The sequence below is a fragment of the Dendrobates tinctorius genome, unplaced genomic scaffold, assembly GCF_039654945.1.
Source record: "Dendrobates tinctorius isolate UK_male_01 unplaced genomic scaffold, ASM3965494v1 ptg000027l, whole genome shotgun sequence".
In the NCBI taxonomy this organism is placed as follows: domain Eukaryota; kingdom Metazoa; phylum Chordata; class Amphibia; order Anura; family Dendrobatidae; genus Dendrobates; species Dendrobates tinctorius.
The window spans coordinates 16,573,569-16,645,657 of record NW_027361695.1 but is presented as its reverse complement, the minus strand read 5'-3'; positions in this window follow the sequence as shown (position 1 = coordinate 16,645,657).

Below are 72,089 nucleotides of genomic sequence, written 5' to 3'. Positions count from 1 at the left end.
ATGGCATTTCTTAGCAATATTAAGTATGATTTATAATTTGTTCCGGGCATGATGTTCGATGGTGAAACATAGTCATTCTTACAAGACCTGCTCCACAACTGCTGTGTCTTTCTAATTCCACACTGTGATGTTGAAGCTGACACTATGTGTTGTCGAGAACCCACCAGAGATCGTCCCTATCATGATTACTAATCGTAAGCAAACAATGAATTTCCCTCGTCAGCCGGTCCCACAGCAGAACCTCAGATATCAAGTTTAACATCATGGTTAAAATGAAGGCATGAATTAAAGCCTCATTGTATGACTCTGAAGATCAATTTATGGATTTTTATTCACAGTCTTCAGCGGGAAAAGTGTTGGATTCATTTACTGGTAAACATGTCTCATCTTGTAAATCATCAGATCGTTAACTTTAACAACGTCACCTGATTGTCTCAGATTCACATGGTTAAAATACAGGCAAGCATTTATCATATATGAGAAGTCACTAGAAAATTAGTAAAGCCTGTAGAAAGACTATGCGGAATCCCTAGAGATGAGAGGACCCGAAATTAAAAGTTCAGAATTCTAACCAGACAGTTAGTGTCTGCTGCTAAACTCCCAACACCGATTTCTCCCGGAAGTCCATTGTGATGTTCAGCATTCTGGGGAAGTCCAGGAGAGAGAAAGAGAGAGAAACAATTTTCCAGCTCAAAAGTTCTGGTCTCCATTGTTTTAAATGAGGTTTAAGTTCGGGTACAGTTCTGATAGCGAAAATGAACTTTGGAATAAAGTTCAGGTTAGGTACAAGAACTCGATCTTCTATGGGTCTGCTCATCCTTACTTACCCCTACCTGTACTGGGTCGCCCTCCCCCAGGGCCATGGGGTACTCGGTGCCGGGCCGGGGTCGGCGGGATGTGTCACAGCAGCGGTGACCCGGTCCGTGGCCCTGGGCACCCAATTAATAGGGGAAGTTTGAATGGTGGAATGTAATTAATGGAATAGTTTGTGACGCCACCTGTGGTGTTCGGCAAGTGAAATGTTGAGCTGACGCTGAGTGCAGATCCTCTGGGGCTGGTGGTGTGTTGCAGCCAAGATGGTGAAGCTCCCCACAGGTGGAGCTGTAGCCCCAGGGAAGTGTAGACGTAGGGGTAGAGGAGAGGCAAAAGCGGTGTAGAAGCTGGTACTCAGATGTAGCGGTGCTGGGTGTGTTGGCGCAAGAATCAATGGAGGACACCAGGCTTGTAGTTCCAAAGCTTTACTCACAGTCTGAAGTACACATACAGGTGCCTGCCTCCGTGCTGTGTCCTCCGGGTCAGGGACTCAATCAACCTCTAGGCCAGATGGAATGCTCCCTTCCAACGCTCCGCCAACATGTGCCTTTCTGAACGTCTCCTCTTGTAGCGCCTTTAAGTGTGAAGTACTCCCAGTACTGAGTTACACTGGAGTGCCTCCTGACAGATGTTCCCAAGAACTCTACTTGTACGGCAGACAGCTGTAGCCTGCTTCGGGGACTCCTTACTCCTGAGTCCCGGCTCACTATCAAGGTTGCTGTTGTGCCCCCAAGTCTTAGATGGGAGTAGTGCATTTACAGCCCACTACTCCACCGGTGTCTGCTGTAGGACCATTAGTATCCATACAACCTTGGGGACTGGGCCCTGGCCTTGCGCTTAGAACTTCTAGGCAGGATTCTTCCTCTAACCCACGTCCTCTGTTCCCTTTTTACTCCTACGTTCCGTACTAGTCTTTCCTTCTCATGGAAGATCAGGTTTCAGTTCAATGTCTTTCTCCTTCTTTCCTTTCCCGTGCCAGCAGACCCAGGTCACTCAGATCTGCTGCAGCACCTCCTTCCCCCATCCCTCTCTCTCAGGGATCTTCTTTCCTCACTCCTCACCGAGAGACTCCCTCTCACTGACTGACCAACTGACCTCAAATCCTAAACCTTCCCGCTCTTTTATGTATTCTAACTCCACCCGCCTCCCAGCACGTTTCGTGTTCCAAACAGGGAGCCACCAAAGGTGCTCTCTACACTCCAAGCAGGAAGCTGCAATGTGGCTTTGCTGAACTACCGTGTTGTGTGGGATGCAGGTGTTGGAGCGTGGTCAGGAGGCTCCAACTTACCTGGATGGTGGGGCACCACACCTCAGGAGGAGGTGCAGTACCTCTGTGGTGACTGAGCCTCAGAGGCGCCACATACCCCCCGTTAAACACAGCACGTCTGCGGGCTGCAAGGCAAACAAAGTTGATAATACAGGAACATACAATTTTTTTTGTAATGCTGAATAAACATTTCTTATACTAAACTTCCCAATGTGGGAAGCACGGTTTCTTGAGTGTTGCAAACAGTTTTAACTAGCTATCTAAATTCAAAATTATGCTACCTAATTTAAAGTGCTATGGAAGCAACTCAATATCAATTCACCTTTTTCTAGCAACACATCTCTGTTCTGTTACTCTACACATTCTCTTACTTTCTTATATGACAACTGCTGGTGTCTGGTTCATCACCTGTAACTTCAATTCTTTATTCACATTCAAGGCATTTGGACTTCAAAATTTTTTTAGTATACCGTTTACTAAATTCCGACATTTGTAAAACATTCACTATAAAATCTGTCATTAAGCATTATCACTTTCTAGCTTTCTGTTTCAAAAATATATTAACCATTATCAATAAGTGCAAACAATAGACACGGGTCCGGCCAACATGTCTGGAAATGTCCTTATGCTGAGGTAATTCTTCCTTCAAGAAGAGAGAGTTCTATGTAAAACTAAGAGAGAGCACCTAAAGAGGTGCAAACTATATACAATAACAGTTCTGGACCACTCAGCGTTCATGATCTCTGCAGTTCAAGTGGGGAAGCTGCCAACACAACTGGGCAACAACTGGAAAAAACAAAACTAAACCATGATGGTCAAAATACGAAACAAAAGGGACAATGGTGCAAATACCCTCCTGGGTAATGAGAGTTATTTTAAAGAATCATCTTGACTAATTGTTGTCCCCTCCTGGGTTTTCTGGACTGGAACTGCTTCTAGGGGAGAAAAATGCATTGGCAGTCCGCAGGTACTCCTTCTCCATCGGAGTCAAACTTGTGGTTTTCTGTACGCTTGGCTGCGGGACTGATGTTGATCCAGCTCGGCATGTGGGGGTAGGCACAAACACTGTTGGAGTGGTCACTGGGGATGAAGGGGCAGTAGGCGGCCTCTGCCCTCAGGACTTGATGAGATCCTCCGGGACCTTCTGATGTTCATTGCATACCAGCCTCTCAATCCTTCATGTCTGGTAAACGTTACATGATCTCCTGGATGCAAGTTTCTGTCAGGGTGCCCTTTTCTCAAGTGGGGTTCCACGTCCATTCGATTGAAGAACAGATCGGAGATTTGGCTGGGGTCATGGATGAAGCCGAATCCCCTCTCATGATTTACATTTAGGACGTGTCCCCAACCTGCTGCATCCCGGGGACCATAGCGACCGGCACAGACCTGCTCCTTCTGGTCCAAATCAGGGCCCAGTACAGCTAACCTTCGCTGCTCCCTCTCTTGGTGTTCAGCTGCCAGTTGTCGGATGGTCACTTGGCAGCCAGCCCAGTTCTCATCTTCTTCTCGTTCCTCCCGAGACCAATCCCGGCTCGTGGTGTACCTCTGCACCACCATCAGGGGTTCAGATGGTTCCCCCCAGGGACAGGTATCCTGGTCCTAGACCAGATCTAACACAACCTGGCTGGCCGCTGCGACCGCGGTACACCCCAGGGCCTTCCCAGGTGTAGGGGCTTCAGACATACCTGGGGCCTCCTGGTGGTGCGGTCTCTGCTCCGGTGCAGGCATAGTGGCGGTGGACGCCATTCGCCGGGATGTCGGGGACGGCGGTGGAGCTAATGGAGGCTCCGGGTCTGCAGGGGTCTCTGGAGGGACCTGCGCGGCCGCGTCAGGTCCGGACGGGGGCTTCTCTTCCTCCGCTTCGGCTCCCAGAGCCGTGTACAACTCCTCTGGTGGTAGCAGCAGAGAGGGAACACTATATGCTACCGGTGGTATGGCAGCGGTTGCAGGCTCCACAAGGTCTGCCTGGAAAGATTCCGGTGCAGCAGCGGCGGGTACCGGTGGTGCAGGTACCGCAGCTGTAGGCCCCTCCTGGGCATGCTGCAGCTTTAAGGTCCATAGCGCTTCCTGCCTCAGTTGCAGGCGGCGTGTCAGCTGGGCTATTTTGTCCTCCAGCTGCTGGTGGTTCATCTCGGACACTGGGTTGGAGCCCTCAGCTATGGCACCGGAGAGGTCAAGCAAAACCTCCTCGCGCTCCGCTGGCCTCTTCCCTTCTCCTTCCAAGATGGCGTTCTGGCGTTCTTCCTGTCTCAGCTCTTTTCCCGCCACTGGCTTCCACTCCTCCTTCTTGGGGCGGCGTCTTCTTCCAGCTCCTCCATACCTAGCCAGTATACAAACCCCTCGGGGGGGTGGGCCATGTTGCCGTTGCATAGTAATTCAGGCAGGGGAGGCCCAGGACAGCTCGCTGTCTTTTTTTAGGACCTCCCATGTTGTCACACCCTTATCCACCGCGCCAGCGGCCATTTTTAATGTTCATTTTACAGTCTATTAAATTGGGTGTTCGGCACATCTTCAAAAACTTTAAGTCTTAGGCTCACAGAACCCGATGGCATCGGGTCTCGTCATCCTGTTCGTGACGCCAAGTTGGGTCGCCCTCCCCCAGGGCCGTGGGGTACTCGGTACCGGGCCGGGGTCGGCGGGATGTGTCACAGCAGCGGTGACCCGGTCCGTGGCCCTGGGCGCCCAATTAATAGGGGAAGTTTGAATAGTGGAATGTAATTAATGGAATAGTTCGTGACGCCACCTGTGGTGTTCGGCAAGTGAGATATTGAGCCGACGCTGCGTGCAGATCCTCTGGGGCTGGTGGTGTGTTGCAGCCAAGATGGTGAAGCTCCCCACAGGTGGAGCTGTAGCCCCAGGGCAGTGTAGATGTAGGGGTAGAGGAGAGGCACAAGCAGTGTAGAAGCTGGTACCCAGATGTAGCGGTGCTGGGTGTGTTGGCGCAAGAATCAATGGAGGACACCAGGCTTGTAGTTCCAAAGCTTTGCTCAGTCTGTAGTACACATACAGGTGTTTGCCTCCGTGCTGTGTCCTCCGGGTCAGGGACTCAATCAGCCTCCAGGCCAGATGGAATGCTCCCTTCCAACGCTCCGCCAACATGTGCCTTTCTGAACGTCTCCTCTTGTAGCGCCTTTAAGTGTGAAGTACTCCCAGTACTGAGTTACACTGGAGTGCCTCCTGACAGATGTTCCCAAGAACTCTACTTGTATGGCAGACAGCTGTAGCCTGCTTCAGGGACTCCTTATTCCTGAGTCCCGACTCACTATCAAGGTTGCTGTTGTGCCCCCAAGTCTTAGATGGGAGTAGTGCATTTACAGCCCACTACTCCACCGGTATCTGCTGTAGGACATAAAATTAGTATCCACACAACCTCGGGGACCGGGCCCCGGCCTTGCGCTTAGAACTTCTAGGCAGGGTTCTTCCTCTAACCCACGTCCTCTGTTCCCTTTTTACTCCTACGTTCCGTACTAGTCTTTCCTTCTCATGGAAGATCAGGTTTCAGTTCAATGTCTTTCTCCTTCTTTCCTTTCCCGTGCCAGCAGACCCAGGTCACTCAGATCTGCTGCAGCACCTCCTTCCCCCATCCCTCTCTCTCAGGGATCTTCTTTCCTCACTCCTCACTGAGTGACTCCCTCTCACTGACTGACCGACTGACCTCAAATCCTAAACCTTCCCGCTCTTTTATGTATTCTAACTCCACCCGCCTCCCAGCACGTTTCGTGTTCCAAGCAGGCAGCCACCAAAGGTGCTCTGCTACACTCCAAGCAGGGAGCCACAATGTGGCTTTGCTGAACTACCGTGTTGTGTGGGATGCAGGTGTTGGAGCGTGGTCAGGAGGCTCCAACTTACCTGGATGGTGGGGCACCACACCTCAGGAGGAGGTGCAGTACCTGTGTGGCGACTGAGCCTCAGGGGCGCCACAGTACTATACATTGATACGTTGATATAAGGGACTTAGCCCTTATAAAAATCATAGTAAAAACTACCTGTTACTGGTACAGTGCCCAAAAAATTACTTTTAATTTATATGCAAATATGGGGGCTTCGGCGCTCCCTTGGCGTGGTCAAGAGTTTATTGCACCGTTATGCCTCCTTATTTGCATAATAAGGGCATTCCCCAGCTTCTATTTGGCAGTGCTCACTTCCCACAGCGAGCATTGTCTGTTGCATGTGCACTGACACTGTCTGTGCCTAACTGCGTGAACACAAACGCAAATGATGGATTTAGGCTTTTGTTCTGTATTTTTGGTCATTTTTGTTTTTTTTATTTTTGTTTCTTCACAACAAAACAGCAATTCTTATATTTCTCTTTTTCAAGAAGAAGTCATCCAATGGCATTAGAATAACAATTACTTTTTTGCTTTTCCATTTGGCATATCTGAGAACGTAGTCTTGGATGAAGCTTGTTGATGATATTGGACTATGCTTTGTTGTTATACTGGTCCATTACGACATGTGCCCTTTTTGATTCTTTGGCATCTCTTTGCATTATTACATTTTTTAACATTGATTGGACAACTTGCATATCACTGGCTGTTTTAACCTGAACCTTTATACATAAACTCATTTGAACTATAAAAACCTTTAATGTTTGATCAGGCAGTTTTTTTTTTACTGAGTTACAGAAAAGATTAAATCTCGTCCTGGAGAATGACACAGTAAGTAATTTGTGCAGGATACTAGAATGACAGTGTGTTTGCTTTTGTTGTTTCTTTGCTCATATAAAGTTAAAAAAGAAAAGGTGCGCTACAAAAATGCTATAGCTACAAGTATCAGGTTGGCGACTGGTAAATCTCTAACGGTGGCCTAAACGAGTCATCGTTCTTGTCCGTTCTTGTCCACCTTGAAGCTGAAGTCATCCTATAAATGGCAACCATGGCCGCACACCCTGGACTCATAAAATCCAGTAGATAATTTCCCAAATTGCCAGACCAATGTCCCAATGACAGGGACAATGTGACAGTGAAAGAAAAAAATGAAGCCAGCTCACCTGTTGTGGCGTGTTGTCAGCACGGACCGCAAAAGGACCACTTGGAGGCAATGGAAAAAATGAAGGAGAAGGTCCAGCTGATACAAAGGGTTATTTAGAGCTCTGACAAAGAACACATGCAGTGTTCGAAACGCGTAGCTGTGTTACCGCTCATTGCCTGCGGAATGCTGATTTTATTCTGAGTCTTCAATAAATAGCCCTTTGTATCAGCTGGACCTTCTCCTTCATTTTTTACAATGTCACAGTGCTAGAGACTATGTTTCGTTCCCTGTAAACAGTTTTGCTGGGACATTCCTGAAAAGTGTTGTCTGGTCAAGAAAACCCATTCTAAGAACCGCACCAGGCAATTTTTAGTTGAGTGAAAATTGTTAATATTTCAAGACTAGTAATTTTTCAGTTAGATCAAAGGACCGATACAAAGTGCATCTCTCACTGTACCTGGAACATTTATGCAGCACATGGACTGGACGTTGACTTCAACCTGGGTAAGCCTTAGTTTCTCCTGCAGTAGCATTGTAGAAAATTAGTTCTTCCACTGATTGCAACTGATCTATAGTAATTGTAACATCTGTGTCGCTCGGTTTTTGCTTCAGCCGCTAGTCGGTGCAGTGCCTTTGTTGCATGCGATGCTTGACAGCATCAATCCTATGTTATTCCAGGGACTTGTGGCTTTGGCCTGTCCAGAAGCTATGAGGTTAATCTTGTTAGTTTGGGGTTCTTCCTGCTGTCAGCACTGGATGAGGATGCTCACTATGTAAAACCCTGACAGCCAGTTCCCTCTGCCAGTCAATGTTTGTGCTACCTGGCTTTACCTATGTTCTGTGCATTTGATGTTTCATCCTGAATTATCTTGTACCCTGACCTTGACTAGTTTATTGATTTTTCTCCTGCCTGACAATTTTTGTGCCTTTCATACCTCTTGGATCTTATCTGGATTCCTGACTATTCTTCTTGCTGGCTTGTGTCACTGAACAGCAGCCTCAGATCAGGGACCTTGATTAAGTCCCTGTACAGGGGTTAAAGGTGCATGCCTAGGCATCCCCATGGTGAGGGAAAATGGAGTCGCTTGTGCCAATCCTGTTAGTTGTAGCCATTTTGGAGCTGCCAGTTGACCATGTACAATGCCCGTGTGAAGAAACATAATAAACAACATGTCCAGCAATAAAAGCACCCCTAAATAATACTTGGTTGCACACCCATTGGCATTGATGACAGCCTCCAAATGTTTCTTGTAGCCATCTATAAGCTTCTTGCACTTCTCAGCTGCTATTTTCTCCCACTTTTCCTTTGCAGTTTGTTCAAGCTCTTGAATGTTTCAGGATTCTTTTTTCCAATGGCAGATTTCAGCTCACCTCAAAGATTTTCATTGTGATTGAGGTCAGGACCCATTGCTGACCATTTTAAAACAGTCCATTTTTTCTTTTTCAACCATTCCTCTGTACTTTTGGATGTATGCTTTGGGTCATTGTCTTTATGTAGGACCCATGATCTTCGACTCAAACCAAGTTTTCTAACACTGGGTTGGACATTTCACTCTATAATCTCTTGATAATTCTCTGATTTCATGATTCCTGTGGTACAGTCAAAGCCTCCAGCTCCAGACACAGGAAAGCAACCACAGCATTATGGGTCATCCACCATGCTTAACTGTTGGTAGGGTGTTTTTTTCCTTTTAAGCTTTATTGTGCCATCTGTATTTGCCAATTACAAACTTGGGGTCATATAACCAAAGGCTCTTGGTGCTGACACCAGAGAATCGAGACAATGCAGATGCTGTGAGGATACACAAGTCTGCAGTAACATAGAGTGCAGTCTTCAGCCCCAAACCTTGGACAAACGCTTTAACACAATAAACAGAAATAAACAATAGGTCAGTTTCTGAACAATTCTGTTTAAAATTATTTCTTTTAGTATTTTCACATCGCGTATGTCAGAATCTTAAACAAAGGTTCGGAACAATGAAGCAGAGAGTTTCCGTAAAATTGGATGAAGCCTAAAGTTCCACAAACATATTAATTTGCAGAACTCAAGATAAAAAGTGGACGGCACCGCTGTTACCATGTGACTTCAAATGATGTGCGGCATACAGAAGCCCAGCAGCTGGGAATCTCGGGTGCCAGACCTGGAAACAGTCAATCCTGGGAATCCATGCAAAGAGAAAAGGTCGCACTCATCGAGATGGAAGTTTCACTGATTTATTGACATATCATAAACATGTCAAGTCGGGGGAGTGACATAAGGAGTGCAAGAAAGGCTGACAACGGCCGTTTCACGCTGCTCGAGCGCTTCAACGGACATCGCATATGTCAGAATCTTAAACAAAGGTTCGGAACAATGAAGCAGAGAGTTTCCGTAAAATTGGATGAAGCCTAAAGTTCCACAAACATATTAATTTGCAGTAAAGCAAATAAACATTGTTTTCTTTTCTCCAAGTCAGTATTTAGGCCTCCAGCCAGACAAAGTACTTGAAGAGCTTTAGTCCTAGATCAATCTGAGAGGAAAAAAAAACCTCTGTATAACCAACAAGTCTAAATTTGAAAGCAAAGCAAGTCTAGTGCAAAATTTCGTATGCCAGTCATCGTGCAGTCAGACCAGAGATAAATTTGTTTAATACCAATCTCGCAGGATCTGATCTTTATAGCACAGTTATTAAATGCATTGAAATGAAACAAACAGCTGACTTGAGGGTTTTTTTCTGTCCTCAGGCTCTTGTAGGAATGAAAAAAAAATTATGTATGCAGTGTTTACTTTTATAAAGCAAAAGCCTCAAAGAAAGCTTCAAACCCAGACGACATTTACACGTTAACAAGTCAATGGCCAATGTCTTGATTTACTGCCGGATTTCTGCAGTCTCTCGCAGTTAAGTTTAACTAATGGAGAAGCCAACCTAAGAAAAGGCCAGCACATGGGGTCAGAAATCAAATTTTTATATATTTTGTAATATTTTATTTTCTAAAAGGATAAAGAAGTTGCTATGGCCTCATACACAAGAAGGAGGTAGTATGGTGGCACACGGTCCGTATTGCACTCTACTATCAAGTCTTAAACAATCCATTTGTCGCCTTATATTTTCTGGGTGAAAATAGGTCAATTTTTGAGTAAGTTGCAATTTTTGTCATACAGAAACTCACAGAATTGAGCATTGTATGAAAGAAGACCCCCCCCCCTAAAATTAACCCTACGTCAGGTGCAATAGGCCTGACAGACACAGCTCACACATTTTGTTTCCCCCTCTTCTCCAAGGCGGAAGGCGATAGCTCCCCTCCCAGTACTTCCTATCTTTAGGTCCTGCTTGAAACCCCTCACTCAGTTTTACGAACATCTTTGCATAGAGCAGGTGTTGCCTATGTGGCTTCTCAGGCTCATAGCGCCTGAAGGTTCTCACGGTTGAAGGTTCGTACTTTCTTGGTTTTTTTTCATTACAATTTTTTATTTTGCTTGTTTTATGAATGAATAATGCAAAGTTTGTGGATATTTTGTAGAAATAGTGGTTTTTTTTCCAAATAAAGGGCTTTTCTTAGAAATGGCCTCTCAGGCACATTACGCCCAAACACGTAATAATAATCTCTGATATGAAATACAAGTAATATGATCAGCCAGCCTTGCCTTTATCTCTACCAATGTGTTATTTCTGCTGAACTTTTAACGTTTTAACATCTGACACGGAGTGAATATGACTCCAGTAGCATCTAAGTGCCTAAGGCTAGTTTCACATTTGCGTCTTTGTGCGCAGCGCATCGTATGGAAGCGCATACACATGCAAAAACGCATGCAAAAGCAGCTTTTTTTATACGCATCAGCGTATGCATGACAACAACAAAAACGCAGCATTTGCATGCATTTTTGCATGCGTTTGCGTTTTTTATGCACATGCGTTCTCTAGGTGTCAAAGAGGACTGCCAGTGCCAACCCCTTCTTTTTATATACACTACACCCCAAACAATGTTTCTTTGTGTAGGGGGTGGTTTAAACCAGTGTCTAGACTTGTTTACTCCAAAAGCGCATGCGTACGCAAACGTAGGCATATGCATATCCATGCGTACGCCTGCATTCCCGTAGACTGTAATGCGTTGTTTTGACACATCCCGTGCTCAAGCGTATGCATACGTTTGTTTGCCGACTTTGGATGGACCCAAGAATACAAAATATAGCGTTCGGCGTGTCTAGACGCACAACTGGAAAACCGCATGTGTACAAAAACGCAAACGAACGCATGCAAACGCAAGACCATGCGTACGCCATGTTAAAGATAGGTATGCATGACACATGTGGATGGATGCGCATGATGCGCTGTGCACGAAAACGTAAATGTGAAAGAGCCCTTACAATTAAGTTTTTTTTTCCTCATTTCAATGTTCAGTAATAGTTTTGCCCTGAAAACTGGAGGCTATTTGGCAGTAGTTGTGAAATTTGGGTACTTTTTGTTTCATTAAGTTTATGATTATTAAATGTTTTTTTTGTTTTTTGCATCCGATTTTGTGAACACTCTTTTAATACCTTCCGATGAAGGTCACTAATTACATTTTGAGCCCAGAAATTGATAAAATTATATATTACAGGTTTTCTAACCTGTGCCTGTCAGGCTGACTGCGCCTGAACTCGAGAGTGCCGGAGATGCGGCTGATCCAGGAATAAGTAAGTCGTCAAATATGGGTAGTGATAAAGCCATCTGCCTAAGACCTTAGTGGGTGCTTGACTTAGATAGACATGGGTGGAGATAGGGCTTATTATATCCCTATAATATATAGACAAAAGTATTGAAACACTTCAACACAGTGTCCTACTGGTTTGCAAAGGCTCAACAGTAACATTGATTCTTGGGGTCCACTGTTTAGCTACGCGCAAAAATAATTTGACCCTAGAACACAAATTTACTTGTAATATTAATTTGGCTAGCTTATTATTGAATGATTAGATTACACCTTTTTCTGCAAATTGTGAATCAAGTGTAATAGCAAAGCTCATCAGCATTCCATCACAGGGGCGGCCTACCGGAGCATTCTCCTGTTCCCCTGTGGGCCAGTCCAAGCCTGCCTTCACATTACACTTACAGAAACTTTTAAGCCATTGTGTTCTAAATCCATAAGTATTACTATATTGTAGAGTTTATACCTCTATAACAGCTCACCAGCTTCTGGAAAAGCGTTCTACGAGATTTTGGAGGTTTACAGTTGGCAAGTTCCTCCATTCATTCAGAAGAGTACGTGAAGAGCACGTGTGAGGTCAGCGACTGATGTTGGAGGAGAAGTCCGGCGCACAATCTCCGTTTGAGTTCATCCGAAAAGGTGTCGGATGGTGTCTATATGTGCTCTGTGCACTAGTCAAGTTCTTCCATGCCAAGCTCCCTCAACCATATCTTTATGGACCTTTATTTGTGCACCCGGAAAAATCAAGAGGAACGGAAAAATGACTTTCACAAACTATTCCCCCAAAGTTGGAAGTGACAATTGTCCAAATTGTCTTGACATGGTATATGACATTTCGTCCTTACACAGTTGGCATTGACTTATTAAAAAAGGTCTTCAAATGAATGCCACTCAACATGTTATATGGTCAGTAGCGGCTTATTCGGGAAGAACTGTATCTGAGTTGTAAGAACATGAAAAAATTGCTGTTTTACAATAGGTTTGCAAGAGGATAATTTTCTTACATGAATGAAAAAATTGAAAGTGATTCTGTGTTACTAATATGAAAAAATTAGTTCCCTGAATCCTGGTGTCTCTGCAGAAATAATAATAATAAAAAGTAATAGTAAGGCGCTGAATTCAAGCCGCCAGCCTCATTTGGATAATAAGGTATTAGCGTAAAAAAAATAACATTAATCTTGAAAATCAGCCAAACAGAAAACCAAAACCGAAGGGTAATTATTTATCTGAGTACATGAAGGGCTAAAAGTAAGACTTGCATTGAGATGTATAAAAGAGAAAATCTCGCAATCAATACGTAGACCATCTCCAACCTAATATACAAGCCACTAAATGATACATTGTAATCAATGCAATCACTTACTGTGGTGTAGTGTAAATTGTAGGATTTTCTTGTGCTGCTAACTACTCTTCTTGCACAGTTTATGGCTCTTTTCCATGTTCCTGTGTCATCAGCAGCTGCAAATTAAGAGTTTTGTCAACGGTAGGTCGATCCAAACTTAGTATTCTCATTTACGATCTGACTGATTTTTGCATAATCAATCATGAGCACTGGAAAAATACTGTGACAATCAAACTCATCAGATAGGGCGCAACGACTGTCAACAAAACTATAAATTCTGTAATTTAACAAAAAGGAAAATATCACAGCTTGTAAATCCATTTTGTAGCCATCCAAGAGTCTTTCAGTTCTTGTTGGAGGGATTTTCATCCATTTTTCCTTGGAAAATTCATCTAATTCTGTAAGATTCCTGGATCGTCTTGCTTCCTCTGCTATTTTGAGGTCTAGCCACAGATTTTCAATGATGTTCAGATCAGGGGACTGTGAGAGCCATTGTAAAACCTTCAACCTGCACCAGTATTCTATGGTGGATTTTGACTTTTGTTTAGGATCATTATACATTTGTAGATGCCATCCTCTTTTCAACTTCATCTTCTTAACAGATGGTTTTATGTTTGCATCAAGAATTTGTAGAAATTTGAGTGAATTCCCTTTTTCCTCTACCCATGAAATGTTCCCCATACCATTGGCAGCAACACAACCCCAAAACATGATTGATTCACCCCCATGCTTAATAGTTGGTGAGATGTCCTTTTCCTGAAATTCTGTGCCCTTTTTTCTCCACACATTCCTTTGATCATTAGGATCAAAGAGTTCTAGTTTATCCTCATTGGTCCATAGGACTTGTTTCCAAAATGTATCAGGCTTGTTTAGATGTTCTTTTGCATACTTCTGACACTGAATTTTATGGTGGGGACGCAGGAGAGGTTTTCTTCTGATAACTCTTCCATGAAGGCCATATTTACGCAGGTGTCTCTGAACAGTAAAACAATGTACCACAACTCCAGAGTCTGCTAAATCTTTCTGAATGTTTTTGCATACAAGCTGGGCTTCTCTCTAAATTTCTTTTGAGCAGCTCCCACTAAAATTTTGCTTGGTCTTCCAGACCTTATTTTGACCATAACAGTTCCTGGTAACTGCCATTTCTTAAATACATTTCGATCTGAGGAAAGGGCAACTTGAAAACACTTTGCTACCTTCTTATAGCCTTCTCTTGCTTTGTGGGCATCCATGGTTTTCATTTTTAGAGTGCTAGGCAGCTGCTTAGAAGAATCCATGGCTGCTGTTTTTTGGCACAAGGTTAGAGGAGGCTGAATTTTTAGAAAGCTGGAAAATTTGCATTACCTGGTCTTTCCTAATGATGATATTGAAAAAAACATGGTCCTAACAGGTTAATTAAGGTCTGAAAGCTTGGTCCAATTTATCTGAGCACACAAATTCCCAAGGGTGCCCAAACGTATGCATCAGCCCATTTTCCTTTCGGTAATTAAAAAAAGTCTATATTTATTTTTCACCTAAAATACAAATGGAATGTGTTATCTTTAACTTTAATCCTTTTAGAGTTCATTTCATTTTCAAGTTGTTTAACTGTTCAAAATAGCAGTAATTTTGACCAGTGTTGCCCAAACTTTAACATTCCACTGTACACGGATATGTGATGATGTAAGAACAAGAAATATTTTGAGCCTTTCCTTGTTTGATTTACACAACTTCTCTTCTTATGCCCAACTAGGGCATTATACACCATGTATGTAGACCATGAACCTGCAGTATGGGGTCATTTTTGAAGGTAAGGGTGGTCCTGGTTAGACCCATCTTCTTTGCAGATTTTTTCCAGTAAACCCTTCCATAGAAGAATGTGATTAATTGGTCAAATGGCCATAGGAGGAGCTTAGAGTTAGAGAAAGTGGCAATGTTAGCATTCATAACAGTAGGTCATTTTGATTTTTTTCTATGACCTTTTTTTTCCAGGCATGTAGATGTAAATAACAAATACCTGATGAAGAAGTTAGATGACTTTGAAACATGTTTATAACAAACCACACAGAAAAATCTTCGATGTCCTGGAGTTTTCGACAGGTATTATCAGCAGCATAGTTAAGCCATATTTTTCCATGAATTATTTCCACCGTTTTTCACCAGTAGGTCTGCAATAGATGACATCCTGAGCAGTTTAGTCATTATGTATCACACAACCTGATAAGGTGAGCATCTCCTCGCACCCTGATACCTTGCATCACCATGTAAGACCCGATTGTCCTTTATTGTTTTTCCAGCCTCCATCACTTAGTATTAGAACTAAGCTCCAATAAAATAAATGACACTGAGCTACAATAAAACAAAACCTGTGCTGAAACCATTTTTGGTGACATCACTGGGAGAAGACAAGTTTTTCAAATGCTTGGGTTTAGATGGAAGCTAAACACTTGGGCTTGATCTGCCTTACTCCAGACAAACTCCGTAATATTTCAAAAGGGGAAATGCACATTCAATGGTCATTTTTTTTTCTATATACGAGATTAAATCTACATGGAGTAACCCGTATTATAAAAACACAGTTTAGCTCAATGTAAAACATTGAAATATAATCTTGGCTATTGGGATGCAGGGATTCTGAAGCTTAGCTTTGTTTTAGATGTGTCTCGAAAACCATAAATACATACCCAGCTGTAGAGAAACTGAGTTTCTTCAACCTCAATCTTCTCTTGCCAGAAGGAGAGACAAAATTGAACATGGATATAGAAAAAAAGTGGCCTCAGTTGTATTTCCTTTCATGATAAACTTTCTTTAAAAAAAAAAGGTTTTCCATGGTGGTACATGATTCACTACTGCAAATTAACAATGGTGGACATTTTCAAAGTACAGACTTTGAGCTGAGACACTAGTGGTTCCTCAAGTATCTCAGTTGCACACTGGTGGTCTTTATTAACTCCACAGCTTACTTTTGTATCACGGGGCCCTAGAACAAGAAGATGGGCTCCATACCATGAATCTGATCACTTTTTTCAGTTGTGTCATGAGATACAGTAGTGTTTAATGTCTCTTCATTCACTTTTCCTCACTTTAAACCTTACAGATTGTGTAGGTAAAAATAAAATTATGACAGGTCCTCTTTATAAACAACACGGAAGTAGAGTGTATGACCAAGGCTAATGTCTCATCCCAGAAAATTGGGTCAATTACGCTTATCGTACACTCTGATCAGAGTGTGCTCAGAGTTTGATCAGAGTGTGATCCGATTGTCAAGGATGAGGAGAAGATGGAAAGAAGTCTCCATCTTCTCCATTCTGTTAGTTGGTAAAAAAACGGACTGCACTCAGATCAAATCCAAGTACAGTCCAATTTTTCCCATGGACTCATTGACTTACATAGCTGATTGTGATTCGATTTACAGATGCAAATTGAGCATGCTGCCAGTTGTTTCCTTGGACAGACTATGTCCAATGAAAAAATCGAACATGTGCAATGACATTGTTCCGAGAGCCATCCGATGTTTTGTCGGATTGCACTCGGATCGGAAATACGGTCATCTGTTCCAGCTCTAATAAAGAGATTCTACAAGTTGACACAGAGATACAGAGGTTTGCTCTTGTCTTGTATGGCATCGCTAAGTATTAGTCTGGCACAACGAGCTGGTGAGGGATCTATCTCCATAAATAAATAAGTTACACATGATCATTGCTTAAATGCATCCTGCCACATGCTCATTTGTGCATTGTCTCTGAGGAGCTATAATCCGGCAAGTGAAATGAATGTGGCTGACTTACAGATCACTGATGAGGTTCCGCCGAGACTCAAGACAGCCACAAAATGGAACATTTGTAAGATATGTTCGCTGCGAGAAAAATGCACTTTTTCTTTTCTTATTCCTAAATGAGATGGGAAGTAAAGCAATATTTCCAAACAATAATGATTTATTACTAATGTGCCTCAGTACAAATGATCTCCAAGTGCCTTTCAGTAAACACAATACCTGTTGTGAACTCATTTTCTGGTTTACCTCTTGCTTCTGGTGAGGGTGGTGATGCTGGCTGTGTTGACAGAGGAGTCGTGAGTTCTCCACCCGGGCTCCCTCTGGTGGTGACAGTAGGTAATGAAGCTGATCTAAATGGCAGAGACCTGCCACCTGAGGAGGAGGACTGTGACTGGATTTAAGACAGCCGACTCTCTAATTTTGTGCTGGTGATTTTTCCTGCCCTGAGGTTCTGGTTTCCAGCTCTGTTCCTGCCTTCTCAAGCTAAGTGTGCTCTGCTATTTTTTCACATGTGATTTGGTCTGGTTTACTCAGTTTTTGTGGTCAGCCAGCCCCTGCCGGGGCTGTGCTGAATTTCCATTCTTATGTCTCTGTTTATGCCAGTTTGCTTTTTGTCCCTGATCAGATTGGTCTCTTTTTGCTCTGTCTTCAGAATATACCAGAGTGCTGATATAGGGAATTGAAGTCTAGTGACTTCAGGGTTTTTGTTATCAGAAAATGTTGGACATTTTTTGCAGGGTTTTGTGCGTGATTGCAGACAGCATCTTTCCTTTCCTGTCCTTTCTAGTTAGTGTGGGCCCCATCGTTTGCTCAGCCTATTTTTCTATCTGTGTTTGTGTTTTCATCTTGTCTCACCGACAATACATGTTTGGGGGCTGTCTATTGCTTTGGGGTGTGCTCTGGGGCAGTTTAGATTTCCCCTTTTCTTGCTTTAGGCTTATTTAGTTCTCCGGCTGTGACGAGGCGTCTAGGATCATCGTAGGTACGCTCCACGGCTACTGCTAGTTGTGTGGATAGGGTAAGGGGTCTGCAATTCGCTTAGTTACCAACCACTCTGGTTTTCTGTGGCATAGCTTGTTTTTGTTTCTCCTCCTCGGTGACTCATTCATAACAATACCATTATCTTATTTTCTTCAGATTGTTCAGCACTTCCATGCGGAAGGTGAAATTGGCTACTATGGCTTTATCAACGAAGTTTGGCAAGATCCTAATAAGTGTTAAGAAAAAAAAAGAAAACTGAAAAAGGGCAGGAAGAATTGTATAACTTAGAATGTAGTAAATCAAGGCTGAGTTTGTTCTTTTTGTACAAAAGACTAGACAGTCTGAAAATTCGCCAACTTTATCACAGTTGCTAAGGCTGATTGATAGATTTGATGCTTTGTTAGAGACTGTTGTCTCATTTTAAAGAATTGCTTGGTTGGTTTAAATTGTGCTGCACTATATTTTTTATTTACATTAAAAAGGCATCAGTCCGGCACCGAAACGCGTTGGCATAATAAAAACTTACATTTTATGCTATTGAGGATTCTTTATTTCTGTAAGCACAGCCCAGGTACTGTGATCTTTTCATTAAAGTGTATTATTATCTAGAAGAATGTTTCCTCTGTCGAAGTTGACAGGTTATTTTAACCACGTAGAGCGTTGTAAAAATAAAACCCAAAAAACAATGGTGGCATTGCATTTTTTCACTCTTTCACTAGATTTTGAATTTTTTTTCAATGCATGATATGGTAAAATAAATGGTTTCATTCAAAACGACAACTTTGAAGTTGTGGATAAGATATTCAAGATGTTGACAATTCCGCACTTCTACAAAATCAGGCAAGGGAACCACAAAGTTCAGAAAAGTTGCATACTTTATTCAGGGCTATAAAACTAAGCATTTTGTGGATGTCCTGTCCACTTCCTCAGGTACACAGCCAATACTAACCACATGGCATTACTCACATACAGGGGTTGGACAAAATAATGTAAACACCTAACGTTTTGGCATCATAATCTTCGAACATGTTATAAACATGCAAACGGTGACATATGGTAATGTTTTGTAGTTGATTATTTGTGTTATGTGATATATGTATGTAAATTAACTGTTTGTTTTGCAGAATTGTAAGAACATTGATGAGAACCTGATATCAATGGCAGACCTCTCGAATTTTCAAAGAGGCCAAATTGTTGGTGCTCATATGGCAGGCGCTAGTGTAACAGAAAGTGCCCAAATGCTTGGCGTGTCAAGAGGTACTGTCTCCAAAGTAATGACTGCGTTTGAAAGAGAAGGAAAAACATCCGCAACAAAGCACAGGTCCGGCCAAAAGTCGAAGTTGATTGAGAGAGACCGTCGGACTCTAAAGCGAATTGTGAGAGAGGATCGCAAGACCACGGCTCTGGAAATCACTGCTGAGCTCAATGAACACCTACAGAACCCAGTTTCCATGAAAAATGTTCGTCGGGAGCTACACAAATCTGGATTCCACAGAAGAGCTGCAATTCGAAAACCGCTGGTCTCAATGACAAATGTTTCCAAGCATTTAGAGTGGTGTAGAAACCTCCAGAATAGGTCCCTCGAGCAGTGGAAACATGTGATATTCTCAGACGAATCATCGTTTACCCTATTTCCGACCTCAGGCTGAGTGTACGTTTGGAGACAGCCGAAAGAAGCATTCCATCCAGACTGCCTTCTCCCAACCGTAAAACATGGCGGAGGTTCTGTGATGATCTGGGGTGCTATTTCGTGGAGATCCGCCGGGCCAATGATAACCCTTCATGGAAGAATTAACAGCCGCGATTATTTAGGCATTTTGGGCGACCAAGTGCATCCTATGGTTCAAGCACTGTTCCCGGAGGGGAACGCCATCTTTCAGGATGATAATGCACCAATTCATACAGCTAGAATTGTTAAAGCATTGCACGAGGAACATTGTAATGAAGTTGAGCATCTCATCTGGCCCCCACAATCCCCAGACCTCAACATTACTGAGCATTTATGGCCGATTTTAGAGATTCAAGTTAGACGTCGATTTCCGCCCCCATCGTCGCTCAAAGAACTGGAGGGTGTTTTAACTGAAGAATGGGCTAAAATTCCTTTGGAAACAATTCACAGCTTGTATGAATCCATGCCTCGGATAATTGAGGCCATAATCGCCGCAAAAGGTGGACCTACACCATATTAAACTAACTTTTGTTGATGTTTCCAGTTGATTCCATTATTTTGTCCAACCCCTGTATATAGAGTGGGCAGGACATAGAAAAAATGGGCATCAAACAGAGTTGGTGCCCTGTCAGAAGTGTTTTTTTAGTGTTCTATAATGTTTTTATCTTTTCTGCACTCTGTGCTTGATTTTAGAGGAGCACGGAATTGTCGGCATCTTGAATATCCTATCCAGAATTTCTTGAAGATCCTTTGCGGGTCCAGTGCCATCTGCAGCCCTCCTATCATACTCATTATATGTGCTTTGCATACTAACAACCTGTAAAGGTAAAAATTATATCTTACAGCAAACTAATTGTTATTTTGGCAATTGCGTCCCTCTCTTTACCGTTTCTAGAACTTTGAAGTTGAACTCTTGTGTAGGGAAGGTGGACTGATGGACGAACCTGTCTGTAATAGGAAGGCAAAGGGTGTAAGGCAGTGTAGGAGTGAGAGATGGAAAACAGCTGTAGATACAGAGAACAAAGCGTAGTGTTGGAGTTTGACCATTAGAGGGAGTGAGAGTTGTAGGGTTGTAGGTTAGGACTGAACACCAGCCAATGGCTAAGAAAAACCATTGAGTCATGGGGGGTGGAGTTACCAGAGCAGAAGGTGATAAAAGGCAGATGGAAGGTTCTGGAAGGGTCAGTCAGCGAAGGGAGCACAGGAAACAAGAGGCACGGCTGAGGAGAAAGGAAGTTCCTGAGAGGACTGACAATTGTGCCAGTTACGGGGGGGTGGCCCTGACAGGATGAGCCGCAGACAGAGACAGCAGAGGTCACAGATGGAGAGCAAAGAGAGGCCGCAGACAGAGACAGCCTGGTGTACCACTAAACCGAACGGACTCGGACTGGTGAAACACTGTGGTGGTAGGCCTAGGGCAGCCACAGTGACAGAGCCGCAAGGGACGTCCATTTTTCAGCGAAAGAAAGTGAAGGTACCCGGGCCTGTGTACGAAGTCAAGCAGCTACTGTGTGTAGCTGAGGGAATCGTCGAGCGGCTGCTGTGTGCGGCTGTGGAGAGTGACGAGCAGCTGCTGTGTGCGGCTGTGGAGATTGTCAAGTAGCTACTGTGTGTGGCTGAGGGGATTGTCGAGCAGCTGCTGTGTGCCGCTGTGAAGAATGACAAGCAGCTGCTGTGTGCGGCTATAGGGATTGTTGAGTAGCTGCCGTGTAAGGCTGCGGAAATTAACGTGCCGTTGCTGTGAGGTGCTGTGGGTCGTGGAAGGACGATCAATAAAGAAGACCTGCTGAACACAATCCTGTCTCTGTCTCAAGTCTGTCTGCGGCAAGTAACGGACCACCCCCCGGTCGGTTGCCCTCACTCCTACCTTACCTACATTTGGCGTAGTCGGCAGGATCTTCACCGCAAATACAACACCTTCAGTGGTAAGCCTACCTTGAAGATTAAAAGGACCCAAGCTGAACAGGCTGAAGATCTTTTCCTGTGGATTACAAACTGGACTGTGAATTGCCGGATTTCTGCAGGTGGATCTGGAGCGAAAAAGGGCTTGTTAAAAATGGCTGTGGAGATTTGGCGCCAAAAAGAAGCACACGGGAGTTTGCAGCCACCTTGGACTACCAGGAACAGCTGCTAGAGGAGCTGTTGCCCACCGTCCGTGCGGAGTGATCGGGCCTGAAGGCTGGCCCTGCTGGATGGCGGGGTGAAGAATATCGGCTGCTGGAGGAGCTGCAAGATGGACTGTCGGGAGCTGCGGTGCCGGGGAAGGTGAGCGTTACTCCGGCTCAGCCGGCGGCACCGCAGGCAGACCCCGTCCCCATGTCCCGTGTACAAGACAGGCCCCAGGGCCCTGACACCAGCCCCTGGCCTACCCACCTGACCTCCCGTTCTTCAGCGACCCCAGCCCTGGATGACTTTGCGGCTCCTATCAGCGATCCAGAGCTGCCCCGCCCAGTGGCGCCTTGTTCTGTGTCGCCGGAACGGAACCGACCTGTGGCCGCCTCTGCCGCGCTCCATCTTCCGGCAGTGGCCTGTCCATCGGGGCCTGCCGCCATTTCGGCTCCTGCTGCGGCCTTCGTGCCGGAGCCCGCGGTAGCCGTGATCCCTGCTGCGGCCTGCTCTGCGGCCTAACCGCCGATGCCGGTGGCCGCCTCTGTCCCGTCCGTGACTTTGGTTGCGGCCTGCTCCTCAATGTCCGTGGCCGCCTCTGCCCCATTCTTGACCCTGACTGCGGCCCACCCACTGGACTCTGCGGCCTTCACCGGACCCTCCGCCTGGGATGCAGAGATTATTGAGCAGAAGGAGGCCAAAGAGCGGGAAGTGTGGGCACTGTTACACGAGAAGGAAGAGGCAGCCATGACTATCCCTCAATCATATGGGCGGCTTGTATATACTAACACCGCAAAAGGCTATGGATTTATCCAGGACCTCGCCACTGGCCACAAAGACTACCTCACTGTGACCCCCGTCAGACATGGACAGGCTCTGCGAGAGGGAGACCCAGTCTCCTATTACAACGAATACTGCCCCTGCGGCTGCTATGCGGTAGCAGTCATGACCTACCCTGAGGGGTATGAGCCTCCATAAAAAGAGACAAGAACTCCTGGGTCTCGGGCATCAGGGACACTCGAGGCCCAGAACATTTCAAGCATCCTGGGGACTTCACGGCTGTGGAGTTCCCTGCTAATTGGCGAAACATCGGCCGCCAGGAGGTGGCCCGGAGTATCTTTCTAAATGGACTGCCGGGACTGTTGTGCGTGATTGCATGACTTAGGGACAGTTTGAAGTCCTCAATTGGGTAATAAGTGCCCACTCTTGGTGTAGCGGGGATGCATACAGGGGAGTACTCTCTTCAAAGGAAGGGGGAGCACCAAAGTTCATAATATTTATGCTTTGGTGAAAAGGAAAAATGTTATGCCTTTAAAAAAAAACAAAACTGTGTTTAGTATATATAGCCAAGTTTGAAATGTTGAAGTGTTATCGAAAAAAAAAAAAAGTTCAACAGATCCCGGGTACTGCGAGTAAAGAGGTAAATGCCAACCATGACTGAAATTGACGGGATAGAAGAGACAGATGGAATCAGAGCAGACAACAGTCCCTAAGTCAGACCCCAAGTACCAGATGTACAGCCCAGAAGGTTAGGAGGACGTTGACGATGACCTGGTAGGTCATGACGTTAAGAGGGTGACAGAAGGGGAGAGCAGTGGGAGGTACACATCCGTAGAGTAGTCCGGATGGACCTAACCCAACCTGAAGGAATTGTCATGGTGGCGTACGCGCTGGCGAGTAAGCCGTGAGATACTCGGAGCATGATTGCTCCCGGTTTGGTTCAGCCCCCGTGTATCGCTGGCCTGGCTCAACAACCAGTCCGACAAAAGAAGGTGGGAAAGTTTCAGAACGGAAAAGAGGGAGACCAGATTGTCGAGGACAACAATGGATAAAGGAAGGGGGAGTGTAGGGAAGGTGGACTGACGGACAAACCTGTCTGTAATAGGAAGACAAAGGGTGTAAGGCAGTGTAGGAGTGAGAGATGGAAAACAGCTGTAGATACAGAGAACAAAGCGTAGTGTTGGGGTTTAACCATTAGAGGGCAGTGAGAGTTGTAGGGTTGTAGGTTAGGACTGAACACCAGCCATTGGCTAAGAAAAACCGTTGAGTCATGGTGGGCGGAGTTACCAGAGCAGAAGGTGATAAAAGGCAGATGGAAGGTTCTGGAAAGATCAGTCAGCGAAGGGAGCACAGGAAACAAGAAGCATGGCTGAGGAGAAAGGAAGTTCCTGAGAGGACTGACAGTTGTGCCAGTTACGGGAGGTGGACCTGACAGGATTAGCCGCAGACAGAGACAGCAGAGGCCACAGACAGACAGCCTGGGGTACCACTAAACCGAATGGACTCGGACTGGTGAAACGCTGTAGTGGTAGGCCTAGGGCAGCCACAGTGACAGAGCCACGAGGGACATCCATTTGTCAATGAAAGAAAGTGAAGGTACACGGGCCTGTGTACGAAGTCAAGCAGCTACTGTGTGTAGCTGAGGGAATGGTTGAGCGGCTGCTGTGTGCGGCTGTGGAGAGTGACGAGCAGCTGCTGTGTGCGGCTGTGGAGATTGTCAAGTAGCTACTGTGTGTGGCTGAGGGGATTGTCGAGCAGCTGCTGTGTGCGGCTGTGAAGATTGACAAGCAGCTACTGTGTGCGGCTATAGGGATTGTTGAGTAGCTGCCATGTAAGGCTGCAGAAATTAACGTGCCGTTGCTGTGAGGTGCTGTGGGTTGTGGAAGGACGATCAATAAAGAAGACCTGTTGAACACAATCCAGTCTCTGTCTCAAGTCTGTCTGCGGCAAGTAATGGACCACCCCCCAATCGGTTGCCCTCACTCCTACCTTACCTACATTTGGAAGAAGGGGGGGAAGAAATCGCAAAAGTGAAAAATGGCTATGTCATTAAGGGGATAAAGCGGAAATAGAAATTTTTTCTATACTGATGAAATGGACGATTGAAAATAGTGGGCCCAAGATAGCTCAATCCAGTGCTTGCTGTTGACTACAATGATATATGCGACAACATACACAATGAAGACTTTGTGTCTAGCCAGTGATTCATACATTCATAAATTAATCTTTGTTTTTCTCCATACTAAAGCAAATTGTATCATCTCTATAAGGTTATTTAGATACTAAGCAAGCTTTGTGTTGGCGTTCAAACATTTCCACAACTTTATAATTAACCTTTAGTATTTATCTAAGTTCTTCTAATTAACTAACCTATTATCTATGCAGTAAACAATAGGCCAGCGCCGGCTTTACCGCAAGGCTACGATGGCTATTGAATAAATATAGACTGTTCCTAGGCCACTGTAATAAGATAATTATTTCAACAATCATTCAGGCTGATTTTAGTGATTAATGGTTATGAGCCATGAAAGACCTTGTACCTTTCAGTCACTTACATTTCTTTCATGTTAAGGAATGGTTCTACCTTGACACATCAAACAACAGGAAATAAAAAGATCCATAGTGAAATACTGTAAATGGTATTTATTAGAAATACAACATTACGGGTATTGTTCTGTGAAAGCATTATAGTTTACCAACAGTGAACAAACGTATTATTGATGCAAATTATGGTTGAATACATGATGAGCGCAAGCATTGTAAAGGTATTGCTATTGAAAATTATCATTTTAAATGTTTTTCTTATTTAAGTTGTCATTTAGACCCTTTTAGACCATGTGTTCATTATTTAAGGGCTTTCAGCTCAATGTCAAGCCGTGGAGACTTAACGGATGAATGCTCAATAGGAAGCTAGATCTTGTGCAAGCCTAGATAGGTTCACCAGGGTCTTCTCTGCCATTATCTTGATGGTATCAAGCCATTGGGTTCCTAGTATTTCTTTTCGCCTTGTTCTTTCTATTCTTCCGACCATAATACATTTCTCCACTGATTGCTGTATTCATATGATGTGTTCAAAGTAGGCAAGTCGTAGCTTGATGATCCTTGCTTAGAGTGACATGTCTGGCTTGATTTGTTCCAAAATTGATATGATGGTTCTTTATGCCATCCATGGTATTGATAACATCCTTCTCCAGCACCACATTTTGAAGACGTCGATTCTTTTCTGGTTTGATCTTTTATTGTCCTGGTTTGGTAGCCGTATGTTACCACGAAAAAGACCAAACTATGTGTGAACTGTGTATTCGTAACCAGTGAACTGTTTCTTGATTTGAAGACCTTGTCCAGTGATTTCATTGTTGATTTGCCCACAGCTATCCTTCTATTAACTTCCAGTGTCGTCGTTCATCACTTATCAAAGTATTGCTGGAAAGTTACCCACTTCCTGCTCTCCAAAAATTGAAAATGGTCATTTTAAAAGGATCTAAAGGTGCCCATATACAGTGATGTGAAAAAGTGTTGGCCCTCTTCCTGATTTCCTATTTTTTTGCATGTTTGTCACACGTAAATGTTTCAGATCACCAAATGAATTTAAATATTGGACAAAAATAGCACAAGTAGTAACAAAATGCAGTTTTTAAATGAAGGTTTTTATTATTGAGGGAAAACAAAATCCAAACATATGTGGACCTGTGTGAAAATGTGATTGCCCTCTAAACCTAATAACTGGTTGGGCCACACTTAGCAGCAACAACTTCAATCAAGTGTTTGCGATAACTGGCAATGAGTCTTTACAACGCTCTGTAGGAATTTTGGCCCACTCATCTTTGAAGAATTGTTGTAATTCAGCCAAAATGGAGAGTTTCCAGCATGAACCACTTTTTCAAGGTCATGTCACAATATCTCAGTCGGATTAAGGTCAGTACTTTGACTAGGCCACTCCAAAGTCTTAATTTTGTTTTTCTTAAGCCATTCAGAGGTGGACTTGCTAGTGTGTTTTGGATCATTGTGCTGCTGCATAGCCTAAGTGCGCTTCAGTTTGAGGTCATGAACAGATGGTTGGCTGAACATTCTCCTTTAGGATTCTTTGGTAGACAGCAGAACTCACGGTTTGATTTACCACAGCAAGTCTTCCAATTCCCGAAACACAGAAAAACACAGTAAAGCAAACGTATAAAATACTCTGCTGTAAAAAAGTAACAGTAAACAGCAAGTGCTAGTAAAAAGATAACAAAACAAGGTATTTGGTTGATATGTTTTTTTGCAAAAAATGTATACTAAGCTGCTCTACCAAACATCAAGGTAACCCCATCAGAGCAGTCCCTAACTGATGTATTTAAAAACCTGATCATGTGTATAGTACCTATATGAGCAGGATTCAGACAGATAATGTCCAGTTTGTATTCAAGTCTTCTATTTCCTGCAGCAAAACAGCCCCAGATCATCACACTAACACCACCATATTTTACTGTTGGTATGATGTTCCATTTCTGAAATGCTTTGTTATTTCTACGCCAGAAGTAATGGGCCAAACATCTTCCAAAATGTTTGTCGTCATCAGTCAGTATTCTCCCAAAAGTGTTGGGGATCATCAAGATGTTTTCTGGCAAAACTGAGACAAGCCTTTATGTTCTTATTGCTCAGCAGTGGTTTTCATCTTGGAACTCTGCCATGCAGGCCATTCTTGGCCAGTCTCTTTCTTATGGTGAAGTCATGAACACTGATGTTAACTGAGGCAAGTGAGGCCTGCTGTTCTTTGGATCTTGTTGTGGGGTCTTTTATGACCTCTTGGATGAGACGCCGCTGTGCTCTTGGGGTAAATTTGGTTGGAAGCTGGAAAGGTTCACCACTAGTGTTGAGCATTCCGATACCACAAGTATCGGGTATCGGCCGATATTAGCTGTATCGGAATTCCGATACTTAGTTCCGATACTTTTTTCATATCGAATACCGGAATCGGAAGTTCCCATAATGCTAGGAGCCCGCTCGATTTGATTCAGCCAATGGGGATCCTCAGAAGTGTGGGCATATCCTGTTAGGCATGTAGGCATGTTAACTACTGGCATGGCTGTGATTGGCTGCTGAAATGATGTCATGATGCACTATAAAAAGCGCTGCAGCCGCCATTTCTGGTCACTCTGCTGTGAATTCAGTTAGGGACAGGCTGCTGTTGAAGACTGTGAGGGACAGTTAGAAATAGCGATCATCTAAAATATCTATTGCTCTACCCAGGCTACATAATCCACCACTGTAGCTTGCTTTTCCCTAGCAGCGCTGTTTTCACAGCTGTCTGCAAGGGCTGTGTGAGTGCAGACCCACGCTGTGTAGTGTGTCCTGCAGGCACGTCTGCTTGTAGGCTGGCCAGCGTGTGTCTCTGCCTCATACGCATTTTTCTTTTATTGCTGCTTTTTTTTTCTCCTGTATAGTGTGCTTCCATACGTATCCATATACGTTGGTTGCAAACACTAAAGGAGTGGACAGCGGAGCCTTTCAGCAGCCTTTCAGTGCTATAGCCCATTTCTCTGCACTGTTTTTGGCTGTCTGATAGGTCTCTCTGTGTGTGAGTGCAGCTCACGTTGCAGTGTGTTCTACAGCCACCGCTAGCTGTAGTCCGCTCAGCGTGCGTCACTGCTTCATACATAGTCCTTTTTTTGCAGCTAATTTAGCCAGATTTTTGCTCCTATATTAGTGTGCTTCCAACCGCATCCATTGTCATTGGTTGGTTGCAAACACTATATAGGATTAGATAGAGGAGCCTTTTTGCTGGCTTGTGCCCTTCAGGGCCAGCCAGGCTAGTATCACCCTATTTTTTGGAGCCTCATCAATTGCATTGTAGGTTAGCTTCCTGCATTGTAATCGCTCCAAAAAGTTTGTGATACTATAGCTTTCAAACTTTGGTCACATCCTTTCCTTTCCCCCCACCCAAAAAAAAGGAAATAAAGTTCACCAAACACTCCACTTTACAGTTGTCTAGGCCACATTAGATCATATTAAAGTGTAGTACACACACTCTTAGCCAAATTAGTGTTTCTTATACTGGTTAGCAGGTGTTCAGGAATAAGAACACTAAGCCACCCCTTTTTTACTTTTCTGCCTATCTTTATCAGTCTACCAAGATGAAGAAGGCAGGGAGTAAGGCACGTGGTCGTGGCCGTGGAATTTCAGCAGGGAGAGGACGGGGGGATTCAGCAGGGAGAAGACGTGGGGATTCGGTATCTGCTGCGGCCACCAGTGACCCGGCATCCCCCACTTTTACCAGGCAACAGTCCTTCATGCGCAGCTTTGTAGGACCTCGCCGTACCCCACTGCTGCGTGACGAACAAATTGAAGCCGTTGTCGGATGGATGGCAGCTAACGCATCCACTTCAATGACTTCCGCATCCTCCCAAGGCCAGAGCACTGAAGAGCAACCATCTGTCTCTTCACCACCTGCCAAATTGCCCAGGCAGTCTGAGAGCCCTGGACAGGAGCCATCTCAATCTTTACTTCTGTTCTCAGAATCTGTTGGCTTGGAAAGAGGTGGCCAGCCAAGCAGCATTCTAGAGCGTGAAGAAGAGGGAGTATGCAGTGATGCGCAACTGCTTTGTCCCTCTGAATCTGAAGAGGCGGGTGGGCCAGTGCCTATGGTCAGCACACCTCAGTATGCATCAGATGATGATGAGACTCAGTTGCCAATTTCTGGTGCGTACGGTGCTGGCGAGACAACCCAGGACCAGCCGGTGCTTGAAGAGGGGAGTGGAGATGATGAGGTCCTTGACCCCTCATGGTGTCAGCCACAGGAAGGTGGTGGGAGCAGCTCTGAGGAAGAGATTCCCCGAACGGCCAAAAGAGGAGGGAGAGGGCGGGGGCAGACTTGGTTGCCTGTAGCCTCCACTTTGGCACCCGTGAGGAGCAATCCTCTTCCAAAACACAAAACGGGCGCTCCCAGGACTTGCAGTGCATGGTCTTTTTTTGACACAGTTGCAGATGACATTTGCTTTGTCAAATGCAAGCTGTGTCATCAGAAAGTGAAACGAGGGAAAAATGTGACCAACCTCAATACCACAAATATGTGGAAACATGTGCGTACCAAGCACGAGGTGGAGTTACACAGACACACTGAAGATGTAGGCCAACCTTCAGCAGCACCTACCACCTCTTCAGCTCGTGTTGGGGCCTCTTCCTCCAGCTCACACACAGCTGGTTCGGCTTCCTCACTGGAACGCCATGGAAGAACCACTGCCACTGTTGTCCAGAGACCCAGTGAAACTCCACCCACTGAACCATGTTCGCAGTCATCAGCACACTCCCAGGCCACTCACCAGCAATCGGTAGCACAGGCATGGGAGAAAAAGCGGCCATACTCGGCAAACCATCCCCGAGCACTGGCTCTGAATGCCGGCATTGCCAAACTACTGGCCCTTGAGATGCTGTCATTCAGGCTGGTGGAGACTGACACCTTCCGGAACTTTATGTCATTGGCAGTTCCACAATACAATGTGCCCAGCCGCTTTTATTTCAGCAGGCAAGCTGTCCCTGCCCTGCAAAAGCATGTGGAGGGAAAAATTAAAAATGCGCTACTAAATGCCATCAGTAGCAAGGTCCACCTGACCACCGATGCGTAGACCAGTAGCCATGGACAGGGACGATACCTTTCCCTCACTGCCCATTGGGTCAATGTTGTGGAGCCGGGTACAGATCTGGAGAGTGGCTCTGTACGTATTCTGCCAACTCCAAGGATTGCAGGAATGCAGTCTGTACATTTTGAGTCCTCCTCCTACTCTAGTTCCTCGGAATCAGCACTGCGTGAGCCTGTTAGGCCAGATATGAGCACAGGTGTGGCCAAACGTCAACAGGCCGTCCTTAAATTAATTTCTTTGGGGAATCGGAGCCACACAGCACAGGAGCTCTGGAATGCCATCAAGCAGGAGAGCGATGTGTGGTTTGTGCCAGCGAATCTCCAGCCAGGTTTGGTAGTGAGTGACAATGGCCGAAATCTAGTGGCAGCTCTGGGCCTAGGCAACCTCACTCACATACCATGTCTGGCACACGTGCTCAATTTGGTCGTGCAGAGCTTTCTGAGGGACTATCCGGATCTTGATGCACTGCTGCACAAGGTTCGCCTAGAGTGTGCTCACTTGCGGCGTTCCAGCATGGCAAGATCGCGCATTGCATCTCTGCAACGCCGATTCCGCCTGCCAGAACATCGCATCATATGTGACCTCCCCACCAGGTGGAATTCAACGTTACATATGTTGGAGCGGTTGTGTGAGCAGCAGGCAGCAGTAATGGAGTACCAGCTGCATCAGGCGCAAACAAGTCGCACTGTGCGCCGGACACACTTCACCACCACTGAGTGGGCCACTATGAGGGACATCTGCCAAGTTTTGCGTGCCTTCGATGACTCCACGCGGATGGCCAGTGCAGATGATGCACTAATCAGCATGACTGTCCCCCTCATCTGTCTGCTTCAAAAAACCTTACAAGCACTAAGTGAGGAGGTTTTTGAAGAGGTCGAGGATGAGCAGTCAGAAATGCCATCTGCTTCTGGCAAGTCTGCGCAACGTGCTTCCACACAAAGGCCCAGGCAGGGGACACTTAGTGAGGAGGATGACGAGGAGTCAATGGAGGAGGAGGAACACATCTCTCCAGAGGAGGGAGGTACACAAGGCTCTAGTAGTCAGTGTGTACAGCGAGGGTGGGGTGATGCTGAGCAGGCAGAGATGCTGCCTCAAGCTGGGGACAGCGTTTCCGGTCCAGTTGGCAGTCTGCAGCACATGGTTGATTTCATGCTGCAGTGCTTGTTAAATGACCGCCGCATCGCCAACATTCTCCACACGGCTGATTATTGGGTGTACACCCTCCTAGATCCTCGCTACCGGGACAACTTACAAAGCCTCATACCACAGTTGAACCGGGAGCGAAAAATGCGGGAGTACCAAGAAACACTTGTGCAGGCCATCATGTTCTCCATTCCCCCCACAAGTGTTGCTGGTAGTGCTTTTCAAACCAGCCATGTGGGTAGAGGCTGTGGAGGAAGCTCTGCACAAAGAGGTAGCAGAGGCAGTGCCGCAGGACAAGGCAAGGCCAGTATGGCCCAAATGTGGAAAAGTTTTGTGGGACCGCCACAAACGGCTACACCATCACAGACGGCTCCAGTCAGCAGAAGGCAACGTTTCCGTCAGATGGTGACAGACTACTTGTCGTGCCCTGTTAGTGTTCTCCCAGACGGCTCTTCCCCGTTCAAGTATTGGGTCTCTAAGCTGGATACATGGCCAGAGCTTAGCCAGTATGCATTGGAGGTGCTGGCTTGCCCTGATGCCAGTGTATTATCGGAACTAGAGTTGAGCGATACCAGCCGATACTTGAAAATATCGGATCGGAATGGATCGACCGATATTAAAAAAAAGTATCGGTATCGCCGATTCCGATACCGGGAACCAATGCAAGTCAATGGGGCCAAAATATCGGAATTAAAAAAAACCCTTTCTTTCCTTGTAGGTTAATTCTACATGAAGAAAAACAACTAAGAATAATGTAGAATGTATTGTGGGAGGTGGAGGAGACATTAAAGCCATAGAGGTTTAGCCCAATCAAATGGAATAGCAGGAATTAAACTTTTTTTTTAAAGATGTTAGGAGTTACAAAGATATTGACTATGTTAGCCTCATTTATATTTTGCCAGACATGTATGTCTTCTTCTTCTTTCTTCTTTCTTCTTCTTCTTCTTCTACTTCCTTTTTTTACATTCTTCTTCTTCTTCTTCTACTTCCTTTTTTTACATTCTTCTTCTTCTTCTTCTACTTCCTTTTTTTACATTCTTCTTCTTCTTCTTCTACTTCCTTTTCTTACATTCTTCTTCTTCTTCTTCTACTTCCTTTTTTTACATTCTTCTTCTTATTCCTTTTTTTACATTCTTCTTCTTCTTCTTCTACTTCCTTTTTTTACATTCTTCTTCTTCTTCTTCTTCTTCTTCTTCTTCTTCCTTTTCTTACATTCTTCATATTCTTCTTATTCAACAATTATTATTCTACATATTCAGCTTCTTCATCTTCTTCCTATTCTTCTTCATCATATTCTTGTTTGTGTCAGGCATTCCTGTAGTTGTTATCTAGAAAAGTTAGAAGTTTACACCTTCCGTTCTGCCTGTCACAAAAGATTTACAACAGGATTTGTCCGCGTTCAGTTTGGCCTGCAGCAGCAGGCCTTTTCCAGGGGCACCACGAGGAGGAACGGACTCACCCCCATACACTGCTTAGTCTTCTTCTGCTTATAAATAAGATAATATCATTTGCTCAGAGTATTAGTCTTATGCTTAATGTTCTTCTGCTTTGTTTTTTTTATGCTTCTTTGTCTTCTCTCTCTTGTTGTTCTGCATCTTGGTGGTTGTCTTCCTGTTCTTTGTCCTCTTGAACCAGCTGACGGTACTGGCACCCGGAGGGGCAGCAGAAGGAACAAGAGCCAATGGCACTACCGAGGACCAGCTGACGGTGCTGGAACCCGGTTACTAAGCAGGAGGTACCTGTGCTACAAAGCACTACCAAGGACCAGCAGACGTTGCCGGAACTCGGATACCGAGATGGAGGCACCTAGGCCAAAGGCTCTGACGAGAACCAGCTGACGGTGCTGGAACCCGGAGGGGTAGCATAAGCTGCAAGAGCAAATGGAAATAGCGAGGACCAGCTGACAGTGCTGGCACCCGGAGGGGCAGCAGAAGGAATAAGAGCCAATGGCACAACCGAGGACCAGCTGACGGTGCTGGAACCCGGTTACTAAGCAGGAGGTACCTGTGCTACAAAGCACTACCAAGGACCAGCAGACGTTGCCGGAACTCGGATACCGAGATGGAGGCACCTAGGCCAAAGGCTCTGATGAGAACCAGCTGACGGTGCTGGAACCCGGAGGGGTATCAGAAGTTACCCCTGAAAAGCAAAGTTGGCATGCCGCAAGCTGGCCGCAGTTACCGAATCACACAGTCCTACAGGGGGTGCTTGTCCTACTGGCACTATGGAACAAACCTTTCTTACCAGAACCCGCAGTCCACATAGGAAGCACCTAAACTGCTGGCACCCTAGCCTCGGCTAACCCAACCGCAACACGACATGGCAACTTGGGGTGGCAAACTGACATTGACACTTCCCGGAAACAGCAGGCAGGGCTGGAACCAAGCTGGGCAGGAGGGAGTACCCGTGCCAAAGTCAGTTATGAGCAGCAACTGGCGATGTTGGAGCCCAGGACAAGCACTTAGCAGGCTGAGGCCTGATGTGCTGTCAATTGGGAGGCAGCAGGACAGATTGCCATCAAAACAGCAGGGGAACAGCTGACGTTACTGAACCCCACAAACACAGGAGCTAGTGTTTTACTCTGTGAAGACGGCACTTCCGAGCAACAACTGGCTGTGTTGAAGCCCAGGGACAAGCACGGAGCAGGCTGAGGCTGCATTGAAGAAATTTTAAGATCGGTTGTAGACTACTAATTTGAACCAAGCTCCACTTAGGCCTGTGGCTTCACTGATTTTCGTATTTCCCCTGTCCTCCAACCCCGCCAGTTACAGCTCCGAAGTGGCGTCTGCACAATCCACACTTGTTCCTGTGTTACAGGTGTTCAGTCCGGTCAGTTAATCCCCTGATGTGTGTCCGGCAATGTCGCCTGCTCTGTCCACATTCCCATAATGGGAATGTGGACAGAGCAGGCGACATTGCCGGACACACATCAGGGGATTAACTGACCGGACTGAACACCTGTAACACAGGAACAAGTGTGGATTGTGCAGACGCCACTTCGGAGCTGTAACTGGCAGGGTTGGAGGACAGGGGAAATACGAGAGACAGTGGAGCCACAGGCCTAATTGGAGCACGGTTAAAAATCAGTAGTGGTACGACTGTGTAGGCAGCAGGAGACTTTGCCATCCACACAGCAGGGGATCAGCTGACATTACTGAACCCCACTGAGACACGGGAGCAAGTATCTCTTTCCGTGTGGACGGCACTTCCGAACTACAACTGGCTGTGTTGAAGCCCAGGAAATAGGAGGGTGTAGGCAGAGGCCTACTGTATTTTGAATGAGGTGACAGCAGGAGAGACTGCCATCCACACAGCAGGGGATCAGCTGACATTACTGAACCCCACTGAGACACGGGAGCAAGTATCTCTTTCCGTGTGGACGGCACTTCCGAACTACAACTGGCTGTGTTGAAGCCCAGGAAATAGGAGGGTGTAGGCAGAGGCCTACTGTATTTTGAATGAGGTGACAGCAGGAGAGACTGCCATCCACACAGCAGGGGATCAGCTGACGTTACTGAACCCCACTGAGACACGGGAGCAAGTATCTCTTTCCGTGTGGACGGCACTTCCGAACTACAACTGGCTGTGTTGAAGCCCAGGAAATAGGAGGGTGTAGGCAGAGGCCTACTGTATTTTGAATGAGGTGACAGCAGGAGAGACTGCCATCCACACAGCAGGGGATCAGCTGACATTACTGAACCCCACTGAGACACGGGAGCAAGTATCTCTTTCCGTGTGTACGGCACTTCCGAACTACAACTGGCTGTGTTGAAGCCCAGGAAATAGGAGGGTGTAGGCAGAGGCCTACTGTATTTTGAATGAGGTGACAGCAGGAGAGACTGCCATCCACACAGCAGGGGATCAGCTGACGTTACTGAACCCCACTGAGACACGGGAGCAAGTATCTCTTTCCGTGTGGACGGCACTTCCGAACTACAACTGGCTGTGTTGAAGCCCAGGAAATAGGAGGGTGTAGGCAGAGGCCTACTGTATTTTGAATGAGGTGACAGCAGGAGAGACTGCCATCCACACAGCAGGGGATCAGCTGACATTACTGAACCCCACTGAGACACGGGAGCAAGTATCTCTTTCCGTGTGGACGGCACTTCCGAACTACAACTGGCTGTGTTGAAGCCCAGGAAATAGGAGGGTGTAGGCAGAGGCCTACTGTATTTTGAATGAGTTTACAGCAGGAGAGACTGCCATCCACACAGCAGGGGATCAGCTGACGTTACTGAACCCCACTGAGACACGGGAGCAAGTATCTCTTTCCGTGTGGACGGCACTTCCGAACTACAACTGGCTGTGTTGAAGCCCAGGAAATAGGAGGGTGTAGGCAGAGGCCTACTGTATTTTGAATGAGGTGACAGCAGGAGAGACTGCCATCCACACAGCAGGGGATCAGCTGACATTACTGAACCCCACTGAGACACGGGAGCAAGTATCTCTTTCCGTGTGGACGGCACTTCCGAACTACAACTGGCTGTGTTGAAGCCCAGGAAATAGGAGGGTGTAGGCAGAGGCCTACTGTATTTTGAATGAGTTTACAGCAGGAGAGACTGCCATCCACACAGCAGGGGATCAGCTGACGTTACTGAACCCCACTGAGACACGGGAGCAAGTATCTCTTTCCGTGTGGACGGCACTTCCAAACTACAACTGGCTGTGTTGAAGCCCAGGAAATAGGAGGGTGTAGGCAGAGGCCTACTGTATTTTGAATGAGTTTACAGCAGGAGAGACTGCCATCCACACAGCAGGGGATCAGCTGACGTTACTGAACCCCACTGAGACACGGGAGCAAGTATCTCTTTCCGTGTGGACGGCACTTCCGAACTACAACTGGCTGTGTTGAAGCCCAGGAAATAGGAGGGTGTAGGCAGAGGCCTACTGTATTTTGAATGAGGTGACAGCAGGAGAGACTGCCATCCACACAGCAGGGGATCAGCTGACGTTACTGAACCCCACTGAGACACGGGAGCAAGTATCTCTTTCCGTGTGGACGGCACTTCCGAACTACAACTGGCTGTGTTGAAGCCCAGGAAATAGGAGGGTATAGGCAGAGGCCTACTGTATTTTGAATGAGGTGACAGCAGAAGAGACTGCCATCCACACAGCAGGGGATCAGCTGACATTACTGAACCCCACTGAGACACGGGAGCAAGTATCTCTTTCCGTGTGGACGGCACTTCCGAACTACAACTGGCTGTGTTGAAGCCCAGGAAATAGGAGGGTGTAGGCAGAGGCCTACTGTCTTTGTAATGCGGAGACAGCAGGAGAGACTGCCATCTCCACAGCAGGGGATCAGCTGGCAATGATGAACCCCACTAACACTTGAACGAATGTGTTTGGCTCTGTGGAGACGACACTTCTGAACACCAACTGACGCTGTTGGAGCCCAGGATTAGGCGAGGAGCAGGCTGTGGCCTACTGGATTTTGGCAGGTGAAGGCAGCAGGAGACTTGCCATCTCCACAGCAGGGGAACAGCTGGCAGTGCTGAACCCCACTAACACTCTAACGAAGGTGTTTGGCTCTGTGGAGACGACACTTCTGAACACCAACTGACGCTGTTGGAGCCCAGGATTAGGCGAGGAGCAGGCTGTGGCCTACTGGATTTTGGCAGGTGAAGGCAGCAGGAGACTTGCCATCTCCACAGCAGGGGAACAGCTGGCAGTGCTGAACCCCACTAACACTCTAACGAATGTGTTTGGCTCTGTGGAGACGACACTTCTGAACACCAACTGACGCTGTTGGAGCCCAGGATTAGGCGAGGAGCAGGCTGTGGCCTACTGGATTTTGGCAGGTGAAGGCAGCAGGAGACTTGCCATCTCCACAGCAGGGGAACAGCTGGCAGTGCTGAACCCCACTAACACTCTAACGAAGGTGTTTGGCTCTGTGGAGACGACACTTCTGAACACCAACTGACGCTGTTGGAGCCCAGGATTAGGCGAGGAGCAGGCTGGGGCCTACTGGATTTTGGCAGGTGAAGGCAGCAGGAGACTTGCCATCTCCACAGCAGGGGAACAGCTGGCAGTGCTGAACCCCACTAACACTCGAACGAATGTGTTTGGCTCTGTGGAGACGACACTTCTGAACACCAACTGACGCTGTTGGAGCCCAGGATTAGGCGAGGAGCAGGCTGGGGCCTACTGGATTTTGGCAGGTGAAGGCAGCAGGAGACTTGCCATCTCCACAGCAGGGGAACAGCTGGCAGTGCTGAACCCCACTAACACTCTAACGAATGTGTTTGGCTCTGTGGAGACGACACTTCTGAACACCAACTGACGCTGTTGGAGCCCAGGATTACGTATGCCGCATGCAGAGGCCAATGGGCAGCGGTTTTTATGGAGGTTGTGGACTACTACTGATTCTAACCATGCTCCACTTAGGCCTCTGGCTCCACTGTCTCTACTATTTACCCTGGCCTCCAACCCCGCCAGCTACATCTCTGAAGTGGCGTCAGCACAATCTACACTTGTTCCTGTGTTACTGGTGCTCAGTCCCGTCAGTTGATCCCCTGATGTTTGTCCGGCAAGTTCGCCAGCTCTGTCCTCATTCCCACTACTGGTTATGGGAATGTGGACAGAGCAGGAGACCTTGCCGGACACACATCAGGGGATAAACTGATGGGACTGAGCCACAGGAACACAGGAACAAGTGTAGATTGTGCTGACGCCACTTCAGAGATGTAGATGGCGGGGTTGGAGGTCAGGGGAAATAGTAGAGACAGTGGAGCCAGAGACCTAAGTTGGGCACGGTTAAAAATCAGTAGTGGTTTGAATGTTGATGGAGCTGGTGACTTTGCCGTCCACACAGCAGGGGATCAGCTGGCATTACTGAACCCCACTAACACAGGAGCTAGTGTGTTTCTCTGTGCAGACGACACATCTGAGCGACAACTGGCTGTGTTGAAGCAAAGGGATTATAGTTCAGGTGGTAGAAAAATGAACACACCAGCAAACCTGGATACAGTTGCCAACCACTAATTTAGTCTGTAAGAGGAATGGCAAAGTCTTTGGAGATCCAGGCCTTGTTCATTTTCAGAAAAGTCAGCCGGTCAACATTATCGGAAGATAGTCGCGTGCGACGGTCTGTTAGTACACCACCTGCGGCACTAAAGACACGTTCCGATAATACACTGGCAGCAGGGCAAGCCAGCACCTCCAATGCATACTGGCTAAGCTCTGGCCATGTATCCAGCTTAGAGACCCAAAACTTGAAGGGGGAAGAGCCATCTGGGAGTACAGCGACAGGGCAAGACATGTAGTCTGACACCATCTGACGGAAGCGTTGCCTCCTGCTGACTCGAGGCGTCGCTGATGGTGTAGACAATTGTGGTGGACACACAAAACTTTGCCACATTTGGGCCATAGTGGTCTTGCCTTGTGCTGCGGCGCTGCCTCTGCTCCCTCTTTGTGCAGAGTTTCCACCACTGCCTCGACGCACAGAGCTGCTTTGTAAAGCACTAGCAACAATGCTGTCGGGTGGAATGGAAAACATTATGGACTGCACCAGTGACTCTTCGTACTCCCGCATTTTACGCTCCCGGTTCAACGTTGGTATGAGCCTTTGTACGCTGTCCCGGTAGCGAGGATCTAGGAGGGTGTACACCCAATAATCAGCCGAGACGAGAATGTGGGCGATGCGGCGGTCGTTTCTCAGGCACTGCAGCATGAAATCAACCATGTGCTGCAGACTCCCAACTGCCAAAGAACTGCTGTCCCCTGTTTGAGGCGTGACCTCGGCCTGCTCTGCATCACCCCACCCTCGCTGTACATACTGAGTAGAGGTTTGTGTACCTCCCTCCTCTGGAGAGATGTCTTCCTCCTCCATCGACTCCTCCTCATCCTCCTCACAAAGTGTCCCCTGCCTAGGCCTTTGTGAGGAAACACGTAGCGCAGACTGTCCAGAAGCAGATGGCATTTGGGACTCCTCATCCTCCACCTCTTCTGAAACCTCATCCCTTAGTGCTTGCAGTGTTTGTTGAAGCAGGCAGATAAGGGGGACAGTCATGCTGACTAGTGCATCATCTGCACTCGCCATCCGCGTGGATTCATCGAAGGCACGCAAAACGAGGCAGATGTCCTTCATAGAGGCCCACTCAATGGTGCTGAAGTGTGAACGGCGCACACTGCGACTTGTTTGCGCCTGATGCAGCTGGTACTCCATGACTGCTGCCTGCTGCTCACACAACCGCTCCAACATATGTAACGTTGAATTCCACCGGGTGGGTAGGTCACATATGATGCGATGTTCCGGAAGGCCAAATCGTCGCTGCAGAGCAGCGAGGCGCGATCTTGCCGTGCTGGAACGTCGCAAGTGAGCGCACTCTATGCGGACCTTGTGCAACAGTGCAGCAAGATCCGGATAGTCCCTCAGAAAGCTCTGCACGACCAAGTTAAGAACATGTGCCAGACATGGGATGTGTGTGAGGTTGCCTAGGCCAAGAGCTGCCACCAGATTTCGGCCATTGTCACACACTACCAAGCCCGGCTGGAGATTCGCTGGCCCAAACCACACATCGCTCTCCAGCTTGATAGCATTCCAGAGCTCCTGCGCTGTGTGGCTTCGATTCCCCAAAGAAATTAATTTGAGTACAGCCTGTTGACGTTTGGCCACGGCTGTGCTCATATCGGTCGTAACAGGCTCCTGCTCTGCTGTTTCTGAGGAACTTGAGTAGGAGGAGGAGTCTATGTGTACAGACTGGAGTCCTGCAATCCGTGGCGTTGGAAGAACACGTACAGCGCCACTCTCCAGATCCGTACCCGGCTCCACAACATTGACCCAGTGGGCAGTGAGGGAAAGGTATCGTCCCTGTCCATGGTTACTGGTCCACGCATCGGTGGTCAGGTGGACCTTGCTACTAACGGCGTTTAGTAGCGCATGTTTTATTTTGCCCTCAACATGTTTCTGCAGGGCAGGGACGGCTCGCCTGCTGAAATAAAAGCGGCTGGGCACGTTGTATTGGGGGACTGCCAATGCCATTAAGTCCCGGAAGGTGTCAGTGTCCACCAGCCTGAATGACAGCATTTCAACTGCCAGAAGTTTGGCAATGCCAGCATTCAGAGACTGTGCTCGGGGATGGTTTGCCGAGTAAGGGCGCCTTTTATCCCATGCCTGTGCTACCGATGGCTGTGATGGATGGGAACGTGCTGCTATGGGTGTAATCTGACAGGGTCTCCGGACAACAGTGGCAGAGGTTCTTCCTTGGCGATCCTGTGAGGAAGCCGAACCAGCAGTGTGTGAGCTGGAGGAAGAGGGCCCAACACGAACTGAAGAGGTGGTAGGTGGTGCTGTACGTTGGCCTACGTCTTCAGGGTGTCTCTGCAACTCCAACTCGTGCTTGGTGCGCACATGTTTCCACATATTTGTGGTATTGAGGTTGCTGACATTTCTCCCTCTTTTGACTCTCTGATGACACAGCTTGCATTTGACAAAGCAAATGTCATCTGCAACTGTGTCAAAAAAGGACCACGCACTGCAACTCTTGTGAGCGCCCGGTTTGCCTTTGGAAGGAGGAATGCTCCTAATGGGTGCCGAAGTGGAGGGTACAGGCAACCAAGTCTTCCCCCTCCCTCTGCCTCCTGTTTTGGCCGGTAGGGGAATCTCTTCCTCCGAGCTGCTCCCACCACCTTCCTGTTGCTCACGCCATGATGGGTCAAGGACCTCATCATCTTCCCTCCCCTCTTCAAACAGCTGCTTCTCCGGGGTTGTCTCGCCAGCACCGTACGCACCAGAAAGTGGCAACTGAGTCTCGTCATCATCTGATGCGTACTGAGGTGTGCTGACCATAGGCACTGGCCCACTCGCCTCTTCAGATTCAGAGGGACAAAGAAGTTGCGCATCACTGCATACTCCCTCTTCTTCACATTCAGGAATGCTGCTTGGCTGGCCCCCTCTTTCCAAGCCAACAGATTCCGAGAACAGAAGTAGAGACTGTGATGGCTCCTGTCCATGTCTCTCTGACTGCCTGGGCACTTTGGCAGGTGGTGAAGAGACAGATGGTTGCTCTTCGGTGCTCTGACCCTGAGAGGATGCGGAAGTAATTGAAGTCGATGCGTTAGCTGCCATCCATCCGACAACGGCTTCAATTTGTTCCTCCCGCAGCAGTGGGGTACGTTGAGGTCCTACAAAGCTGCGCATAAAGGACTGTTGCCTGCTAAAACTGGGGGATGCTGATCCACTGGTGCCCGCAGCAGGCCCAGAATCCCCACGTCCTCTACCTGTAGAATCCCCACGTCCTCTCCCTGCAGAATCCCCACGTCCTCTCCCTGCTGAAACTCCACGCCCACGCCCACGCCCACGCGCCTTACTCCCTGCCTTCTTCATCTTGCAAGACTGCTTAAGATAGGCAAAAAAGTACAAAGGGGGGCCTTAGTGTGCTTATTCCTGAACAGCTGGTTACAGGTACAAGAAACACTAATTTTATGAAGTGTGTGTGTGTGTGGACTAGACTTTAATAGGAGCTGATGTGGCCTACACAAGTTCAAAATGTAGTGTTTGGTGAACTTTTTTTGTGGTTTCTTTGTTGGAAACAAACTCAAAGTATGTGAACAAAGAATTGAAACTGATAGTATCACCAACTTTTTGGAGCTATTACAATGCAGGCAGGTAACCTACAATGCAAAAGATGAGGCTCCAAAAAAATTGGGTAATACTAATCTGGCTGCGCCGGCAGGGCACAAGCCAGAAAAAAAGGCTCCTCTATCTACTCCTATATAGTGTTTGCAACCAACCAATGTTGATGGATACGGATGGATGCACACTAATAGGAGAAGAAAAAATAAGCTGCACTCAAAGACAAATATGTGTGAGGCAGTGACGCACGTTGAGCGTCCTACAACCAGACGTAGCTGCAGGACACTCTACTCAGCGTGAGCTGCACTCACACACAGTCAGAGGCCTCTCAGACAGCCGTCAACAGTGCAGCTAAGTGGGCACTGGCACTGACAGGCTGCAGAAAGGCTCCGCTGTGTACTCCTTTATAGTGTTTGCAACCACCGTAGATGGAGACGGATGGATGCACACTAATAGAAGAAAAAATGAGCTGCACTCAAATAAAAATATGTGTGAGGCACTGACGCACGCTGAGCGTCCTACAGCCAGACGTAGCTGCAGGACACACTACTCAGCGTGAGCTGCACTCACACACAGTCAGAGACCTCTCAGACAGCCGTGAACAGTGCAGCAAAGTGGACACTAGCACTGAAAGGCTGCAGAAAGGCTCCGCTGTCTACTACTAGTGTTTGCAACCAACGTATATGGATACAGATGGAAGCACACTAGATTGAAATTATGTAAAAAATGCAGCTCAAAAAATAAAAGATGTATGAGGCAGCAGTGATCACACTGGGTGGCCTACAGCCTGACGTGGCTGCAGGACCCACTCCACAGCGTGAGCTGCACTCACACAGCCCTTGCAGACAGCTGTGAACACTGCTGCTAGGGCAAAGAAGGCTACAGTGGTGGTTTATGTAGCCTGGGTAAAGCACTAGATGTTTGGTGGAATCGCTATTTCTAACTGTCCCTCACAGTCTTCTACAGCAGCCTGTCCCTAACTGAATTCACAGCAGAGTGACCAGAAATGGCGGCTGCGGTGGCTTTTATAGTGCATCATGACATCATTTCGGCAGCCAATCACAGCCATGCCAATAGTTAACATGCCTACATGCCTAACAGGATGTGCCCACACTTCGGAGGATTCCCATTGGCTTAATCAAAGCAAGCAGGCTCATAGCATGATGGGAACTTCCTATTCCGATTCCGATTCCGGAATCCGATATGACAAAAGTATCGGAACTAAGTATCGGAATTCCGATACCGCTAATATCGGCCGATACCCGATACTTGCGGTATCGGAATGCTCAACACTAATCGGAACGTGTCTTTAGTGCTGCAGGTGGTGTGGTAACAGACCGTCGCACGCGACTATCCGCCGATAATGTTGACCGGCTTACTTTTGTGAAAATGAACAAGGCCTGGATCTCACCTGAATTTGCCAGTCCTCTTCCAGAATAAATAATTGGCTGGCAACAGGATCCAGGTCTCCTGTTGTGTTCATGTTTCTATGACCTGAACTTTATTTCCTGGGCTACAGCAACGCCCGTTGTTGCTCAGAAGTGCTGTCCGCACAGACAAAACACTCGCTCATGTGTAAGTGGGGTTCGGTAACGTCAGCTGATCCCCTGCTGTGTGTACGGCAAACTCTCCTGCTGCCTACAACTTCTAACTACCTCTGATTTAATATGTTCTCTGATTTGCCCTCTGTCTCCACTCTGTTTTGAGTATTTCCTCCGGCCTACAACACCGCCTGTTTCTGCTGTCAAGTGCCGTCTGCACAATCCACACTTGTTCCTGTGGTACCTGGGTCCTGTAACATCTGCTCATCTCCAGAGTTGAGCACGGCAATGTCTCCTGCTTTGTCTACATTCCCACTACTTGTAGTGGAAATGTGGACAGAGCAGGAGACATTGCCTGACTCACCTCTAGGGAGAAGCTGCTGTTACAGAACCCCAGTAACACAGGAACAAGTGTGGGTTGTGCAGACGGCATTTCAGAGCAGCAACTGGCGTGGTTGGAAGCCAGAGGAAATACTCGAAACAGAGTGAAGACAGAGGCCTAATTGGAATACGTTGACAGTTAGTAGTAGTCTAGAAACAATCGCAAACTGCCACCAAGTAGGCCTCGGCCTACTACTTGATTTTCCCTGGGCTCCGACACCGCCAGTTGGTGCTCAGAAGTGCTGTCCGCACATACAAAACACTCGCTCATGTGTAAGTGGGGTTCGCTATTGTCAGCTGATCCCCTGCTGTGTGTATGGCAAAGTGTCCTGCTCCCTCCACAGTCAAACAACCTCAGATTTACACCTGGCTCCAAGTAGGCCTCGGCCTACTACCTCATTTTCCCTGGGCTCCGACAACGCCAGTTGGTGCTCGGAAGTGCTGTCCGCACAGACAAAACACTCGCTCATGTGTAAGTGGGGTTCGGTAACGTCAGCTGATCCCCTGCTGTGTGTATGGCAAAGTGTCCTGCTCCCTCCACAGTCAATCAACCTCAGATTTACACCTGGCTCCAAGTAGGCCTCGGCCTACTACCTCATTTTCCCTGGGCTCCGACAACGCCAGTTGGTGCTTGGAAGTGCTGTCCACACAGAAAAACACACTCGTTCATGTGAAAGTGGGGTTCGGTAACGTCAGCTGATTCCCTGCTGTGTGGCGGGCAAACTGCTGCTGCCTCCAAATTTTAGCTACTTCAGATTTAAACATTCTCTGATTTGGCCTCTGTCTCCACTCTGTCTCTAGTATTTCCCCTGACCTCCAACACCGCCAGTTCCTGCTCACAGTTGCCGTCCACGCATTCCACACGTGTTCCTGTGTTACTGGGGTTCTGTTACATCAGCAGATCCCCCAATGTGTGTCAGCCACTGTCTCCTGCGCTGTCCACCTTCCCACTGCAAGCAGTGGGAAGGTGGACAACGCAGGAGACAGTGGCAGACACACATCAGGGGATCTGCTGACATTACAGAATCCCAGTAACACAGGAACACGTGTGGATTGGGCAGACGGCTACTGTACGCATAAACTGGCGGTGTTGGTGGTCACGTGAAATCCTGGAAACAGAGTGGAGACAGATGCCTAATTGGAGCACGTTGACAGCCTGTTGTAGCCTACAAACAATCTAAAACTGCCACCAAGTAGGCCTCGGCCTGCACCCTGGTTCTCCCTGGGCTCCAACAACGCTAGTTGGTGCTCGGAAGTGCTGTCCACACAGAAAAAGACACTTGTTCATGTGAAAGTGGGGGTCAGTAATGTCAGCTGATCCCCTGCTGTGTGGAGGGCAAACTGCTGCTGCCTCCAAATTCAAACAACGTCTTATCTTAAACTGCCTCCAAGTAGGCCTCAGCCTACAAAATGACTATCCCTGGGCTCCAACATCGTCAGTTGTCGCTCGGAAGTGCCGTCCACACAGAAAAACACACTCGATCATGTGAAAGTGGGGTTCGGTAACGTCGGCTGATCCCCTGCTGTGTGGAGGGCAAAGTGTCCTGCTCCCTCCAAAGTCAAAATACCTCAGCTTTACACCTAGCTCCTAGTAGGCTTCGGCCTGCACCATGATTGTCCCTGGGCTCCAACACCGCCAGTTGGTGCTCGGAAGTGCTGTCCACACAGAAAAACACACTCATTCATGTGAAAGTGGGGTTCAGTAACGTCAGCTGATCCCCTGCTGTGTGGAGGGCAAACTGCTGCTGCCTCCAAATTGTAACTACTTCAGATTTAAACATTCTCTGATTTGGCCTCTGTCTCCACTCTGTCTCTAGTATTTCCCCTGACCTCCAACACCGCCAGTTTCTGCTCACAGTTGCCGTCCACACATTCCACACTTGTTCCTGTGTTCCTGGTGTTCTGTAACGTGAGCTAATCCCCCAATGTGTGTCCGGCACTGTCTCCTGCGCTGTCCACCTTCCCACTGCAAGTGGTGGGAATGTGGACAGAGCAGGAGACATTGGCAGACAAACATCAGGGGATCTGCTGACATTACAGAACACCAGTAACACAGGAACACGTGTGGATTAGGCAGACGGCTACTGTACGCATAAACTGGCGGTGTTGGTAGTCACGTGAAATCCTGGAAACAGAGTGGAGACAGATGCCTAATTGGAGCACGTTGACAGTCTGTTGTAGCCTACAAACAATCTAAAACTGCCACCAAGTAGGCCTCGGCCTGCACCCTGGTTCTCCCTGGGCTCCAACAACGCTAGTTGGTGCTCAGAAGTGCTGTCCACACAGGAAAACACACTCGTTCATGTGAAAGTGGGGGTCAGTAACGTCAGCTGATCCCCTCCTGTCTGGAGGGCAAAGTGTCCTGCTCCCTCCAAAATCAAAATACCTCAGCTTTACACCTGGCTCCTAGTAGGCCTCGGCCTGCACCATGATTGTCCCTGGGTTCCAACAACGCTAGTTGGTGCTCGGAAGTGCTGTCCACACAGAAAAACACACTCGTTCATGTGAAAGTGGGGTTCGGTAACGTCAGCTGATCCCCTGCTGTGTGGAGGGCAAACTGCTGCTGCCTCCAAATTGTAACTACTTCAGATTTAAACATTCTCTGATTTGGCCTCTGTCTCCACTCTGTCTCTAGTATTTCCCCTGACCTCCAACACCACCAGTTCCTGCTCACAGTTGCCGTCCACGCATTCCACACTTGTTCCTGTGTTCCTGGTGTTCTGTAACGTGAGCTGATCCCCCAATGTGTGTCCGGCACTGTCTCCTGCACTGTCCACCTTCCCACTGCAAGTGGTGGGAATGTAGACAGAGCAGGAGACATTGGCAGACAAACATCAGGGGATCTGCTGACATTACAGAACACCAGTAACACAGGAACACGTTTGGATTGGGCAGACGGCTACTGTACGCATAAACTGGCGGTGTTGGTAGTCACGTGAAATCTTGGAAACAGAGTGGAGACAGATGCCTAATTGGAGCACGTTGACAGTCTGTTGTAGCCTACAAACAATCTAAAACTACCACCAAGTAGGCCTCGGCCTGCACCCTGGTTCTCCCTGGGCTCCAACAACGCTAGTTGGTGCTCAGAAGTGCTGTCCACACAGAAAAACACACTCGTTCATGTGAAAGTGGGGGTCAGTAACGTCAGCTGATCCCCTGCTGTGTGGAGGGCAAAGTGTCCTGCTCCCTCCAAAGTCAAAATACCTCAGCTTTACACCTGGCTCCTAGTAGGCCTCGGCCTGCACCATGATTGTCCCTGGGTTCCAACAACGCTAGTTGGTGCTCGGAAGTGCTGTCCACACAGAAAAACACACTCGTTCATGTGAAAGTGGGGTTCGGTAACGTCAGCTGATCCCCTGCTGTGTGGAGGGCAAACTGCTGCTGCCTCCAAATTGTAACTACTTCAGATTTAAACATCCTCTGATTTGGCCTCTGTCTCCACTCTGTCTCTAGTATTTCCCCTGACCTCCAACACCACCAGTTCTTGCTCACAGTTGCCGTCCACGCATTCCACACTTGTTCCTGTGTTCCTGGTGTTCTGTAACGTGAGCTGATCCCCCAATGTGTGTCCGGCACTGTCTCCTGCACTGTCCACCTTCCCACTGCAAGTGGTGGGAATGTGGACAGAGCAGGAGACATTGGCAGACAAACATCAGGGGATCTGCTGACATTACAGAACACCAGTAACACAGGAACACGTGTGGATTGGGCAGACGGCTACTGTACGCATAAACTGGCGGTGTTGGTAGTCACGTGAAATCCTGGAAACAGAGTGGAGACAGATGCCTAATTGGAGCACGTTGACAGTCTGTTGTAGCCTACAAACAATCTAAAACTACCACCAAGTAGGCCTCGGCCTACACCATGATTTACCCTGGGCTCCAACAACGCCAGTTGGTGCTCAGCAGTGTCTTTGGCACGGGGACTCCCTGTTGCCCAGCCTGGTTCCAGCACGCCTGCTGTTTCCGGGTAGTGTCAAGGTCACTATGCCACCAATCCGTTGTCCTGTCGTCTTGCGGCCGGGTTAGCCGACTCTACGGTGCCTGCAGTTTAGGTGACTCCTATGTGGGCTGCGGGAACTGGCACTGAAGGCTGGATCCGTAGTGCCAATGGGACATGGACCCCCTGTAGGACTGTGGGTTTCGGTAACTGCGGCCGGCTTGCGGCCTGGCTACTTTGCTTTGAATGGGTACCTTCTGCTACCCACCCGGGTTCCAGCACTGTCTGCTGGTTCTCGCCAGAGCCTTTGGCCTAGGTGCCTCTATCTCGGTATCCGAGGTCCAGCACCGTCAGCTGGTCCTTGGTAGTGCTTTCTAGCACAGGTACCTCCTGCCTAGTAACTGTGGTCCAGCACCGTCAGTTGGTCCTCGGTAGTGCCATTGGCTCTTGTTCCTTCTGCTACCCATCCGGGTGCCAGCACTGTCTGCTGGTTCTCGCCACAGCCTTTGGCCTAGGTGCCTCCATCTCGGTATCCGAGGTCCAGCACCGTCAGCTGGTCCTTGGTAGTGCTTTTTAGCACAGGTACCTTCTGCTTAGTAACCGTGGTCCAGCACCGTCAGTTGGTCCTCGGTAGTGCCATTGGCTCTTGTTCCTTCTGCTACCCATCCGGGTGCCAGCACTATCTGCTGGTTCTCGCCACAGCCTTTGGCCTAGGTGCCTCCATCTCGGTATCCGAGGTCCAGCACCGTCAGCTGGTCCTTGGTAGTGCTTTTTAGCACAGGTACCTTCTGCTTAGTAACCGTGGTCCAGTACCGTCAGTTGGTCCTCAGTAGTGCCATTGGCTCTTGTTCCTTCTGCTACCCATCCGGGTGCCAGCACTGTCTGCTGGTTCTCGCCAGTTTCTCAGCCTTCTTGTACCTTCTGCTACATTTCCAAGATCAAGCTTTTTGAAATTGTCTTTGGTAATCCTTATTGATCTCCATGACGACGACCCTGATGACGACAACCCTGAAGACCACACCAAAGAAGACCAGAAATATGACCCTAAATAATAAGACCAAGAGGACAAAGAACATGAAGACAACCACCAAGAAACAGAACAAAAGACAGAAGAACAAGAAGCAGAAGAAGCAAAAGCAGAAGAACAGAAAGCAGAAGAACATTAAGCATAAGACTAAAAATCAGCATAGAAGAAATCAAAATTATAAGCAGAAGAAGACTAAGCAGTAAATGGGGGTGAGTCCGTTCCTCCTCGTGGTGCCCCTGGAAAATGCCTGCTACTGCAGGCCAAACTGAACGCGGACAAATCCGGTTGTAAATCTTTAGTGACAGGCAGAACGTACGGTGTAATCTTATAACTTTTATAGATAAGTACTACAGGAATGCCTGTCACCATAAGAAAATGAAGACAAAGAAGAATAGGAAGAAGATGAAGAAATAGCATATTAAAATTGATAATAGCTGAATAAGAAGAATATGAAGAATGGAAAAAAAAATTAATGGGAAGAAGATGAAGAAGAAGAATATGAATAAGGTGAAGAAAAAGTTGATGAAAAAAATGCTACTGCTGCGGATCATGAAGGAGAAAGTGTGGGAGAAGTACAAAAGAAGGTGAAGAGCATGGAAGTTGTGAAACATACAGATCTGACTAAATATAAAAAAGGTTAACATAGCCAATATCTTTTTAACTCCGAACGTCTTGAAAAAAAAAATTGGAATTAATGCTATGCCATGTGATTTGAATAAACCACTATGCCATTAATGTCTCCTCCACCTCCCACAATACATTCTACATGATTCTTATTTGTTTTCAAATATGTAGAATTAGCCAACAAGGAAATAAAGGGCTTTTTTTAATTCCGATACCGGAAGTCCCATTGACTTGAATGGGACTTCCGGTATCGGAATCGGCGATACCCGATATTTTTTTCGTATCGGGCGATACCATCCGATACGATATTTTTGGGTATCGAACGGTATCGCTCAACACTATTCACCACTGTTCCATATTTTTGCCATTTGTGGATAATGGAGCTTGTGGTTTGCTGGAGTTCTAATGTTTTAGAAATGGCTTTATAACCTTTTCCAGACTGATAGATCTCAATTACTTGTTTCTCATTTGTTTCAGAATTTCTTTGGATTGCAGTATGTTGTCTATCTTTTGAAGATCTTTTGGTCTACTTCACTTTTTCAGACAGGTCCCGTTCAGTGATTTCTGGATTGCAAAGAGGTGTGGCAGGAATCAGGTCTGGGTGTGGCTAGGGAATTTGAACTCAGCTTCCCAAAGATGTGATAAACCACTGTTAATTTAAGTATTAAGGCGGGCAATCAATTTTTCACACCGGGCCTGTAGGTTTGGATTTCTTTTCCCTTAATATTAAAGACCTTCATTTAAAAACTACATTTTGTGTTGACTTGTGTTATTTTTTTTTGAATATTTAAACTAGTTTGGTGATCTGAAACATTTGTGTGTGACAAACATGGAAAAGAATAGGAAATCAAGAAGAGAGTAAACGCTTTTTCACACCATTGTACAAAGCTGCCGGCCATATGCTCATTTAGGTGCCATAATAGATGGGTGGACACAGAAAGAAGAGGGCACTTGTGCAAGAACAGTATATGGTCCTGATCCAATCCCATGGCCCATCATAATGCAGAATTCCACAGGTTTTGGAGATGAAAGCGGCCCCCCTTACTGACAGTTATTTTTTCTGACTTGTCCATTCACATGTAAGTTAAGTTGGGCTGAGCATGCACATGGTTACAGTGGGAAGAAAGCCACTGTTAATCTCCCTGTACATTTTAGATACTTGATGACTAAACCATGGTTCAATCAATAGTTCAGCCTGGTTCGAGGTACAGAAGGATGAAGAAAAAGATGTAGTCAGACAATCCAGTGTCAAGGCAGGCAGCACAGGATCATAATATAAAGCCGAGGTCAGGAGCTGAAAGGTCAGTCAGGACAGTATACAAGCAGGGTCAATAACGGGAGAGATAGAACAAACATGAACCCACAGGATCCAGAGACCCACAACTGGGAATGATTGTGCAAGTAGTGGTGAGAGGAGGAGCTGCCTAGTTAACCCTCTACTGCCTAGGGATAGTCTGGGGAAGGCAAACCCTGCAAGACACAGCAGGGTTAAATTCCTGCAGGGTCTGACCGTACCACCCTATAGCCAGGTGGTGACTTCTAGGAGCAGAAGACATCTCAGGGAGATGGTCTGACGCTGGTGAAATAGAGTAGTGAACGCATTGAGTAGAGCAATGCTGAAAAGACGTGAGAGACGCCGGTGTGACAAGCACATTTGTGACTATTGTAAAATTTTGACAATTTCTTTAATTAAAAAAGTGAACTTGTGAATATCGCTGTCCCATGACCCAACATTCCTGCTTTCCAATATAAAGGATAGTTGTGCTTTTATTTTTTACTTGTAGCATGTCAGAAAAAGGATGTCATCTATGAATATCTGCCTATGTTATTCTACTCATTTACATACCAGTCAAAATATGTTGCTCCCAGTGTACTTTGCATTACTTTGAAATAACAGCTGAATGAAAGAGCTGAGCACAGTTCAATGGTATTGTGCAGTGCATGATGCTTGAAATTCATTTTATTCAAAGCCAGTGGGGTGAGAAATCATTTTTGCAATGCAAAAAAGAAAAAAATACCATCATCTAAATCGGATAACAATATGTGCTCTGATTTCTCCCTCTTTTCTGGGTCATAAAGTAAAAGAAATTTATATGTTAAAAAATCTTGCAAGATAACTTTAGTAGGTCGATTCTATCAGAAAGTCAATGGTCCGCATTCACTTAGAAGTGTTAAGTATAAGAAGACTTGTGCAGGTTGTGTGTATTACAGTCAACCGATGCTTATTCAGAGTAAGCCTCATATTTAGCATTAATGCTTAATGTACTTATAAGTAAATTGCTTATAAGCTGTGATGCCATTTCCCGAAATTTTTGATTTCTACACTGTAGCATGAAAATTGCTAAATCAGATTTATTACTGCAGATTGCACATGGAAACATAAATTAGTATTGGAAGAAATATCCTACCGGGTTCTCCGGTTTCCTCCCACATTCCAAAGACATACTGTTAGGGAATTTAGATTGTGAGCCCCATCGAGGACAGTGCCGATAATGTTTGTAAAGCGCTGTGGCATAATGGTCTATATAAATGAGTAAAATAACTAAATAAAAAAATAAATTAATATAATAGTCTAATCAAAGAGATAAAATTAGTGGCGAATATAACCTCCCAGTAAACCGCAGCAAAAACAAGGGTCTATACCAACAAGACCAAAAATAATAATGATCAAAATAAATAAATAGTTTTGCGCTGGTTTCAGGTGTATTATTCTATTATGACCTGGTAATGTCCTGATGTATAATTATAACATATTATCCTAGTCAATGTAGGATTCCATTACCTTGTTTCAGCACTGTTCAGTGAAGGTCCTGTAAAATTGATGCTGTATTCACATCTTTGCGATGAATAATCCAGGGATAGAAGATTATTCCAGTTAGGGGATACTCTGGATGACAGGTCGCTTGTGGAGTAACGTTGCAGCGCTGTCCCGGCCGGTGACAATGCTGGAAATCAGTGTCCTGCGGTACTAGGAGGAGCGGGTCCCAACTGCAGGACCTGTAGGACCTGCGTGATGTCTTCAGTCACATGACTCTCCCGCGGTCATGTGGTGCACACTAGTTCACAATTCACAGGATGACAAGAACTATTATGGCTGATTTCCAGCGTTGTCACCGGCCGGGACAGCGCTGCAACGTTACTCACAAGCGATCAGTCATCCAGAGTATCTAGAATAGAATTTCAACAAAGTGCTTTTAATAGATATAGAATTCCAATGATTTTGTCTTTTTTCTCCATGTCTCAAGAGGCCTAATTTTTCTGCTGTTTTTATATCCTTTTTTTGCTGATCTCAGGGATAAATTGTAAAGAAAAAAAACCCAGAAAATATTTGTCTACTTTTACCTTTTTTTTTTTGTTCGACTACAAGGGACCACTAAAAAAAAACAGCAAGGTGGAGGGTGGAGCTGGAAACAGTAATTTTAGCTGGCAGTGATTTTCTTTTTTTCTTTTGTTTTATTTATTAATCGTTTTTTCATTTATCTCCCACATTCTGCCTCCCATATGGTCATAAAAAACCTTTGGTAGGCATTTCAACATTTAAATACTTTTTTATATTGCTGACTTTCCCTCTAAGGCCGGGGTCAGACTTGCGAGTGTGATGCGAGAAACTGGCATGAGTCTCTCACATCAACACCCGGCACTGCCTCACACTCCGATCCCGAGTGCCAATGGCAGTGTCGGGTATTGATGCAAGAGATTCGCGTGAGTTTCTTGCATTACACATGCAAGTGTGACCCCGGCCTGACTGCCATATTATCGCCATTTATGAGGCAAATTCAGCCTTTTGATTGAGCTTCAGCTCCCGCTCCGCTCCTCACCCAGAGATTACATGTTTGCTGGAAACAGTTAAGTCAAGAGGAAATGCTGTCAGCTCTTCCTATACTTCCTATACATCGATCAGTAAGGCAGAGATGGTAATAAGCCATCTCTGTCTCCTGTATCGGGAGTTCTACTGTGTCTGACAGCATTTCCCTTCCTGATCCTGTAGTTACACAATCTTATTTGCTGAGTCTGAAGGAGGAATCACTGTCAATAGTTCAAATGCTTCCTATACACCAATCAGGAAGGCAGAAATAGTAATAAACCATCTCTTTCTTCTCTTTGGGAAGTTTGGCAATGGCTAACAGCATTTCCCTTCCCCAGCCCTCCAGCTGCATTATCTTGTATAGCTGCATTATTACGATGTTTAAAGTCTCTTGTCTAAGAACTGTGTCAAGGGTAAGGAGGGCATAACAATAGTGTCAAAAAAGCCAATTTTGTCTTTTTAAAAAAACAAACAAAACAAAACTAATCTTTGTTTTGTAAAATTACTTAAGGGTGATCTGCCACCGAATATCACTATGTAAAGTTCATTGCATTGGACTGAAAGGGAGAAGATACAGAATAGATATTAGAAAAAACTTTTTTGACAGTGAGGGTGATCAACGAGTGGAACAGACTGCACGAGAGGTGGTGAGTTCTCCTTCAATGGAAGTCTTCAATAGAGGCTGGACAGACATCTGTCTGAGATGGTTTAGTGAATCATGCATTGAGCAGGGGGTTGGACATGATGACCCTCGAGGTCCCTTCCAACTCTACCATTCTCTGACTCTACATTACTACATAGCTCTATTAGACCAAGAATGCTGTATTTACTTTGAAAATCCATGACAGCATGACTGTATAATATGTTATAAAACGTTTATCTCAATCTCTGCCTACCTGACCTGATTGATAGCTCATTAGTGTTGCTCTTACTCGCTAAGGTCTCACCCTGCTCAGTACCAGCTGCAGCTGTCAGTCAGACTGGGTGAGGGGAGGCTGAATGTACTTGGACATATGAGCTATCAAGTTGACATCAGGATTATACAACCATTCTGACATGGATATTTGAAGTAAATAAATCATAGATAGAATCAAAGAATCATAGAATCGTAGAGTTGGAAGGGACCTCCTGGGCCATCTGGTCCAACCCCCTGCTCAAAGCAGGATTCGCTAAATCACCCCATCAGTCTCATCAGATCTCAGAGATCTACCTAATAATCTATGCAGTTTTTTTTAGTGTGACATCTGATGACACATCTACTTTAAAGCATGCTGCTATTTAGTATTCACACAAAACTAGACAGAGACATTTCCGTTGTCAAGGTTCTGAAATATTCTCCAACTTTATGAAAACCACAAAAGTCATCTCTAACTTTTTCTTGGCCGAGGAAACGTAAAAGTGGTCACAACGTAATTACAGCTGACTCTAGTCAAGTAGAGCATAATGAGATCTCACTCTTTTCATTCCTCTCCTTTAGTCATCCTCCATCCATCATTATAAAAGTGATTATAAGGATCTTGTCGTTTTCCAAATTATTTATCTTTCCTGCTGATTTCCTTCTGTTGACATGCTCCATTTCCTCTCACACTATTGGTTTATGCTATTTATCTTGATCAGTATTACATTATAACGCAATTACAATTTCTCAAATAAAATTATATTTTTCCAGATTTTTCATGGATTGCTATTAAAGGGGTTGTCCAGAACTGGAAAAAATAATAAAAGGCTCAGAATGGTTTTAAAAAAAAAAATAAAAGAAGGGATACTCACCACACCAATCCATCACTGCTCCTGTCCGACATTTACTTGGCTCCTCCCGGCTGCTACTTCCTGGTCCTGTCTTGAGTAGAGCTGTTTGGATTTGGTCGCCGAATCTGAATTTGCCATATTAGTGCCATATTGGAACCCTATTCGTGCCGAATTTATGTTTGATGATCGACTCCGAACATATTCGTTCATTTCTACTCCCATTGACTCCACTGACGTTCGACTGTGTTCTGCGAATATTGCAAAAAACAATAATTGCTGCCGATTGTAATCGGAACCGAATTTTGAAAAATTCGCTGAACTCTAGTCTTGAGTCATGAAATGATAGAAAGTGCTTCTTAGTCAATCACTTGTTATGGAGAGATCCTCCTCATTCCTGAGTAAAGAGACAGGACCATGGAGAAGAGAGGAACGGGAACTGAGTAAACTTTGGAATGAGAGCAGTAGGGAATTGGGGATCTAGGTATCATTACTTTTGTTTTCTTTTTTGATATCTCAGTTGTCAGTTGTTCTTTTTTATTGAACCGTAGGCGGCCAAGCAAACGGATAAGTGATAAGTCAATATCTCATTAGTCAGCCCACCGTCCGGTCCTCTACCCCACTTCTTTGCCCCTTCCACCATTGCATGCATCGTTTTTGACCTTTTCAACCAAGATTTGGCTTCCAGCTCAACTAGACCACAAATATCACTGTGCTCTGTCCCATCGCATTGCAATTTGTGACATTGCAACGATATGGCCATAAGAAACATCCTGGACTGAAAAGGCTGAAGAGGATGCATGCGATGCGGGAAGGAATATAGAAGAGACACAGAGAACCAGTCATGTGGGAAAAGTGGTTAGGTCAGTATTAATTTTTTTTTTACATCCTTCATTTTTGTATGCGGAGGCTCCATACCATAATAAGTAACATATTAATTCACTTAAAATATCTTTTCCGCAAATTGTCTTTGATGGCAGATTCAACCAACTCTCATGTACATGACCCGTAGAAGCGAGAAATCGCGAAACGGCCGTTATCCGGCACCTCCCCTAGCATTCCTCTAACGTCCTGCATGTCCACATACAGTATCTGTTGAATTCATGTAAAATAAAGGCGCACAGTTTTTCAGCTTTATTGGTGAGTGCTGCATATTTCTTCTTTTTTCATTTCACAATGGTATAATGGTATTACATATAGTGGGGTTGCCCTCCAAAAAAACACACACACAAGGCTTTATAGAATGGAAACCAGTCTAGAACTCAACCTTTTGTTGAGGACATTTCGGCATAGAGTCGATGTGATCAAAGTTGATTACTTATGAAAGGATTGGTACATATTTTGTCTGTCTTTCACGATGTTCACAAAGATTTTGACAAAATAACTGCATTAATCAATCCCATCCTTCAGTTCTGTTGTGACTTTATTATTTTTCTTGCAAATTGTGCCTTAATAATGTCACAGGTAAATGACATTGGCATTTACTTCTAATATCTTTTACTCAGGTTGTTCTTTAACAGGGTTTATTAAAGATAATGATATGGCAGTTTCGACAGCAGTTATCTTTGATTAATTCTTTTTGTTCCCCTTGCAAAAAAAAAAATAGTATTTCATTTCTTCTTTGCTCAACTTGAACATAATATATAACAGAGACTCAGGGTAGAGAAATGACAATTTTCTCCCAAAACATGGAGTTTTGCATCTGGATCTGATAACAGAAGTAGTATTTTCTCCTTTTTCATTACATGAAAGATTCTTAAAATAGAAACCGTGACACGAGATTGTGAACAGGAGGGACCTGTAGTCGGATTAGAAATATTGCAAAATCTTTGGTATAAAAATAAGAATAACAGAGCAAATGTGAAAAAAAAGTCCAAACAAGTAATAGATCAGCAGGGTTTGTAGACGACTGTCACATGAAAGTAGGTTCATCACCTTCCTGGTGGTGAATTTATTCTTCTCTTTCTGAAGGACTAGATGTATCACTGAGGCATGAGGTCTCATGAACATTTGTTAATACCGTAAATGAAATGTTACCTGCCAAATGGGTTTTCAACATTTGAGTTTTATGGGAAGGAGCTTCTCTGGATTGTACATGGCTATCGTGTTTTTCTATTTATCTAAGAGGATGAATGTCCTTATGAAATTATTTGTCAGAGCCCGGATAGAACATTCCATAGTTTATCACTAGAAGAACATGTTGTGGCACTATGTGTTGTTTGGAAATGTCCCAGCAGATATGAGAGCCATACAACAGCAGACATCAGATATGACTTTTTGACAGTGAGGGTGATCAATGAGTGGAGCAGGCTGCCACGAGAGGTAGTGAGTTCTCCTTCAAAGGAAGCCTTCAAACAGAGGCTGGACAGACGTCTGTCTGAGTTGGTTAAGTGCATTGAGCAGGGGGTTAGACACAATGACCCTGGAGGTTCGATCCAACTCAAACATTCTATGATTCTAGTTACGGATCTGCAGCACAGGACTAGGGAAGAAGGGGGAAAACTGACCCTGCACTACGACTAGGCTGATACCCTACGATGGAGTGGGCAACCCATTCCTTGCGAATAGACCCACCAACGACCCTAGTTTAATCTCAAGCGAAGACATATAGATAGGGGGAAGGGGGTCCCTGAAAGGGTCTAAGGACTGGGTACAAAAATGGGTCACCTCCTAATAGAAAACAAAGAGAAGGCTGCAGAAACAAACTGAAAACAGAAACTAAGACTAGCAGAACCGGAGGTCCCAGCGCTGCACTAATTAAACACACAGAAGGCAAATCAAGGCTCCAAGCCAGAACTCAACCTGATTAACACTGTTGTCCAGCAAGGACTGGGAGACAGGAGCAGGTTAATAAGGGTGATACAATCACCTGACCCAAGACAAACCCAGCACCAGAGGAAAAAGGCCAACAGCCAAAGCACTAAAAAGAAAATGGTGGATAGTCACAAACTAAGCAGATTCTAACATATACGTTTCTGATATGATAGATATAGCTCACAATGATCTTATAAACAGCAAAAGGTGAGAGGTAAAAACATAGCTTTTATTTCAACTCTAAAATATATATAAAATTTAAATAAAAAAAGGAAGAACCCAATAACTGTAATTGTCCCAATGGATCCCTTCTTATTGAAATGATGGCTCTATAAACAAAACACCAAGGTGATAGAAACAAACAAAATTCCCAAACATGACAGTGGTCAGAACTATTTGAATATATATTAATCAATAAATGTGCATCATGACATCAGGAAGATGATATGGACAGAGGGTCATCTATCATCAATGAAGATAACATTGTTAGTCACATGGGATCCAGTTGGATGAAACGCGTTAGTGGGCCTCGCTGCTACAGTAATTTGGTTCTTCAACAGTGTGGATAATAAGGTTTTTTTAAATTTACATCACATTTCAATGCCACAGCAGTGTCTTTATCATGTGGAAAAAAAAAGGCATTTGACATGTGTTTTTTCACTTGATAAAGAGGCAGGTGCGGTGTTGGAGCACATAGTAAACTAAAAAAACCTTATTATCATCATTAAAACCAAAGAAATGAGCTGGAGCATAAATTGGGTATATGTGTAGTGTGTAAAAGTATGTTCACACTGTGGACATTTCATAGTCAAAACCCAAGAAAACAAAATAAAAAAACAAAAGAAACAAAAAAACAAAATGAGCATATACTCTATAATAAGTGCATAGTAGAGAACTTATAAAAGTTATAGAATATAATAATATTATATTTCCTTGACTATTATAATGCCTAGCTCAGAAAGAAGGGCCACACCCCTATTTGTTCAAAAAGTACAAGAAACTACAGCAAAACCAAAGAAGTGAGCCGGCACATAAGTTGGTATTTGTGCAATGCGTAAGAGCACGTTCACACTATGGCCATTTCACAAACAAAACATAAGAAAAATAAGCAAGGTAAAAAAAAAACACAAAAAAAAGCAAAATGAGCATATACCCTATAGTAAGTAAATAGGTAAATAGTAATAGTACATGTAAACAAGATAGGGTACTCGATTAACACTATTTTGATCAAAAAGTGCTAAAACCTAAAAACCATTCCACCGCGGCAAGGTGCAACCAGTCGGGGGGGTGTCCTTTCCTGTCTCTGGTATTAAAACCCTACCTTCTGTCAGCTGACCTCAATGTGAATAAGAGCAGAGCAGAACAGAAGCTCAACTGTTCAGCCACCTGTCCAAGGAAGCTGTATACAGGGTGGGCCATTTATATGAATACACCTAAATAAAATGGGAATGGTTGGTGATATCAACTTCCTGTTTGTGGCACATTAGTATATGGGAGGGGGGAAACTTTTCAAGATTGGTGGTGACCATGGCGGCCATTCCATTTTAAAGTCGCCCATTTTGGATCCAACTTTATTTTTTCCAATGGGAAGAGGGTCATGTGACACATCAAACTTATTGAGAATTTCACAAGAAAAACAATGGTGTGCTTTATTTTAACATAGCTATATTCTTTCATGAGTTATTTTCAAGTTTATGACCACTATAAAAATTTGTTCAAAGTGCTGCCCATTGTGTTGGATTGTCAATGCAACCCTCTTCTCCCAATCTTGACACACTGATAGCAACACCGCAGAAGATATGCTGGCACAGGCTTGCAGTATCTGTTTTTTCAGATGCTGCACATCTCGTATCTTCACAGCATAGGCAATTGTGTAAGTGTGTTCATAGAAATGGCTGTCAGTCACTGATAAGACCACCCACTGTACCAAAAAACTGATGAAAACATAGGTCATAATGAATCATTTCTTATAAAATGATATATCAATCTACTCTACTTTTCCTATCCTATGACATGCTGCCTGCAGCTTGGACTGTATTTTCTTGGTGACAGCTTCCCTTTAATAAGGGCAGCACGGTGGCTCAGTGGTTAGCGCTTGAGTCCTGGGTTCGAATCCCACCAAGGACAACATTTGCAAGGAGTTTGCATGTTCTCCCAGTGTTTGCGTGGGTTTCCTCCGGGTTCTCCGGTTTCCTCCCACATTCCAAAGACATACTGATAGGGAATTTAGGTTGTGAGCCCCATCAGGGACAGTGATGATAATGTGTGCAAACTGTAAAGCGCTGCAGAATATGTTAGCGCTATATAAAAATAAAGATTATTATTATTAATAATTATAAATGTTCTACTCACTTGATTCCTTATGTAAGAAAAATACATTCTCGGTGGTCTATCTTAGCAGAAATATGTAATGCAACTGAATCCATCATTTTTGGCTACTGTTTCTTCAAAATGGACTGACTTCTGAGGTAAGAGACTGCTCAGTACAGTCATTTTTTGAGTTTGTGCATTATAATGTATAATGTGGCACTGTCAATCGTTGCCTGGCAGCTCTAAAATGGCTACAATGGACAAGCTTAGCACAAAGCACTAAGCTTACCAGATCCCAGGAGTTGCCTCTTTTAAACCCTGTACAGGGATATGGGTTGGGCAATGGAATTAGCTGCTGTACGGTGGTGCAGGCTGGCAGGAGTTGTCAGGTAGCCGGGTCAGAAACAAAAGGGCAAGAAAAGTATAAGTATAAAATCTGAAGATGCATGAATGGCCAATAGAACAAGCTGAGGTCAAAAACATGAAACAAACACTATGCTGGAGCGGAACTAACAGGCTGGACTATAGGAACACAAGACTGAATCTGGCAGCTTTCAGCTGTAAACTGTATAATCAGTAACTGTATAAGTATAGGGATGAGCGGAACCATGGATATTTGGTTTCGTCAGTTTCAGCCAAACTAGTGTACAAAGTTTGGTTTGTTATACGAACTTGACCCCTAACCCAAAACAAGTCAATGGCGACTTGAACTTTGGTGCTTTAAAATGGCTGTAAAGTGGTCATAGTAAGGACTATTGGGCTGCAAAAGGAAGCTAAATGGAGGTAAGAGCAGGACAAGTGCCCTGAAAACAAATCTGGATAGGTAAATAACTTTAAATAATATGAAATAAAAAATAATATTCTTGAACCAGAAGGTGGAGGTTCAAGTTGAGGAAGAAGTGGAGGTGGACGTGGTGGTGAAGATGGAAGAGGCAAGGGCGGAGTAATCCAACAATGGTTTATTTATATTTTTGCATTTTTTTCCCAGTTATTTTTAATTTTAACAAAAATAAAACTAGCCATCTAGAACCTGGAGGCTTAGGTCCAAATTGAGGAAATGGTGGACGTGGCGGTATAGGTGGAAGAGACAAGGGAGTAGTGATCCAACCCTGTTTTTTCCAGTATTTTTTTCAATGGAACTGGCTTAAAAAAATAGAATGAACCCTATAAAAACTACCAAGCTACAACCAGGGGGCAGAGGTTCAACTGGAGGAGTAGGTGGAGGAGGTGGACATGACGATGAAGGTGGAAGAGAAGGAAGAGGAGGTAGCCAGAACAGTTTTTGTTTTAATTTGGGGAAGAGGCACTCAATTGAAATGAATAGCAATTAGAGTTGAATACTGGCTGGATGTGGCTAGTGTAGTTGTCTAGCCATCCAAAGACAACTCATGTGGGATCCATGCCTGGCTTATTTTATGGAATGTTAGCTTTCCCACATTGGATGTGAACAGGCAGATGTCCCTGTCTATGATCACACTCCCTGCCTTACTAAAAACATGTGTTTCAACAATACACTTGTCACAGGGCAGGCAAGCACCTCCAAGGCATTAAAGGCAAGCTCAGACCATGTGTCCAATTTGGAGACCCAGATATTAAATGGGTTAGACCCATCAGTTTTTGTATTAATGCATTTTGCGATCCCGTTGAAGTGACGGAAGTAACTCGTAATTGTAAGCTGTCATTGTAGCAGAGATCCATCAGAGTTTCCACCCAGTAATTTGCATTGGTAACAATACAGTATGTGCAACTCAGTGGTCGTTATATAGGCATAGCAGCATGTATTGGCTAATGTGTGTCAAGCTGCCCAGAGCTAGCGACAAGTTGTCCTTGGTGGGAGGTGTATTGTCTGGGTACTCTGTATCACCCCATCCATGCTCCAGTGATGCCTATGAAATTCCCTGAGTGCCATCCTGCTCTGAACATGGTTTTTCCTCCTTCTCTTCCTCCTCATACTCCCCAACTGTCCCCTGGCTCTACAGTTGAGTAATTGGCCGCTGTTGGGTCAGTAACCCACCATCCATGGTGATTGGCCTGGTAACGGTGGGAATTGGTTCTGCTCCTGCTCTTCCAACTCCTGTGCTACCACCTCATCCATCATCGCATGAATTGTGTTGAAAATAGCGAGAGGGAGTAGAGTATGGCCAGGTGGGCTATATGGAGAAGTGTGGGACAGTATAGAGAGGAGGGAGTATGCAATTTTGGGGTGTCAATGGTGGATAATATGGAGGAGTAGTAGGACCATTTGGAGAAGTAGGCGACATTATGGAGCGGGGAGGGTGCATAGAGAAATGAGTGTGGGAGGACCATATGGAGAAGTGGGTGTTCAATATGAAAAGGTGGGGGGACAGTATGAGAGGTGGGAGCATAGAGGATAATATGGGGAAACAGGATGGAGTTTTGGGAATGTCTGAGAACTATATGAAGACGTGGGAGTGTGGGGGGATTGTATGGAGAAGTGGGGGCACAGTATTGAGAAGTGGAAGCATGGGGAACAATATTGAGGAGTCGGGGGACCATATGGAGAAATGGGGAACATTATGGAGTGATGGAGGCACCGTATGGAGAAAGGGGAGCATGGGTGGACCGTATGGAGAAGTGAGTGTACAATAGTAAGAAGCGGCAGGACAGTATGGAGAGGTGGGAGTGTACAGGAGGTGGGAGAACAGGATGGAGCATAGGGGACAATGTGCAGAAATGGGGTACCAGATGGAGAATTGGGAACGTGTGGGGACCATATGGAGAGGCGGGAGTGTGAGGAGATTGTATGGAGAATAGGGGAACTATCTGAAGAGAGGGGAGCGTGGAGGGACAGTGTAGAAAGGTGAGAAGTGGGGGCACAGTATGGAGAAGTGGGTGAACAGTATGTAGAGATGAGAGCATGGGGGACAGTATGCAAAGGTGAGGGCTTTGGGGGCAGTATGAAGAATTGGGGACGCAGTATGGAGAATGTGAATTCATATACTGTCAATGGAACTAATGATGGATTTATGTACTGACCGTGGTCCTGATCGTGTATAAATGTAACAATCCATAACTGATCAGAGGTCATCACCAAGTTCCTTTGTGTGGCTGTCACCCTGTTGCCGGAGTGGGAAAGCTAAGCACCTTACAGACTTGAAGGTTTAAGGTACTTTTATTGTATTTTGGGGATGTTAATGTGAAGGCACAGTAATGGGAGGAAAAGTGTGGTTCTAGTGCTGTATTCATCTACTGGTGGTGGTTCTGTTACTGGATTCATTTACCAATACTGGTTCTGGTTTTACATTCATGTACTGATGTACTGATGATGGTTCTGTGTATAGGGGAGCTGTGGACCTGCCATACAGTGTAGAGAGAAGCTGAAGGGAATTATATTGTGAATAGGTAAGTTAAGGGCCCAGCAATCCTCGGTGGTAGCACATGGGCTAGAATGCCTTCCGAGTAGTGTTGAGCATTCGGCCGTTATTCGCTGTATCGGAATTCCGATAACGAGTACCGATAATTTTACAATATCGGATACCGGAATCAGAAGTTCCCATAATGGAACGAGCCAGTGTTGTGGCTGTGATTGGCTGCTGAAATGATGTCATCATGATGCGCGGTCTGTGCGCATCATGATGCGTGGTCTGTGCGGGCCTGCCGGGGGTCTGTGCGGGCTGCCGGGGGACTGTGCGGGCCTGGCGGGCCCTGTACGGGCCTCTCGGGGGTCTATGCGGGCCTCTCGGGGGTCTGTGCGGGCCTACTGGGTGTCTGTGCGGGCATGCCGGGGCCTGTACGGGCCTCTCGGGGGTCTATGCGGGCCTGCCGGGGGTCTGTGCGGGCCTGCCGAGGGTTGTGCGTGTGCAGGCATCCTCCGATGCGACTACAAGTCCCATCGGGTGATGCCTGCTACAATGACAGTGATTGACACATTAGCCAATGATGGGACAGTGGTAGTCCCATCATCCGGCTAATGTGTTGAATGTAGAAAAAAAAAATACATACTACATACATACTAGATACTACATACATACTACATACAACATACATACTACATTCATACAACATACTGTACATACATACTATATACATACTTCATATATACTGCATTCATACAACATACATACTACATACAACATACATACTACATTCATACAACATACATACTACATATATACTACATTCATACAACATATATACGTACTACATACTACATACATACTACATATATACCATATTCATGCAACATACAGTTGTGGCCAAAAGTATTGACACCCCTGCAATTCTGTCAGATAATACTCAGTTTCTTCCTGAAAATGATTGCAAACACAAATTCTTTGGTATTATTATCTTCATTTAATTTGTCTGAAATGAAAAAACACAAAAAGAATTGTCCTAAAGCCAAATTGGATATAATTCCACACCAAACATAAAAAAGAGGGTGGACAAAAGTATTGGCACTGTTCGAAAAATCATGTGATGCTTCTCTAAATTGTGTAATTAACAGCACCTGTAACTTACCTGTGGCACCTAACAGGTGTTGGCAATAACTAAATCACACTTGCAGCCAGTTGACATGGATTAAAGTTGACTCAACCTCTGTCTTGTGTCCTTGTGTGTACCACATTGAGCATGGAGAAAAGAAAGAAGACCAAAGCACTGTCTGAGGACTTGAGAAACCAAATTGTGAGGAAGCATGAGCAATCTCAAGGCTACAAGTCCATTTCCAAAGACCAGAATGTTCCTGTGTCTACTGTGCGCAGTGTCACTAAGAAGTTTAAAGCCCATGGCACTGTGGCTAACCTCCCTAGATGTGGACGGAAAAGAAAAATTGACAAGAGATTTCAACGCAAGATTGTGCGGATGTTGGATAAAGAACCTCGACTAACATCCAAACAAGTTCAAGCTGCCCTGCAGTCCGAGGGTACAACAGTGTCAACCCGTACTATCCGTCGGCATCTGAATGAAAAGGGACTGTATGGTAGGAGACCCAGGAAGACTCCACTTCTTACCCCGAGACATAAAAAAGCCAGGCTGGACTTTGCCAAAACTTACCTGAAAAAGCCTAAAACGTTTTGGAAGAATGTTCTCTGGTCAGATGAGACAAAAGTAGAGCTTTTTGGGCAAAGGCATCAGCATAGAGTTTACAGGAGAAAGAAAGAGGCAATCAAAGAAAAGAGCACGGTCCCTACAGTCAAACATGGCGGAGGTTCCCTTATGTTTTGGGGTTTCTTTGCTGCCTCTGGCACTGGACTGCTTGACCGTGTGCATCGCATTACGAAGTCTGAATACTACCAACAAATTTTGCATCATAATGTAGGGCCCAGTGTGAGAAAGCTGGGTCTCCCTCAGAGGTCATGGGTCTTCCAGCAGGACAATGACCCAAAGCACACTTCAAAAAGCACTAGAAAATGGTTTGAGAGAAAGCACTGGAGACTTCTGAGGTGGCCAGCAATGAGTCCAGACCTGAATCCCATAGAACACCTGTGGAGAGATCTAAAAATGGCAGTTTGGAGAAGGCACCCTTCAAATATCAGAGACCTGGAGCAGTTTGCCAAAGAAGAATGGTCTAAAATTCCAGCAGAGCATTTTTAAGAAACTCATTGATGGTTTCCGGAAGCGGTTGGTCGCAGTTATTTTGGCTAAAGGTTGTGCAACCAAGTATTAGGCTGAGGGTGCCAATACTTTTGTCTGGCCCATTTTGGGAGTTTTGTGTGAAATGATCAATGTTTTGCTTTTTGCTTAATTCTCTTTTGTGTTTTTTCATTTAAGACAAATTAAATGAAGATAATAATACCAAAGAATTTGTGTTTGCTATCATTTTCAGGAAGAAACCGAGTATTATCTGACAGAATTGCAGGGGTGTCAATACTTTTGGCCACAACTGTACATACTACATACATACTACATATATACTACATTCATACAACATACATACATACTACATGCATACTACATACAGTGGGGCAAAAAAGTATTTAGTCAGTCAGCAATAGTGCAAGTTCCACCACTTAAAAAGATGAGAGGCGTCTTTAATTTACATCATAGGTAGACCTCAACTATGGGAGACAAACTGAGAAAAAAAATCCAGAAAATCACATTGTCTGTTTTTTTTTCATTTTATTTGCATATTATGGTGGAAAATAAGTATTTGGTCAGAAACAAGCAATCAAGATTTCTGGCTCTCACAGACCTGTAACTTCTTCTTTAAGAGTCTCCTCTTTCCTCCACTCATTACCTGTAGTAATGGCACCTGTTTAAACTTGTTATCAGTATAAAAAGACACCTGTGCACACCCTCAAACAGTCTGACTCCAAACTCCACTATGGTGAAGACCAAAGAGCTGTCAAAGGACACCAGAAACAAAATTGTAGCCCTGCACCAGGCTGGGAAGACTGAATCTGCAATAGCCAACCAGCTTGGAGTGAAGAAATCAACTGTGGGAGCAATAATTAGAAAATGGAAGACATACAAGACCACTGATAATCTCCCTCGATCTGGTGCTCCACGCAAAATCCCACCCCGTGGGGTCAGAATGATCACAAGAATGGTGAGCAAAAATCCCAGAACCACGCGGGGGGACCTAGTGAATGAACTGCAGAGAACTGGGACCAATGTAACAAGGCCTACCATAAGTAACACACTACGCCACCATGGACTCAGATCCTGCAGTGCCAGACGTGTCCCACTGCTTAAGCCTGTACATGTCCAGGCCCGTCTGAAGTTTGCTAGAGAGCATTTGGATGATCCAGAGGAGTTTTGGGAGAATGTCCTATGGTCTGATGAACCCAAACTGGAACTGTTTGGTAGAAACACAACTTGTCGTGTTTGGAGGAAAAAGAATACTGAGTTGCATCCATCAAACACCATACCTACTGTAAAGCATGGTGGTGGAAACATCATGCTTTGGGGCTGTTTCTCTGCAAAGGGGCCAGGACGACTGATCCGGGTACATGAAAGAATGAATGGGGCCATGTATCGTGAGATTTTGAGTGCAAACCTCCTTCCATCAGCAAGGGCCTTGAAGATGAAACGTGGCTGGGTCTTTCAACATGACAATGATCCAAAGCACACCGCCAGGGCAACGAAGGAGTGGCTTCGTAAGAAGCATTTCAAGGTCCTGGAGTGGCCTAGCCAGTCTCCAGATCTCAACCCTATAGAAAACCTTTGGAGGGAGTTGAAAGTCCGTGTTGCCAAGCGAAAAGCCAAAAACATCACTGCTCTAGAGGAGATCTGCATGGAGGAATGGGCCAACATACCAACAACAGTGTGTGGCAACCTTGTGAAGACTTACAGAAAATGTTTGATCTCTGTCATTGCCAACAAAGGATATATCACAAAGTATTGAGATGAAATTTTGTTTCTGACCAAATACTTATTTTCCACCATAATATGCAAAGAAAATGAAAAAAAAACAGACAATGTGATTTTCTGGATTTTTTTTTCTCAGTTTGTCTCCCATAGTTGAGGTCTACCATGATGTAAATTACAGACGCCTCTCATCTTTTTAAGTGGTGGAACTTGCACTATTGCTGACTGACTAAATACTTTTTTGCCCCACTCTATATACTACATTCATACAACATACATACAACATGCTGCATACATACAACATACATACAACATACATACCACATACATACAACATACAATACATTCATACATTCATACAATACATACATATAGACATACAGTACATATAGCATAGAGTACATACTCACCATCACTTGTCACTTTGATCCCTGAAGCCAGTGTCACCTTTAAAAAATATTAAAATAACAAACAACCGATATACTCCTGATCCGCAGAAATCCACGAGTGTCCCACGACGATCTCCCGTGGAGAACAGCAGCATCAGCTGATGCCACCGCTCTCTAGGGGCCCCAGGAATACAATGACGGGAGGTAGGTATCCTTCCGCACTGTATTCATCCGCCACAGTAAAAAAATAGTCCCTAGTCTTACTTTATGGCAAAAGCTGCGTGGGAACTTTCTCACACAGCAATGCAGTATGTAGTATGTATGTATGTTGTATGAATGTAGTATATATGTAGTATGTAGTATGTATTTATGTTGTATGAATGTAGTATGTATGTTGTATGTAGTATGTATGTAGTATGTAGTATGTATGTAGTATGCATGTTTTTTTTTTTTTTACATTCAACACATTAGCCGGATGATGGGACTACTACTGTCCCATCATTGGCTAATGTGACAATCACTGTCATTGTAGCAGGCATCGCCCGATGGGACTTGTAGTCCCATCGGACGATGCCTGCACACACACACGCAACCCCCGGCAGGCCTGCACAGACCCCTGGCAGGCCCGCTTAGACCCCCGAGAGGCCCGTACAGGCCCCGGCAGGCCCGCTCAGACCCCCGGAAGGCCCGCATAGACCCCCGAGAGGCCCGTACAGGCCCCGGCAGGCCCGCACAGATCCCCGGAAGGCCCGCACAGACCCCTGAGAGGCCCGTACAGGCCCTGGAAGGCCCGCACAGACCCCCGAGAGGTCCACAAAGACCCCTGAGAGGCCCGTACAGGCCCCGGCAGGTCCGCACAGACTCCTGGCAGGCCCACACAGACCCCCGAGAGGCCCATACAGACCCCGCCCGCACACACAGACACGCACAGTGTCCACCCACACACTGCCCACACTCTTCCCCCCTCCCGAACTGGATGTGCAAGGAAAGGAAGGGGTTTTTTAATTCCGATATTTCTGTCCCATAGACTTGCATGGGGCTTCCGGTATCGGAATCGACGATACCCGATACTTTTTGGGTATCGGTCCGATCCAATCCGATCCGATATTTCTCAATATCAGATGGTATCGTTCAACACTAGTCACGAATGTGCAGTACGCGGCCGTGGCCAGTATACAGTAGACAGCTGTGCCGTAACTGAGCAGTTCCAGCCATCACTGAGAACAGCCAATTGGCAGGGATGCCAGGAGTCACACCCACACAGATCAGACATTGATGAGATAAGGATAGGTCATCATTGTTAAAATAGTGGACATTCTCTTTAAATTTGCTAAATTTGTCTCTGGGATGGGATAGAATCCTAACTCATCCAGTGACCCAGATTGCTGCAGATTGGGTCAGGAGCGACAACATACTGCGGCTGACTGATGATCTGGAGCCACATGGGGTCCCAGAGCAAAAGTCCTAATAGCCCTGCAAATACTGTGATAGCCCCAAATATAATGGCATCACATACAGTACGATGGCTGTTGTGAGTTCATTTTCCCCTTCACTACTGAGGCCCGAGGAACTCCCTCTTCTGGTAGAGAAAAGTAGTGAGCCTGATTATCAAACACCTGAGTTTGATGATGATGACTGGCTGAGTGGAGTTACTGACTGGATATTAGGCTGCCGACGCCCTTCTGCCCTGCGGGTGATTTCTCTGTGGGATCCTTGGAGACCAGTCTGAATTCCAGCTCTTCTAAAGCTAAGTTTTCTGCTTGGCTTTTTGCATTGGTGCTTTCACTTTGTTTTGTTTTGTTTTTCTGGATTTCTGCCATTCCCTGCTGGGGTGATCTGAATTCCTTTAGCTCTGTCTTCTGAAAATGCCTGAGTGCTGATTTAGTTTTTGAAGCCTAGCTGCTTCAGGGTCTTTTTCCATATCAGCTGTTGGCTTATGTCTTTGATAGGGTTTTGGCAGATTGCAGACAGCAACCTTCCTTTCCTTTTCTGTTTAGTTAGCTTGGGCCCCATCGTTTGCTCAGCCTATCTTTCTATCTGTGTGAGTGTTTTTTCATCTTGCTTCACCGTCATTATATGTTGGGGGCTGCCTTTTACTTTGGGGTCTGCTCTGGGGCAGTTTAGATTTCCTTTTCTGTCTTTAGGCTATTTAGCGCTCCGGCTGTGATTGAGGGGTCTAGGGCTTCGTAGGAACCCCCCACGGCTACTGCTAGTTGTGTTGATAGGTTCAGGGGTCTGCAATCTGATAGTTGCCAACTTCTCTGGTTTTCTGCACGTAGCTTCTATTTTTGTGTCTGCCTCCTACGGTGACTCAATCATAACAGATGGCCCCACATATAATGGCATCACATACAGTATACTGGCCCCACCTGTATTCTCCCAAATAGTATACTGGCCCCACCTGTATCCCCCATATAGTAAGCTGGCCCCACCTGTAGTCACCCATATAGTACGCTGGAGCCACCTGTCATTCCTCATAAAGTACACTGGCCCCACCTGTGTCATCCCCCATATAGTACGCTGGCCCCACCTGTAGTCCCCAAAAAAAGTACACTGGCCCCACCTGTGTCTTCCCCAATATAGTACACTGGCCCCACCTGTGTCATCCCCCATATAGTACACTAGTCCCACCTGTGTTGTAACCCATGTAGTACACTGGTCCAACCTGTGTCATTCCCCATATAGTATGCTGGACCCTGATGTAGTCCCCCATATAGTAGACTGGCCCCGCATGTCATCCCCCATACAATACTCTAGCCCCACATGTCATCCCCCATTAAGTACACTGGCCTCACATGTCATGCCCCATACAGTACACTGGTCCCACATGTCATCCCCCATACAGTACACTGGCCCCACACGTTATCGCCCATACAGTACACTAGCCCCACATGTGGTCCCCTACATAATACTGCTTGATTTATAAAAAAAAGAATTAAAAAAAGACACTCACCTTGTTCCCTACTGCTCTGGCTCGGCCACGGCTGCAGCGTAACCAGGGCCATGGCTGCATCTTCACCAGGGCCGCAGCTGCAGCGTTACAAGGGCCGTGGCTGCAGCATCATCAGGGCTGCGGCTGCAGCGTCACCAGGGCTGTGGCTGCAGCGTCACTAGGGCTGTGGCTGCAGCGTCACCATGGCCGTGGCTGCAGCGTCATCAAGGTCGCGGACAGGACAGCAGAGTGTGCGCTCTATGCCCACAGAATGCGCTGTCACAACAGAATCAGTGTGTTCCTGGCTCCAGACACACGTGCGCCCTGTCGCCCCCGTTTATGCCAAAGCAGGCACCCAACAAATTAAAGGGCCTAGCAGCCATAAAAGCTGACTGGTGGCCCCCCGAAACAGTGCCACACCGCGACCCACTGGGCAAGTGCCCGGAAGGGCAGATTAGCAGTCCGGGCCTGCCACTAGTGTGAATGCTACCCATGCGGTCTTTCCTACAACAAATGGAGAAACTCCTCAGCTTGAAGAAGCATATGAATCTAAGGTCCAATAAAGACCCCCTCCTTTATCGTTGCTTCATTCAACCTTGGAAATTTATCAGTGAGACACTTGAATGCTTTTGCATTTTTATCCATTGCCTTTTACAAAGTTCTTCATTAAACCCAACTTGATATGCAACGGTGGTAACAAAATCTCATGTGGGTCAAATGCAGGACATTTTTACTCCCTGGCTAAAGTGAATGTCAGAGAGGTCAGTCTCTTTCAATGTAGTGATATTCGGTTGTACAACTATCCCACTCACACAGAAAGCAGCAGTGCTTTGTGTATCCGCCCTGGAAACCAAGTAAGAGGGCAATCAACTTTAAGTCATCACAGAGGAGCCACAAATGTTGGCCATAGTTCAGGCACCTCATCAGCTGTTTCATGTGGTCATAGGTTTATTTCTTATGGACTGCACAACCAAATGGAATTGGACCTAGTGCATTGCCATTATACTGTAAAGTCCATGTCTTCTTCCTTGAAACTGCTTTCCTAATGGGGGCACCAAGCAGAAATAGCAATTGGTTGTATGATCGGTTGGCTCTCTCCAGATCCTTAGGATTGCAAAAGGCATAGACTGCTGTTGTGAACTCATTTTCTGGTTTACCTCTGGCTTCTGGTGAGGGTGGTGAAACTGGATGTGTTGACAGAGGAGTCGTGAGTTCTCCATCCGGGCTCCCTCTAGTGGTAACAGTAGGTAATGAAGCTGATCTAAATGGCAGAGACCTGCCACCTGAGGAGGGGGACTATGATTGGACATCAGGAGTCTCTGACTGGATTTAAGACAGCCAACTCCCTAATTTTGTGCTGGTGATTTTCCTGCCCTGAGGTTCTGGTTTTCAGTTCTGCTTCTGCCTTCTCAAGCTAAGTGTGCTCTGCTATTTTTTCACTTGAGATTTGGTCTGATTTACTCAGTTTTTTTGGTCAGCCAGCCCCTGCTGGGGCTGTGCTGAATTTCCATTCTTATGTCTCTATGCCAGTTTTCTTTTTGTCCCTGATCAGATTGGTCTCTTTTTCCTCTGTCTTCAGAATATACCAGAGTGCTGATATAGGGAATTGAAGTCTAGTAACTTCAGGGT